Source organism: Balaenoptera ricei, chromosome 11, assembly GCF_028023285.1.
Source record: "Balaenoptera ricei isolate mBalRic1 chromosome 11, mBalRic1.hap2, whole genome shotgun sequence".
Lineage (NCBI taxonomy): Eukaryota > Metazoa > Chordata > Mammalia > Artiodactyla > Balaenopteridae > Balaenoptera > Balaenoptera ricei.
Window position 1 is genome coordinate 31,723,614 of NC_082649.1, and position 72,089 is coordinate 31,795,702.

Genomic DNA, 72,089 nt, shown 5'->3' on the forward strand with positions numbered 1-72,089 from the left:
CTCGGTATTTCCACCAGAAGCAAACGTTTCATCTTTTCTCCAAAAATCAGTCTCCCTCGCCATCCTGTCAGAGGTGCCATCACTGTCCCTCTCAGAGGCAACTAACCCACAGCCATCTTCTGCCTCCATATCCAAGTACAACACTTCTCAGTTCTGCCTTCACAAAGCCTCTTGAATCCACCCTCTTCTGTCTCCACTGCTCACACCTTGTCACCCGTTCTTGGACTCCTGCAATCAATACCTTCTCACCAGTCTTCCTGCCTTTGCCTCTCTCCTTTCCAGCCCCATTATAGGAACTGCCTCCAGGTCAATCTTTCCCAAGCACCACTGGAGGTTTCAAAACAATCCCGATACATAGTTCCAAAGACTTTTTTTTTTTTTTTGAAGCAATGGAAGCATAGTTGCAATAAGTGCCTGACTTCCTAGGGGACTACTTGGGAAAGGGCCACACACATGTATCCTGATGCTTATGAAATTGCTCCACAATCACTGTGGTACCTTATAGCCACATCGCAGGTACAGTTAGAGAGACGCAGGTCTTCACTGCCGCACCCATACTCAGGGAGCTCCCTATAGTAGCTCAGTCTATTGAGGGAGACTTAAGTCTCAGGTTGGATGAAGCTGTTTCTCAGAGAGCACTGGTTTTGTTTGGGTTTTTCCCTTTACATATCTGCTGTGGTTTTGTCATCAAGCAAAATCACTGCTATTATTTCCTCATTAACTGCTAGGGATTTTAGGACCTAGTATTATTTTGGAATTCATCTAGTTCAAAATAAGTATTTCCAAAAGAGCAAGTTCACTTGAAGATAGTGATGACATTTGAGAATGAACATGCTCTATTTTTCAAATTTGAAGGGCCAGTTGTTGGTCCCTCAGTTAAAAGCAACTCCTCCATTCAACCACTAGATGGCATTTGAGCCCTGGTGACAGAGGAGTCAGTGGGAATTTGGAAGAGGTAGGCCACGACTTCCTTAACCAACCATAACAGGCTTGTCACTTCAGAACTAATTCTTATTAAAGGCAAGAACAAAATACTTGATTACCATCAAAGCAAGAGCGGAAAATAAAACCAGACAGGTGACTGGGAAAATAATTCCACACAAGAGTCTGTAAGTCATGATGCTCCCTAGTCCCACCCTCTAGTTCCATTCCCCCTCCTTCTGAAAATGACAGATTCTGCAGGGTAAATGCCCCCAAATCCCTCTAGTTTAGTGCCTACTCCCATCTGCAGCCTCATCACTGCTAAGATCCCCACCTTCCCTCTGAGCTCAGTTCTCCAAAGTGCAATCCTGTAAGTACTCAAAGGCAGTTCATTCACATGGGTTCCTCCTAACTCACCAAGCAGAGAAGCAGCTTGCTCCTGCCACCCCAATGCCAAATTAAACATGGCTGTCATTCCCCTTCCACAAGATCTTATGAACCAAGTCTGAACTCTGGGGGCAGACACTGGACACGTCTATGGAGATTAAAAACTTCTAGATTTCTCAAGAAAGCACGCAAATCCTAAATCTGAACAGGTTTTCTTGACCTCTCCTTCCTCAGGTAAAGAGGTTTGTTTTGTTTTGTTTTGTTTTTTAATTTGGCCACGCAGCTTTCGGGATCTTAGTTCCCCAACCAGGGATCAAACCCGGGGCCCAGCAGTGAAAGCAATGAGTACTAACCACTGGACCACCAGGGAATTCCCTCAGGTAAAGAGTTTTAAACACAAAACTACAGTTGGCAAACCTGACCTTTTTTATGGGTGAGCAGGAAGTTCTCCTTGGAGTAATCAAATAACCATCACCCACATATATTGAACAGTTCTGCTCTCAGTCAGATATTAAGTTTCTTTGCAAGGGCTACTCTGGAAGCAGAGAGTAAATTATACGTTTAATCTTCCAATTAACCCATCATACACCTCCTAGAGGCAAGCCACATGCAGCGTTTTTAAAATCTGGTCCAACTTCTGTTTTTTAGCCACTTCATTACAGCAGGACAATCTTTGAGTACATTCAGCCAAATGTTCTCACTGGAAGAGAGAGGCAGGGGCAGAACATCAAGTGACGTTTGGTGGAAAGCAGGATGACAACTGCTTTTCCATGAATTCAGTTTCAAAGGTTACCAGTACAAGATATACTCCCAAGATGTAGAAAGAACCTCCATAATTATTCATGAATCAAAAAGGTGGATTCATGTGTTCCAATAAAATTTTGTTTACAAAAACAGGCATGGGCCATAGTCTGCTTTAAATCAAGCCTCAAAGGATTAAACTGATCTGCAAGTAAATTAACTACCTGCTAGAATAAAGCCCAATATGAAGAAAACAAAAGCTAGCAATGTAACATTAACAATGTATACCATCCTTTGTAGGTACTAGACCTACAAAGAACTGGAAAATGACCTTCTGAGAGAAAAATCAGTCAATAGAAACAGACCCAGAAATGACAAATGATGGAATTAGCAGATAAGGACATTTAAAAAGCTATTATAGCAAACTATTACATATAAAATGGATGGACAAGGTCCTACTGTATGGCACAGGGAACTATATTCAATGTCTTCAGATAAACCATAATGGAAAAGAATTTTTTAAAAAAAGTGTGTATATATATATATATATATATATATATATATATATATATATATATGTACATGTATAACTGAGTCACTTTGCTGTAAAGCAGAAATCAACATAACATTGTAAATCAACTATACTCCAATAAAAAAATAAAAATAATAAATTAATGATGCATTTTCCAATCCAAATAAAAAACTATTATAAACTTTAAATGGAGTATAAACTACAATAATATTGAATCACTATGCTGTACACCTGAAACTAATATTGTAAATCAACTATACTTTAATAAGAATTATATATATTAAAAAATTAATAATAAAAAGCTATTGTAAACATACTCTTTATGCTCAAGAATGTAAAGGAAAATACGAATACTGTTAGAGAAATGATGTAAAAAAGAACACACTGGAACTGCTAAAGACAAATGAAATATCTGAAATGAAAATTCACTGGAAAGGAATAATAAAAAATAGATACTGCAGAAAAAAAAGATCAGTGAACTTGAAAGACTGCAGTAGGATTTATGCAAGATGTGGAACAGAGGAGAAAAGGAATAATACGTTTTTAAAAGAACAGAGAGCCTCAGTGACATGTGGAATATCAAGCAGTCTTAAGAGACATGCCTACCACAACATGATAAAACCCACCATAACTGTAAGGATAGAGAGGTCAAAAGTAAAAGGACAGAAAAAGATGCATACTGACATAGTATCAGATAAAGCAGGCTTCAGGACAAAAAATGTTGCCAGATATAAAGGACATTTCACAATGACAAAAGGGACAATTCAACAAGACACAATAATCCTAAACGTGAGTGCAGACAATAACAAAACTCCTAAACGGAAAAAGCAAAAACTGACAGAACTAAAAGGAGACATATATGCAAATCCACAACTACAGTTGGTGATTTCACCGTATCTCTCTCGGCAACTTATTGAACAAGTGGAGAGAAAAAAGCAACTAAGTATATAGGAAACTTGAGCTCTACCAATCAATGTAACCTAACTGGCATTTATAGAACATTACAGCCTGCAGAATACACATTATTTTCAAGTGAACAAGGAGCATTCACCCAAACAGACCATATGGTAGACCATAAAACAAATTTCAATAAACCTAAAAGGACTGAAATCATCCAGAGTATATTCTCAAACCACAATGGAATTAAATTATGAATCAATAACAAAAAAATTAGAACAGTGTTTGGCAGTAGAAATATAATGCAAGCCACACACGTCATTTTAAATTTTCTACTAGCCACATTTTAAAAAGTAAAAACAGGTGAACTAATTCTAATAATGTTTTATTTAACCCACTATATCAAAAATATTCTCATTTCAACATGTAAGCAATATTTAAAAATTGAGATATTTTACATTTTTTCCATACTAAGTCTTCAAAATCCAGAAAGTTACTTAGAGCACAACTCGATTTAAACCAGGCACATCTCAAGTACTCAACAGTCACATGTGGCTAGTGGCTACTAGACAGTGCAACTCTACATAGTAGTTTAACAAATATGTTAGAGCTGGTAATTTTAACACCCATTTATAATAAGTTATTGCATTTTTCCCCCTGAAAGGAAAAAATCTTGCCTTGAGACAGACTTTTGAAATATTTAGACCTATCTTAAAAAATGTTAACACATCAATTATCGAGGTTACCAATTTGTCGTCAGACTTTTACTCCCTTTTTTCACTCACCCACTATCCCAGTGGCCAAAACACTTCCCAATTTTATCCATCGTTCTCAAATTTAGCTACCACTCATTCCATGAATACCTGTTGGCTACTTTGGGGTTCTCCTGTTCTTACACAGATGCCCCATTGCCTCCCTTTTATTTTTCCTGCACAGACACGAAAGCACACAGGTCCTGTGCCTGTTTGTGGCTTATCCCCACCCCCTCATATTTCGGAGTCCATGGGGACAGCTTGTCGTCTAGTTCTTGTAAGTGCTGTCCAGGGGTTTTTAGTTGCTACATTTTTATGTAGGGAGTAAGAAAATTCAAAAATCTAAAAGATATTCCAGCCATCACCATCATTCCAGAATTTGATTTTCTAAACATATGCATGTATGACTGATAAAACTAAAAATTTTAAAGAGAGAATATTGTCTGCACTCCCCTCCTTGGCTTTATTTCTGACTCCAAATGTGGAATAAAGGGGACACAAACGATACTGCCGTGTGATACTAGAGTTGTGACCTATAAACATTCCTCCTTTACTGGTGACACATTATTAGGCGTTCTCAGCAGAAGGGCACTGGAGGGGCACTACAAGTGGAAGGGGCTTCACTCCCGGTTCCGGTGCTTTTCCTTCTTGCTCCTAATGCATCCTTCTCAGCATGTGGCTTTCTTGCCAGCGGGAGGTTCTCTGCCAGCAGCACACTCTCTCCGGAATTTTGCTGGCACCTCATGAAGCAACTTTCCTCCAAGGGTCACAGGCACCCCAGCAAGTGACTTCCTAGCGAGTTTCCCTGACACCCTGCCTGCCACCTTAAACTGTGGCACCTCAGCAAACTTCTCCATCCAGTGGGCCACACCACACTGTCTTCAATGAGACCTGAATATCAGCCTTGGGGGAGGAGAGAAAGGGCTCTTTCAAGTTTGTTCCTTCCTTGGGGACTCTCTCAGTCTACAAGCAGTGGCTGCTCCCTACATCTGCTATGCAGGTGTTTAGAGATGTCTGCCCCTCTTAGTGGTTAATCCCCTGCTACCTAGTTAATAATTCTTCATATTGAACCCTCCCTGTTCAAATTACTGGTATTTCTTTCTCCTGAATGGATCCTGAACCTTAAATGATAACACAAATCATTTGTAAAATTTACAAGAGGATTTTTTTTTTTTGAGGATGTGTATTTTCTAAATCACTAAGAATATTAAAACCAGGAAATTACAGTCCATTTAGGAAATGAGAGAAATCGGTGAGAAAGCATAAAACAAAATCACAGAAGACCAAAGTGAGTAATTAACATAAAAGCAAATGGATTAGACTCCCTATTAAAATGCAAAGACCCTCCAAATGGGTTGAAATATAAAATCCAACATGACACACTGTTTAAGAGACAACTAGAAATTATATGAAAGTTAAAAATAAGAGGATAGATAGTTTATCAAGCAAATACAAACAAAAAAGAGGAGAAATATTCTAATATCAAAAACAGTAAAATTCTAGGCAAAAAGCATAAATAGGAGATAAAGAATAACTTTAGACTAGTAAGTCTTCCTTATGAATTGTACCTAACAGACACAAGTATTTATATACTAAGTAACAGCATCAAAATATACAAAGCAAAAGCTAGACGGACAAGATGAAATTGAGAGAAATAACTATAATAGGAGACTCTAAGACAATACTATTACTCTATGGTAGTTTATTAAAAAAAAAGAAAACAAAAATTGAATTAAAGTGGTTGAATAGATACACATTGACCTCTATCCCACACAAATTGAATAAACTTTCATTTAAAACACCCATAGAACACTCTTAAAAAATGCTAGGCCCCCAAACCGCAATAAAGTCTTAAAAACAGAAACCACATAAGCCATATTTTCTTTCAAGGTAAAAATGCTACAAGTACCAAAAAATGAAAAAAAAAAATTAAAAAAAAGTCCAACCACACAGGAATTCTTAAATACTCTTAGTTACTGAACCAAAAACTTAAGACACAAAAATAAACTACTAAAACAAGACACATTAACATAGCTGGGATGTGAACATATTTGAAATTAGAGATAACCAAAAACCTTCAATGTATTCAACTGTATACAAACAAAAAGTATCAGACTCAAAAAGGTACAGGGGAAAAAATCTAGAGCAAACAAAGGAAATAATAAACATAAAATGAGAAAGTAATACATTTTAAAACAAAATCACAATTGATAAATCCACAGTTTTCTTTTTTTTAAGGGAAAAAAAGATACCTTTAGCAAGTCTAATCAAGGGGGGAAAAAAATGGTAGAACTAAGATAAATTTCTTACAACTTAGAAGTAGCAAGCTTAATAGAAAAGAGACTTTTTTTATTCTCTATTAAAATTATACAATGTTAAATTTCAACAAAATGAGAAGTTTTCTGGAAAAGTATAAATTTAGTAAATAATAAACACAAAAGGAGATATACATTTTAAAACAAAAAATTTTAAAGTTACTTAAACTTAAAAAAACATAACATACTAATAGCACAAAAGAGACTGGTAGTTATCAAAAATTTATTTCCTAAAAGGAGTCTGAACTCAAAAGTTTTATAAGCATGGTCCTTCAATTCTTCATGGAACAAATCACTCCCATGCTATAATATAACTGCTATATTAACTGTTATATATAACTACAGAAAAATATATACAGTTATCCTATTCACTTTATAGAGCTAGCAAAACCCTTATGTCAAAACTTGGACGATAGCCCAAAAGACCAAACACACTCATGTAAAAAAGCAATTTTCCTAAATAAAATATTAGCAAATCAAATTCTATAGTAGCAATAGGGCAGTCACATTTTAGGAGAAATGGATTCCAAAGGACATCCCATATTTCAAAACTAATTTTCCCAGGAAAATAAATGTAAAGATAGAGGATGCATGGTTGGAGAGCGTTAAGTCTACAATCACTGTAGTGTATTTTTTTCTTTGAGGCTACTTTTTCTTATCTCACCATTATTTCTAATATTGATAATCTCAAAGAGAGCTCTCACTCATAGTGGTGGTTTCTTTTGGCTCTTTATCACATTTAATTTCTGCCCCAAATTTACTGAAACTTGAACGAGCTTTTGAACACTAGTTTGTATACCACCACTTAATGAACGCCTGTAAGAGAATACAATAAAGGTGAATGTTAAAACAGCCACCCAAATTGCTCTCAGAGGGTGTTGGTAAAGAACCCCGAGGCACTACAGGACACTGACAAAGGATGGCACATCTGTTTATCAGTTAAAGCTGCACTGCTAAAAGGCAAAATCATGAGCAGTTTACAATTGCAGAAAGACTGCCAGTTTCAAAACGATGAAATTCTTGGTCATTTTTTAGGATATGGGTATGTGCATTACTTCAAATTTCAAAAACAAAGTGACTCTTTATTAATATTATTTGATCGGCTATTTTTAAACTTTATAACTCAAGTCTACATACAAAGCAAGTAAACTGTACATCTTTAAAAAAAAATTTTTTTAACTAACTGACCTGATTCCAGGAGTTCAAAGATGGTTTGATGTTGGAAAATCTATTAAAGCATCATCAACAAATCAAATGAAAAAAAAAGAAAAAACCAAAAAAAAATACGATCATCTCAATGGATACCCAAAAAGTGTATTTGACAAAGTTCCAGAGCCACTTCTAATTCAAATTCTTTAAAATCTAAAAATAGAGGGTATTTCCTTTCTAGATAAAGAAAGGAATACCTGATTCAAAACAGCCAACCTACAGGTAAAACACTATTGACACACCCATTAAAATGAGAACTAAAACAAGAATGTCCACTATCACCATCGTCATTATTTAACATTTCAGCCAACAAAACATGCAATAAAAATTAAATAAAACTATTAGAAGAAACATTATCATTAACCATAGATCAAAGTATTTCCTAAAAATACATGTGAAATTACTGAAAAAAGTACTAGAATTAAGTGACTAGATACCTGGAAAACATAAATTTATTTATAAAGACTACAGATGAGACTACAGAATTATTACTGCTCAAATTCTTCCAACCTGTCTCCATCAGGACTGGCTCTATCCTAGTTTGAGTCGCTATTGTTGTTTGCCTGGATTACTGCATCAGGCTCCTACATTAACTGGCTTCCCTACCTTCAGCCTGGTGAGACATAACAGTATAGCCACAGGATAAATCTGATAGTGTCATTCCTTTGCTAAAATCTTCTCACAGCTTCCCATCATAGTTAGAATAAGACCCAAATTCCTTACGACAGCTTCCTATATGGCCCTATCCAACCAGGACTCATACAAATGCCATTGCTGACGCTCTAATCACACTGTCTTCCTTTCTGCTCCTCAAATACACCGAAGCGGCTTTGTGCTAGTTCTTCACTCTGTCGGCACTGCTCTTCCCTGAACCTCACAAGGATGGCTCCTTCTAAGATGCCAACTACATCTCCTCAGAGAGCTCTTTGATCATCCAACCTACAGCAGCCACCCAGGTACTATCTCTCATCACCCTATTTTAATTCCCTCCACTAAATCTAAAGTTCACGATCTGATACTTTTCCCTGTATGTTTGGTATTCCTCCCACTAATGTCACCTACATGGGAGCAAGAACTTTGTCTTAATAACTGTTCATCTCCAAAACTTAAATAAGCGCCTGGTGCATAAGAAGAGTCGCTCTTCTTCCCTGAATTTTCATTGTCTATCATTCTCAATAGACTGTAAACTCCACAGAACAGGAACCCTGCCTATTTTAGTCACTGTTCTATCTCCAGGACTCAGACACTGGCTATACAGTCAATAAACACCTGACGAATGAATGAGTCCCTCCATCCCCTCCCTTTAATTCCTAGCAGTCTAAGACTAAGCAAACTTTCTGGTGAGTCCAACATATTACTGGCTTACACTGAACTGTAGCCAACTAACGATTCCATATGAATTGTTATAAAGTTAGATCTTCCCACCTCTATGCATTCCCCAAATTCTACACTTGTGTGACTGACTTGTTTAGATAAACAAGGAGCTTTAATAAAGTTTGATAGTACTGTTGAAATTAATCTTTAAAATGCCTTCGTCAAAAAAATGTTTACAAGAAAATAACAGGTCAAGAAAAGTTAAATCTTTTGAGTCCTAATCCATGAACTGTGTAAGTAGCTGGGCAGAGAAGAGACCTTCCTAAAGTTAAACTGAAAAAAACACTGAGGTATTAAAAAGTTAATCTATCTTGTCAACGTATAGAGAAATGACCATCCTATGCAAAAACAGTCAAAACTAACAAAGCCACAGAAGGATTGCCTCTTAAGGATTTAAATTAAGATACTGGATCGCCATTTTGATCACCCGAGAGTTACTCATTAAATATGACACAGAGTACATATTTGCTGGTTTGTGGGCACTCTAAGTATCTAATTACTTCAAACAAAAGGCTACATTCTCAAGTTTTTATATTTTGTTTTTATTCGAGAGTTTACTCCAGGCAGTTTAAAATCAGGCTTTTAAAATTAAAGGCCAAAACTAAAAAAAATCTGCAAATATGACACTTCTAAAAGAATGATCGTCTTAATAATTTAAATCCTAAAATGTCCTGTGGAGTTACAAAGTCTTTATACATAAATGTGTAAGATCGATATCATTTAAAATAAACAACTGAAAAACCACAGATGGTGGGCAAATTTGTCAATGAAGATAAACATCAGTATCAGCCTTCCAGGGTATGAACACCAGCAATTAATTCATCTTGTGAGAGAATATGCTTCAGAATTTGGCCTTTAAAGTCTCTTTCTCCAGCAGCAAATCAGCGTATCTATGCTGAAGTTCCTTTTCTCTTTCCTGTTGTCGTTGAACATCTTCTTTTAGACACTTGAAGAAACAAAACCATTAAATAATTTTTTCATATGTAAGCACACTGAAAATTAAAAATATCTTATGGTACTTTATCATCTTACAAACGGCTGAGTTAAGTCAACACTTTCAAGAGGTAAGTATTCCCCAAAGAGAAACAAAAATAGTAACTACTTCTGCTATAAAACCAGTCCTGTGGCCATTCTTTGATATGGTCATACAACTACCATCTTGTTATAAAACCTCTGCTGCTATCTCAAATAAACAAGCCATTATTGTCCTATCGATACCCACAAATGCACTTAAATAAGCCCTGGCTGCCCTTTATCTGGGCAGGGGCTATCATGCACACTTGGCAAATAAAGTTAAACCAAATCTGGCCAAAGGAACTTGATGCTCTGGGATGACTAGCTACTGAGCTACTGATATATTCCCAGCATCCTAAATTACAAAACAAAAAGACACTGGTTTAATGTACCTCAGAGAGCTATATGAATGGGACGCAATTAAGTTTCAGGGGAAAAAATCACAAGGGTTACTTATTCCATTTCACAGTGCATCTATATACAAAACAAAAAATTAGTACAGGAAAAGCCTGTGTATCCAAAACTGGCCTGGTCTATCCACCTACACACAGGCAATTCTAGACTAGAAAGTCAAAAACTTTAGGCTCTCACTGAAAAAAAGCCAGTCAATGTCAACTGCAAAAGACAGCCTGAACAGGAAAGGAAAAGAAGAAAGCCCTGATTATTCTTTGGAGCTCTCTTTCTAAGCACTGCTGCAAGCCAATAACATTACCTCTAGCCTCCGGGGAATAGCAGAATCTTCATGTTTCTTGAGTTCTTCAAAAGTGCGTAACTCCAAGTAAGCCTGCTCAATTTGGTCCCATAAGTCATTCAACTGTTTCATGAGCCCCATTGCACGAGACTGGTAACCCCCAAGCAAAATTTTCATCTTCTTTTCCATCTTTGCAGCTCTCTTGGCTTCTGTCGTCATGTGACCCCTGTTTATCTGGGGGTCGGGGAAGATCACATCAGCACACATGAGAAAAGCAGGCTAAATAACAGGACTGAAAAGGCACAACTGGTCATCTACTACCTCAAAGCAAAAGTACATTAGATGCAATCTCTATCAAATTACCCATGACATTTTTCACAGAACTAGAACAAATAATCCTAAAATTTATATGGAACCATAAAAGACCCAAAATTGCCAAAGCAACCCTCAGGAAAAAGAACAAAGCAGGAGGCATAACCCTCTCAGACTTCGGACAATACTACAAAGCTACAGTAATCAAAACAGCATGGGGGCTTCCCTGGTGGCGTAGTGGTTAAGAATCCACCTGCCAATGCAGGGGACATGGGTTCAAGCCCTGATCTGGGAAGATTCCCACATGCCACAGAGCAACTAAGCCTGTGCGCCACAACTACTGAGCCTGCACTCTAGAGCCCACAAGCCACAGCTACTGAAGCCCACATGCCTAGAGCCCGTGCTCCGCAACAAGAGAAACCACCGCAAGGAGAAGCCCGCACACCACAACAAAGAGTAGCCTCCACTCGCAGCAACTAGAGAAAAGCCTGCGTGCAGCAACAAAGACCCAATGCAGCCAAAAATAAATAAATAAATAAATTTTAAAAAAACAGCATGGTATTGGCACAAAAAACACACATATGGATCAATGGAACAGAACAGAGAGCCCAGAAATAAACCCACACACTCACAGTCAATTACTCTTTGACAAAGGAGGCAAGAACATACAATGGGGAAAAGATAGTCTCTTCAGCAAGTGGTGTTGGGAAAGTTGGACAGCCGCATGTAAATGAATGAAGTTAGAACACACCCTCACACCATAATAAACTCAAAATGGCTTAAAGACTTAGATATAAGACATGACACCATAAAACTCATAGAAGAGAACATAGGCAAAACATTCTCTGACATAAATTATACCAATGTTTTCTTAGGTCAGTATCCCAAGGCAATAGAAACAAAAGCAAAAATAAACAAATGGGACCAAATCAAACTTATAAGCTTTTGCTCAGCAAAGGAAACCATAAACAAAACAAAAAGACAACCTACTTGCAAATGATGCGACTGACAAGGGCTTAATTTCCAAAATATACAAACAGCTCATATAACTCAAAAACAAAAAAACAAACAACCCAATCAAAACATGGGCAGAAGACCTAAATAGACATTTCTCCAAAGAAGACGAGATGGCCAATAGGCACATGAAAAGATGCTCATCATCACTAATTATCAGAGAAATGCAAATCAAAACTCTACCTCACACCGGTCAAAATGGCCATCATTAAAAAGTCTACAAATAACAAATGCTGAAGAGGGTGTAGAGAAAAGAGAACCCTCCTACACTGTTGGCGGGAATATAAACTGGTGCAGGCACTATGGAAAACAGTATGGAGATTCTTCAAAAATCTAAAAATAGTTTCCATATGATCCAGCAATCCCACTCATGGGCATATATCTGGACAAAACTATAATTCAAAAAGATGCATGCAGCCCTATGTTCACAGCAGCACAATCCACAATAGCTAAGACATGCAAACGACCTAAATGTCCACTGACAGATGAATGGATTAAAAAGATGTGGTACATATATACAATGGAATACTACTCAGCCATAAAAAAGAGTGAAATAATGCCATCTGCAGCAACACGGATGGACCTAGAGATTATCATATTAAGTGAAGTAAGTCAGAAAGAGAAAGACAGATACCATATGAGATCACGTACATATATGTGGAATCTAAAATATGACACAAGTGAACTTACCTACAAAACAGACACACAGACATAGAGAACAGACTTGTGGTTGCCAAGGGTGGGCAGCGGGGGAGGGAGGGATGGACTGCAAGTTTGGGATGAGCAGATGCAAACTATTATATATAGAATGGATAAACAACAATGTCCTACTGTATATCACAAGGAACTATATTCAGTATCCTATGATAAATCATTATGGGAAAGAAAAAAAAATACATTAGAGTTTCTTATACTTCAACTACCTTAATACAAAATTAGGCTTAAGGGCTTCCCTGGTGGTACAGTGGTTAAGAGTCTGCCTGCCAATGCAGGGGACACGGGTTCGAGCGCTGGTTGGGGAAGATCCCACATGTCACGGAGCAACTAAGCCCGTGCGCCACAACTACTGAGCCTGAGCTCTAGAGCCCGGGAGCCACAACTACTGAAGCCCATGTGCCACAACTACTGAAGTCCATGTGCCACAACTACTGAAGCCCGTGTGCCTAGAGCTCCACAACAAGAGAAGCCACCACAATGAGAAGCCCGCGCACCGCAAGGAAGAGTAGCCCCCGCACACTGCAACTACAGAAAGCCCACGCGCAGCAACAAAGACCCAACACAGCCAAAAATAAATAAATAAATAAATTTTAAAAAAACAAAACAAAACAAAATTAGGCTTAAGAAGGGCTTCTCCTGCACTTGAACAGTTTTACAGGTTAGTCCCAAATAAATTATTCATAATAACGTCACCCATGATTCAATCTCAAAGAAGGCTTGAATTTCACAGTATGGGGAAAACTAACCTTTACCTCCAAAAATAACGTTTGCCATCATTAATCTGCAACAACTTTGACTGACAGCAATGCATCTTCACCATCTATATCTCAAAAATGCACTTCTATATATTATACATCGAGCACATTTTTAATAACTGAATAATATCCAATCAATGTACCAAAGCTGTGATCAAAACATAACCCCTTCAAAGTACAAAATTAGTAGATTATTTTTATAAGGTTATAATCCTAAATTTGGCATAAAACCAAATAAATGAAAGACAATATCACATTTGGTAACAAAAAAAAAGTTGTAATTTTTGAGGAGCAAAAAGACACCATAAAATTAAGAGAAATGACAGTTTTCCTATTAAATATGTATCCTGAGCACAAGTGGGCTGCCTCCTCAGATGAGTCTAAAATTAGGTGAAAAGAATTTAAAATGTATAAACTCACAAGAGAACTGGAGAGGGACAGTTAGCAGAAGGTTTCAACAAAACTCTAGAGCTGATGCAGAAGGGCAGAGAAAGCCCCAGCTTAGAGGGTCCAAGGAGAGACGGCTGAGAAGGGAGGAGATGTGGGATGCAGAATCCCATTAGCATAACGCCTTCTCTAGGTGTACATTCTACGTCCCACAATGTTATCACTTCATCATGACCTGCAAATGCTTGTTTCCAACATACAACACTTAAAATTGTGAGGTCAAAGCCTTAGGGATAATTATTAAATCTGTGTTAATTTCCTTGTGTCTATCTGTTCCTCCCCCACCCCCCTCCAAACTGATTCCATCAAGTGACTTCTATAAGCAATCAAAACTAAGTAGTTTCAGGATAATATATACCCAAATGATACTCTGTAATTCATAATAACGTAACTGAGAGCACCCTGTAACAAGGGAGACAGTGTGACAATTTTTTTCCTGAAATACTCAATGTGGCGGTGGGGGGGGAGATAAGCACAAATGGTCCCATGGGAAAATACTGTCAAATACAAAATAATGATAAGAAAGCTGTTCACAGGATTTTTTTTAAATACTCAGGAACAACATAATCACCAAAAGACATATATAGCTTTCCAAGATAACAACTTTGAAACATGCACTTCAATGCATTACGTCTGATTTTAAAACAAACATGTCAATCTCAATGCCTTTTTTTTTAGAATATGTAAGAACACCAAGAAACACAGTGTTCCCCAAAATATAAAGTACACTTCTACTAGAAAAGTAGTACTTCATACCTATCCATCTCCAGCTTACTTTACTGAAGTCAAAGTCAAATAAGTCTAGGGCAGAGGGGATGGCAGGGAAGGGACACGTTGCATGTGCGCCTTAAGAACATGAGATGGATATAAAATTAATTTACATAAAGCTCTTTTAAAACAATTCCTATCTTCAGCATTTTATAAAAGTTAATAAGCTTTTATTCCTCTGCAAAGCACTTGAAGACTAAATCCATGAATAAATAATGTCCTTTATAAAAGAGCCATTTTCCTCTAACAGATAACAAATCAAAGTGCGTTCCACAGCAATGATCTGTCTTCTAAGAGTCAGGAAATACTGGGCCAAGTCAGCAGCACAGTGGAGTGGACAAGTGAGTCACTCCTTCTACACAGCACGGCCACCCAGCTGTTTTGAGTTGATGTAGGTTATTTAACCTCTGCATTTCCTTTTCTCCATCAGTAAAATGGCAGTCATTGCTAAAAGTTACTATGAACCCTAAGATAATGTACAGAAAAGCCCTTAGCCACCCAGTAAGTGACATAAAGTTAAGCAGTCAACAAATGTTAGCTCTGATTACAATTATTATAGGTACTACGAGTTTAATCATTTTGCTCTCCTCTCTAACGGACCAAGGGACTATGGATGACACTTTAAAACCCTCTTTTAAATTCTGACTTCAATTTTAAAAATGATGGAGATCCCCTTCCTGGGACTAAAGCAAGGAAAAACAGCTGTTCCTTCTTGTAAGTGAGCAGTTTGCCTCTTGAGGACCACCACACCAAGTAACCGGTACTGGAGCACATTTTTTTAAGCCAATGCTGTTCAACCCCAGCTAACCTTTAGAATTAACCGTACAGCTTTTAAAGTCTACCAGTGCTGTAAACCCAGAGACCCTTATTTCAATGGTCTCAGACGACTGTATTTTTAAAGCCCCCAGATGATTCTAATAGGCAATAAGGATGGAGAATCCTGTTTCAGCCACTGTCATTACAGAAGCTAGGTGTCAGTTGTTTTCTTTTAACTAGACCTACCAAAAAGTCCTCATTCCCAATAAAAAGTGAACTAAATCCATAAGTTAGTTGCATCAAGTTCCTTATACTATAATTCAGCATGTTCCAAGAATACCAACATTAGATATTCTAATCACATGTGGATTCGAATACACGTTCCAAAAACCTTAACAGCACAGAATTTCAAATTAATACATACTTTTTTAAATTAGTCATACAAATTATCATTTTTATTGGTTAAGATAATTCAGTTAGCTATACACTGCACTCCATGGAAATCCAATTTCCAATTTGGTATAACATCATAATACGCTCAGAAAGTGTTTAATTAGTCATCAAGGCACATTTAGTATGACTGGTACCTTGTATCTGGGAGTTACCTCACCTCACACAGTTGAGTCATTTATTATTCCCAAAACACCAAAGATTTAAAAACTGCAAAGTTGCTAATGCCAACAATTTTATTAATGCCAACAATTTTATTTAATTTAGCTCAAGCTTTATTAACATCTTCTGGCTCAAATATTGTGCTAAGATTCCAAGCAAATATGGTAATAAATTATACCAAAAAATTAAAGTACAGAAAAAAATCAAATAGCTATATAAGTTAGTATAAAAATACAAAGAAGAAATGGAATCCAGCTTTTAATATTCAATTTTAGCTTACTTATCTTACATCTGCCATCTGATCGTTAAAACGTAAAGGAAGATATCTGCACACAGTACTTTGTAAAATGCTCAACCTATGACTGCTCGATACATTTTAGGAGGAAAATAAACTAACCTATAACGTCTGGCCTTTTCCTAGCCAATAAATCTCAAGCATGAAACGCACATGCATGTATGGAACAGAACCACCTTAAATCAGCCCCAACTCCCCCGCCCCACATTCATACACAGAAACAACATTAAAGTCCAACAGAGTATAAAAACTTATTGTTTAAAATATGCAGAACTGAGAAGAACCAGACTCAGGTTTAATCAGATTAATATTTCTAAGCCCTTTTAAAAACTACAATTAAGCATCAGCAACTGCCCTGCAGGACAACTTATTTTGAACAAAACAGTATTGGCTTAAGGAGCTTGCACTGCCTCTTACAGCTGATTTACCAAAAGTTCTTCGAAAAAACGATTTTCAAACCACTGCATTTATAGCTGATTTACCAAAAGTTGTCAAAATCATTTTTTTCAGATCCTTAATTGCACATAGAGATATACTTTAAAGTCTTCTTAAAACATCTAACAAAGTTAGTAATGGAATTAGGATTAAATACTTTGTTCACGTGTCACCAGACAAGCCTCCCAAATATGATTATAATGGAAGTTTGTGCTTAAATATGTATCAGCACAAAATGTCTAATAATCTTAAATGAAGTTCACTATAACTATTAGGATTTTAAAGCAGGGCAACACTTGATATAATTAAAGCTGACTACATCCAAAATAAAAGCATAAAGTTCAAGAGGAGATGAATGAGAATATATCTAATACAAATGTGTAGGGGGACCAAGCTGACGAATTTCATGCATCATAATTCTGTTTTACGATATGATGTCTGGAATTTGTTCCAAACAGTGGGAGAGGGAGAATAACATGAAATAAGAGTGGCTGTCATAGCTGGGTGATAACACGTGAGGACTCATTACACTAGTCGACTTTGGCTTGTATTTGAAAATTCCCATAATAAAAGGTTTTTTAAAATTCAAATTTAGGGCTTCCCTGGTGGCGCAGCGGTTGAGAATCTGCCTGCCAATGCAGGGGACACGGGTTTGAGCCCTGGTCTGGGAAGATCCCACATGCCACGGAGCAACTGGGCCCGTGAGCCGCAATTACTGAGCCTGCGCGTCTGGAGCTTGTGCTCCGCAACAAGAGAGGCCGCGACAGTGCGAGGCCCGCGCACCGCGATGAAGAGTGGCCCCCGCTTGCCGCAACTGGAGAAAGCCCTCGCACAGAAACGAAGACCCAACACAGCCATAAATAAATAAAGTAATTAATTAATTTTTTAAAAAAAATTCAAATTCAATATCTACTCTGAAGGATAACTATTTTGTTAAGACCATACACCACAAACTATGAAACATCAGTACAATGAAACATAATGGAGACATTAAAATTTATAAGTATGTCAACTACTTCAACATACCAAAATGTACATATGAAATGTTAAAATCCACAATTATGTAAAATTCATTTATATTAAACAAAATCTGAGCCTTTAAGTATTACTCAAACCTCTCTCCTAAAATTGACCCATGTCTCATATTTCAGACATTCATCAAAATTCAGAGAACAAAAAACTTACCCAGCCTGTTATTCAAGGTGAATAACTTGATAAATATCAATTTAATCTAATAACACTAAGAATGATATGAATCTAAGAAACATGGGAGAGAACTCCTACTCACTAAAACTTGCCAACTGCCAGGCACACAGTATCTCATTTAATCTTACATTATCTCAAACTCTCACTTCCATGAGACTAAAAAACTATTACACACCCAAATTTTACAGGTAAGAAAATTTGAGACCCAGAGAGGTAAGTAACTTGCTCTAGGCCACAGAGTCACTAAGAGATGAAGCTATGCAGTTGTGTCCCACTTGAAAGTCCAACACATTAGGCTACACCACAGCTAATAAACCAGATGTCCTCCCTGCCTCAGCCCCTGAAATGCAAACATGCCTGAAGAAAGTCAAGCTGTGGGGCTAAATGGCTTAATGTCACCAGACAGTTCACTGAAAAACAAATTATTCTAGACACACATAAACAAGATCTCAATTAACGAATTTGCCCATCGTTCCTTTCCTGATTTAGACATTAACCTGTACATAGGCCACTTATAAGAATTTTGTTTGACACTGGAGAAAAGCATTTCCCCCGCTTATATTTTTTAATTCCTAATTCTTTTATTCTTAACAAGCTATAAAACTACAGGAAAACAAACATCTCAGAAATTTTTATGGGCAAAAAAGGTTATTTGACAACTTTTTAAGAAGTTGGGCAGAATGTAACTAGAATAATTATTTACAGATTTCACCAAAGCTAATCCTTTGCAACAGACTTTAAAAAGAGAGCAAGTGATGTTTTTTTTTAATGATACTTACAATATTATACTATTAAATGATCCCAATTTAGTTTTAAAGGCCTTCCTCCTTTCACCCACACATAAATATGTGTAGATGCTCATATATTCATCTTTTTCTATCATATTTAATCTTATACATACACACACCGCAAGATGTTTAAGGTGATTACATTTGAATGGTAGGCTTTTCTCTTTATTTTTTTTTTATTTAAAATTTTCTACAAAGTACAGGTATTATTTTTAGGAAAAAAAAAAAAAAAGCCTACAAATGTTATTTTTTAAATGCATAGAAGAGAAACTGTCTAAAAAAGACTGGCCAGAGACCAATGGAAAACTGATGGTCCCCAGGAGATGAATCAGTGGAACCATAAGTGTTTCCTCGGGTCATTACAAAAGGGGGCTGTATGGGACTTATAAAAGTGTAATTGTTACTTTCAAACTCACTAAGTTTGTTAAGGTTACTAAGCTTAAGTAATTCCAAAGTAAACACATAATCCTTGGGTCTCCAATACTGTCTTCAGTTAAAGTCTGTTACACTGAGGTTCAGAAACATTAAGAGCATCCCTTACTGAAATTCTTGCTTGGGGACCCAGAATATAACCTTATACCACTAGAAAAACAGGTTTCAGGATACCTAAAATAAATATAGTTAATGGCAGCTCCACTTCCTAGTCCATCATTCCACAATATGATCCTAGAGCAGTAAAGATGTGGTTCAGCCACCAAAATGTTTGCAAACAAGAGACCACGAGTGACTCTCCTTTAATCTCTATACTGTTCACTAGCATTAAGTTTTAGCAGTGAACCATCTCTATATTGATGAGATGCAGGTCCAATTTAGTGATTATTGTCAGCATCTATCAGTTAGCAACCATCAGATTGCATCCCTGCAAAGCAAGCTAAGCAATAAGGCAAAACCTTACTAAACACATCTCCAAGAACAGTAATGTACCAATAAAGCAATGCCGAGAGCATTTTACATTTGCGTAAGTTAGGAAATGAAACTCATAAACTGCACGAAACAAATTCAACTCAACGTTGAGGCATAACAAAAGCAACACAGTTTTATCATAGGAGATCTCTGGTCCAGCTCCCAGAGTTCTTGCTAGAAACAACCAAGAAATCTGTTAATGCCTTTAAGGGTCATGGCAGAGAGCAGAACTTAAGAATGAGAGCATTCCAGAGTACTGGGGACTTGTCTCCTGCCACCGCATGCCACCCCACACACACCCACAAGGGAACATAAGCGCAAACCTGCTGAGATACAACATATAATCCCTCCACCCCGAACTGCCCACCAACTTAATCCCTACCCTAAGTTTTCACTCTTTAAAGTATTAAGGGAATTTTTTTCCTGTGTAAAAATATCTAACTTTATAATGAAAGTCACTGAGAAAATGAGATCCATTTTGCTGAAATATAACCATTCAGTAAAGTCAGGGGTCCCCAAAAAGAGTTCTACAAATACACTGAGAAGGATTTTAAATGTGTTATCTGTGTTCTTTAAGTTACTTTATTTCCAAGAAGTCAATGTTACATAGTATTTCTTGACTAAATTGACTGTGCCAGTAAAATAAAGGGAGAAGTATTACCCCTGGACCTAGTTTCCACCTCTAAGGAAAGCCTTTCCATTTTTACAGCTAACATGACAAAATCTGCTTTTCAGCCAAACTTCCTCAACACAGCAGTTTAGATACTATTTCAAATACTATTAAATTTAATGGCAGGCCTAAATTCAGACTTCTCATTTCACTTTTGCACCTACTGGAAATTATTTCACTCAAAATAATTATGTCTTCAGACGATTTCCTATTTCCACTTAAAGTGGAAACAAATTAGAACACTTCAAATTCTATTTGCACTTCCCAAATACAGTAATGACTCATTTATCTGGCATCGGAAAATGAGGTTCTTCTCCATTTATCTGGAAAACCCTTAACGTGAAGTCCACAAGAGCAAAGAGCTCATCTGCCTCGTTCCCTGCTATATCCCCAGGGCCTAGTACAGGGGCTGGCACAGAGTAGATGCTCAGTAACATTCACTAAATGTGTGATTAAATAAAGTACTAAAGCTTTTTACTTTTAACCACTTGATGAAAATTTTTCTAGTTATAGCCATCCCTCTTTTTCTGTTTTTTTAAAAACATAACACTGAACAGAAGTTAAGCTTTTCTTATTAACTGCGGTATCACTATAAAGAGCAATCACTCTACCCCCCTACCATATACCCATAATACCCTAAAAGCTATTCAAATAACAGGGCTTTTTGCTGCCATATTTAAATGGCCTCAACATGCTATGTTTTTATAACTTTTCCTTTTCTGATATTAGGTGTCATTTCTGTTTGCAGCTGCTGCCTTATTTTACACACAAATGTCTGGTAAGGTCCTGAAATTAATTCTACCTCCTAAGCAGAATAAAATACATGGACTTGGTTACAATTCAGAAGTCTTTCCCACTTACTTCTGACCTGCAACTACACTGATTCTATTTATTTAACAGATTCCTTGTACCACCCACAACATTCTACATAAAATCTGAGATGGTTCTACTAGTTTTAAATGAGTATCTTAAGGATTTTCGGTTAAGTTCTAAGTTTCAAATATTAATCAGGAGTAATGGCTCAAAGACTAGCTCCAATATAAACCTCGGGGCATATTTTTTTAATCCATTTAGGAGACACCAACCACGACAAAGCTGGATTTCATCTTGCTTGATACGCTGTGATAGGGCCATAATTTAGATTCACTGTTCCAGAGTTCATGGCAGCGAAACTCAAACACACTGGCAGCCATGGTGTACTGTGCTTGCACAGCAAGGCATATCTCCCTGAACCTAAGAGTGGAAGGATAATTTAAGTACAGCCTTTAGTTTATATAATACAACTGGAGTTCCTTCCCCACAACAAACTTTGAATAATGTTTATAATTTAGCAATCAACTGAAATGATGAAAGAATTACAATTGAAATAAAATATTTATGTATTTCAAACCAGGAGAATTGTGTCTTCAAAAACTAAAATAAGCTAAGACAAACCTAGTTCTGAATTAGGGAATGAATACAAATAAAATGGGGGACTTGTTGATTTGGGTTTTTGAGTCTCTTTTCTTCTTTTTAAAGATTTAATAACTTTCGTTTGAAATAAGCATAGTTTACTAAATTAAAGGATTTGATTACGTGTTCTTTAAAAGTAACTAGTTGGGTAAACATTAAAGCAAGTTATCCAGGAGTCAAGAAAAGAAAAATTCCTTCAGACCGTTTTATGAATATTCTTCCAAAATCACCAATCCTTCAGCAAAAATAGTTCAACGGAAGATTTCAGTTCCTGGTACTGAACTGAACAAAGAGAACCACATGTTTTTAATGGTTGCTTATAAACGACCCAAATAAATCTCTAAAAGAACAGCAGTGGTTCTCTCTGTATTTTTCCCTTCAAAACTCACAAGACCAATTCAACACAGAAATAAAAATTACTGTACTTTATGGCACCACTCACTTTGTGACACATTTATTTGCTGTCATGAAAGTTAGTGCCTCAACAAAGTAAATGAGATTTAGGGAAAAACTTTTTTTTATATTTTAAGCAGCACAAAATGTCCTTACCACTTGAGGAAGAAAGAGTTTACCCACCTCAAATGAGATTTTCAAACTAAGTGAGAGACCTAAGTATTTATGTATAAGTGTTACAGGAAGCTTTCCAAATAGCTTTCCAATCAATTATGATGCTGACCTTAGATCAGAATTACACTGCTAACTACCACTTTTAAGAAATGAAGCCTACATAACAGAAAATATAACTTAAATTTAACCACTGATGTTCTTTTTACTTTCCCTGACTTTGTGAATTAAAACACAGAGCAACAGCACACCCTGCTGGAAGTTAGTAACACAGCTAGAGTAACCAGCAGCACTGGATTGCTAAAATTTCACCCCAGATGAGAATTACTTCAGAAAGTCTGATTTCCCACTAAATGATAAAAGATGTGCACAGGCATTACCATTAGGGTCTATACATGTGACCTTAAAGGTAAAATCAAAAATGTTAATTTTAATAGGATATCGCTTTTTCCAGTTCATTTCCCTAGCCCCACGCAGCCCCAAACACCCCTAAGTGATTTTACTATTTTTTGATTTTAACCCCAAATAAAAATATTTCCAAATCTACTTTCTGCAGAGAAACTGGTAATCACATAAGCGGAATTTGAGGCCACTATGATTGCCTGAAGCACCCCTTTCTCCTTCCCATCCCAAGATATCCTGGCCTCAGAAACATCCCTGAAGACCACCATTAAGAATTCACAAGGCAGCCTAGCGGTCTGTGAACCACAATTTACATACCATTGGCAAAATGCATACACAGATTCTGGAATTCAAAACATGCAGACTATATTAAGAGACCACATGCCATGAAACTCCCATCTAGTACGTTTCAACATTTTCATAGACATGAAAAATCACGGAAGCCATTGTCTGGATAATCCAGCTCAGTGCTCTCTCTGTAACAAACTGACAGGAATCCGAGGATGAGCAGAAAGGTACCAAAGTTCTGTAAGTGTGCCCTTCTGGCTACAGAAAGAAAGCTCCCTGGTACACTGAGATCCCCCCTAGAGAAAACTGCATTGCTCTTCTAGCACTGCTCTACACTCTTCTGAGTGACCAGTGTTCACTTCTTGGCTCTTTGCGCCCACATCTAAAAGGTTCTGATTGACCTGTGGTCAACTTGGAGGGCACTCTTCATCACGAAGGCCAGCAGTTCTGAAAAACCAATGAAGAAGGCCAAGGAAAATCAAACACTTCAGTGTAGTTTTTCCTCAAGAAATTCGAAAACAATTACCTTAGATCTATTTTTCTGAAGTTGTCTCCAGTGGTATTATCTGGTTCATTATTTCAATCAAAGTACATTTAAATTAGAATTTTAAAAGGATACCAACCTCAAGCCTCTTTTCCAGTGACTCAATTCTGTCCTTTTTGCTAGCTAGGTTGGCCCGTGTGTAGCGACTCTGCCCAGGAAGATATAAAACTTGACTGTAGCATTCTTCCCACACCTGGTTATAAGCTTCACTTGAGAGTTCTCCGTGGCTCATACCTTGTTTTACCACTTCCATCTCCTGTACCAGAACATCCTGGGCCTGTTCACAATAATAGTAACAATAAGCTTGAGTACTAGAGATACTTGCCATCAACAAAAAGCTTTAAAAGACTAGTTTTTACTCCTCTGGGCAAAGACAATGAGCTCTGGTTAACTGTTTTTTTTGGAAGGGGGTTATAATACCTAAGCAAAATGAATTAAGAAGCCTAGAAGTCAATGCAGGTTGATCTGAAAAGCCAAGCATCCATTATCATCCCTGATAATGTAAACGTCCTTTGCCTTCACTCATTATAATAGCAGCTACCATTTCTCAGATACCTACTATGTGCCAGGAACTGAATTGAGAAGTTTTACCTACTTTATCTCCCAACAGCACACCACCCTTACAAAGCAGTCAACGTTAACCTCACTTTAAAGTTGATGAAACTAAGGCTTAGCGAGGTTAAACCACTTGTTCAAAAATACAACACTAGTAAGCGGACAAGGCAAGGTCACACCCAAGCCAATGCTTGGGCACCAACGCGTGCGGGTGCTCCTCCCACTCTACCATCCCCCGCTACACTCTGGACTTCCCAGTATGGTGAAGGGGAAGTAGGCGTTTTTTTGACACCTGCCTTTTTTCTCATCTGAAAGAATGTCCCTGCCATTGCCAGAGAATAAGACTGGAGGCACAAATCAAATAATGATGGGTCATAGACCAGCTTCTGTTCACTAGAAAAGATACGGTTTAAGATGACAGAATGAGGATGGAGTTGGACAAGCGTGGGCTCCAATCACAGATTTAGCATTTAAGTAGCTATCTGAACTTGCTGAACTTCTGTGAGCCCATTTCTCATCTGTAGAGTGGAGATAATACCTAACATGTTTGTTATGAGAATTAAGTGATACAGTATACACAAAGAGCCAGCCCAACACCAGACACACAGACTCCATGAACATACCACATGAACTTTTTCCAGCCCTTTGCTTCATGGCTCATGAAAAACTGACAATTACTTTTTGTGCTTTATAGAAAGCTTTCAATCACTCCAGGAACATCAGAAAATAGACACAGGCCAAAATACATAAAGTCAAGATAAATAACCAGCATATGAAAAAATTTAAACAAAAAAATGGAAAATCAAGTCTCTAGAAGATAAGGAATAGATACTTTTAAACAATACCTCTTAGGGGAAATAATGGAAACAAACCAATTTTAACACACTTAATGAAAATCAGGCACTGTATCATCAGAGAAATGGTATTTCACTCTGAAACTGTACACAGTAAAAATTTACAAATTCAGCTCTTATAATAATTAGGAGAGAGTACAGCTAAGTTCTATTTAAACCGTCCCTAAAGAATCTGCTAAGTAAATAGCTGCTTCAAATTCTTTGGAACAAAGGGGACTATAGATAGATAAATAAAATATGGGAGGATATTTAAACTACTGTGTAATCGTTTCAAATAATTCCAAAGCACTACTTACATTATTATCAAAAAATTTATTAGAATTTGTCCCTTATAGAATCTCTATTAGCAACAACGTGATCTTTATTTCAGGTTTCCATATATACAATAAATTTAGGAAAATTTATTTCCTAAATTCCATCTTCCCCTCATATTTTCACTCTAAAAAGAGGAAACTGTTCAAGCATCAAGTTCATTGTCTAATTCTCACCCGGTTCGGTGACTGAATGTGCCTGCCAAAGCGCAGGCACTCAACAGAGGACAGCTTCCATGGCACTTACTAAAAGGCAGCAAGTCAAAATTACTCATGAATCAGGTGCAAACAAACACAAATCTAAACCCTCCTTCCTTTCTCTATTTTCTTTTTAAAAGTCCTATAATACACATGTATCACGTATGCAATAAGAAAAAGAGAAAGTAAGAAAAAGAGACGAGAGAGGGAAAGTGCAGGAGAGAAGGCAGACAAAGGAACCTTACCGGTTTTCTCCCAAGTTAGCCCATTCTAATGGATGGGTCCATCACTGCCCCTCAGGGCGAAAGACTAAAGAAAAAAGACTTTTAAGCTAATGACCACTCTGCTTCCAACCATGAAACTAACTCTATTATCTTATGCCACTGTACAGATTTCTAGTCAAAAATCACAGCTGTTTGCTCTGTCAAAGCAGAAAGAATAAAATGCATATGGAGGAAGAGGCAGGACAGACTTTAGACAAAACATTTCTTTATTTCCTTATCCAAAAGGGTAGGGGGAAATCATGTCAAGGGAATGAATTCAGTGAATATTTCCTTTCTGTGAATAGGTGAAAGATTTAATCTGTAAATATTTTTAATATATTCTTGTTTTTTCATAGTATTCTAAATAAGTGAGGTTTAAGTATTAAAGGCATTCCACCCTATTCAGAGACAGCAGAGTTAAACACAGAAAATAGCAACTGTAGCAACTATCAATCAGGCATACACCCATGAGACAACAACACTCTGCCATCAAAGCCAGTGTTTATCTGATAAAGGCCTGCCACTGAACATGGGAAGGGGTGGGGGGGGGTGGTATGTCCTTTGCATAACACTTAATATGAATATTTATCTCTTAACCATATATTTCAGTTGCTTATGAACATCAATAAGGGAAAATATGTTAATGTTTGTCCATGATACATGGTATCTAACAAATACTTAAATCTTGAGACAGAAATATTCAATGATACCTTTTTCAGCTCTTCTTTGGAAAACTTTTCGTAAGTGTTATGTTCCAGATAGGAAATGTGCTCTGCATTATTGGTACCAAATCCTACAGTTTTTCCTTTTTTATTTCCAGATGGTTCATAAGGGTGATGTAGAAGGTCATAATGAAGCATTGTGATCATTTCTTTTTTGATTAGTTCTTCACTTTTCTGTAAATCTGTCAGAGGTGGTTCTACATTTAAGGGTCTTAGAATAGTTTCATTTACCTAAAATTTTAAAACAAGTACAATTATTAAACATGTCACTGCAACATACTAACGTTATTAGTTCTACTAGCATGAATTAAATACAGGCACACCTTATTTTACTGGGCTTCACTTTACTGTGATTTGCAGGTAGTGTGTTTTTTTACAAACTCAAAGTCTGTGGCAACCCTGCGTTGAGCAAGTCTACTGGCACCATTCTTCCAACAGCATTTGCTCATTTTGTGTCTGTGTCACATTTTGGTAATTCTTGCAATATTTCAAACTTTTTCATTACTATTCTATTTGTTATGGTGAGCTGTGATCTTTAATGTTACTACTGGAAAAAGATTACGACTCAGGCTCAGAAACTTAGATGATAATTAGCGTTTTTTAGCTATCAAGTAGTTTTTAATTAAGTTACGTACTTTTTTTTTTTAGACATACTACTACTACACACTTAAAAGACTACAGTTTAGTGTAAACATAACTTTTACATGCACAAGGAAACCAAACAATTCGTGTGGCTCACTTTATTGCGTGACATTCTCTTTACTACAGTGGCCTGGAACCAAACCTGCAATATCTCCGATGTATGCCTAAAGCAGTTTTACATTTTCAAAAGAAATTATTTTCTTTTTTTCTTCAAAATTCTTATTTGGGGACTTCCCTGGTGGCTCAGTGGTTAAGAATCCGCCTGCCAATGCAGGGGACACGGGTTTGAGCCCTGGTCCAGGAAGATCCCACAGGCCACAGAGCAACTAAGCCCATGCACCACAACTCCTGAGCCTGTGCTCTAGAGCCTGCAAGCCACAACTACTGAAGCCCGTGCACCTAGAGCCCGTGCTCCGCAACAAGAGAAGCCACCACAATGAGAAGCCGGCGCAGCACAACGAAGAGTAACCCCCGCTAGCTGCAGCTAGAAAAAGCCCGCATGCAGCAGCGAAGACCCAATGCAGCCAATCAATCAATCAATCATCAATCAATTTATTTTTAAAATTCGTATTTGTACCAGTGAAGCATTTCAAAGACTGGATCTGCGAACTGCTTTACTATATTCCAGAAAGTAGATGAAATGTCGTTTTATAGACTTTATAATATAAAAAACATCAATCACATAAAAAGAAACTTAAAACTTCCTAAGCCAGAAATTCTAATACTTACTTCTGATGGTCTTGGCAGATCTTTCTGGACAGCTTTGTGCATTCGTTTCATTTCCTTTACACGCTCTGCATCTCGTATGGCCTAAAAAATTATTTTAAAAACCATTTTTGCAGCTAAACAGTATTTGACACATTTCAGTAAAGCTGAAAACACTTTAGTCTATAAGAATGTGTATGTTCAAGAGCTAAAGCTGTAGGAATCTGTGTTAAGTGTGTAGAAAGGCAATATAAGGCCACTAAAATTAATCAGCCTATTCTTTCTCCTGTTACAGTAGAAACTAAGAACTTCCAACGTCTACCAAGAGCATTCTCCAGATTTACATGGCTCCCTCCATCAGATAATCATTCTTTTCTTGTCTAAATCAAATCCTAAATGTAGAGGGGATGCTTCCAATTATCCCTCGTGCAACACAACCTTTCCCTTCCACCTCAAAAGCTACTGATTTTTAATTTAAAAAGCCAGCCAATGAATGTGTTGTTTCCTGATTCTTAAATTATGAATAATGTGGGTTAACACATTAGAACTGCAAACCAGTTCTGAGAGTAAATGTAACTCAAAATAGCTAAGAGAACTAAACACATAAAGTATTATCATCTATTCCCCACCAAAAAGCACATTCATGTGGTTTCCCTCTAAAACGATTTCCATTGATGCCATTCTCAATCCAACCCCGGGAAATTATTCAATTTCTAAAACCATCCTGAAATGGACTGCAGCAAGAATGCCTGAAGTGGGTCACATGATCTCAGTTTTAGTTCAAGTTTCACCAGTTTCCAGCCACAAGACCTGAGGAAGTTATTAACTTAATTCACCTGAGCCTGTTTCCTCATTTCTAAAACGAAGCTGACACTTATCCTACTTACATCACCTGGTTGTTATGCGCAAATGAGAAAGTAATTAACTAGAAGATGTATTAGTAGAAGGTGTTACTAATTTTATTCTGACGCTCGCTACATATCCAAAGCCACATTTTTTATTAGTTTACACTGACGAAAAACCATTTACTCAACCAATCCAAGATGTACTTGTTTTTAAGACTGATAATAACATCTTTTCTTGGCTAGAGTGAAAGCAATGTCTATAAGACTACTTATATGTATTTTAAAGAAGCATGATGAATTTGACAGGATATTTAAATGGCTATCCATAATAATTATACATTTTAAGAATACCTATCAAGATATTCTAAGTATACTATGAACTATGTGAGTGAATACTATTAATGATGGAAGTAATTCTCTTCAGTGTAATTTTTTTAACACTGCAAGAACTTTTCAGTAGAGACCTTGAGACACGTAACAGGCATCACCCACCTGCTTCCGTGCATCCACATCAGCAGCGTCTTCAACGTAAGTGTCATCTATTTCACGGTCTTCCAGTTCCTTCTCGGCATTTTCTGGTAGAACAATTTCAAAGTCATTCTTAGGGGCAGGAAGGCCCAACAACCCTAAACGGAGGTGTTCACGAGATTCTCTTTCCTGTAGAAAAAAATTGGTCCTTCTCAATTCATACACGTTAAAATATGCAACTAATATTGTGGAAGAGTTTCTAAAAAGTAATTAGCCTAATTTTAACTCTAGAAAAAGGACCCCTAACTTCAGATTTGAAACAAGATTTTGTTTAATTTCTATCTCCATTTCTTCCCTACCTTAAGACCAACCATAGGGCTTCCCTGGCGGCGCAGTGGTTGAGAATCTGCCTGCCAATGCAGGGGACACGGGTTCGAGCCCTGGTCTGGGAAGATCCCACATGCCACGGAGCAACTAGGCACGTGAGCCGCAACTACTAAGCCTGCGCGTCTGGAGCCTGTGCTCCGCAACGGGAGAGGCCGCGATGGTGAGAGGCCCACGCACCACGATGAAGAGTGGCCCCCACTTGCCACAACTAGAGAAAGCCCTCGCACAGAAACGAAGACCCAACACAGCCAAAACTAAATAATAAATAAATAATTAAAAAAAAAAAAAAAAAAAGAATACTAAAAGGGAATTGACATGTACCATCTGCTTCACATAAGAGGGATCACTGTAATCTGCCATTCCATCCTCGGGATTAATGTTTAACTTGTCTCGAAGAGGCGTTCTACCCGGGGTGGAGTTAATAACTGGTTTGGGAGTTGTCCCACTCCGGGGAGTCAGCCCTTCAGATCCATGAGAAGGAGTTCTAGAAAGACAGAAATTCCAATTAATGAAAGTGCCAATTTTATTTGGATCGTGCTTTCAAATGTTTTTCACATAAATTATTTTACAAGGAAAACAGAAAAGAAATAAAGATTCCAGAAATTCCATCTCCCTACCTGGTTTTTAGTTAGACCTCTAGGTTAAAATGAAGGTTTGGTTCAGCTACTCAGTATTTACACACAGTATATTTATTCTAATAACTTCAAATAAAGTCATTACATCTGATATTTTCTTACCTTATTAATAACTAGGTCCACCAAACATTTTTCAACCTTTTTTTTTTTATAAATGTATTTATTTTTATTTATTTATTTTTGGTTGCATTGGGTCTTCGTTGCTGTGTGCAAGCTTTCTCTAGTTGCGGTGGCTTCTCTTGTAGAGCACGGGCTCTAGGCACGCAGGCTTCAGTAGTTCTGGCACGTGGGCTCAGTAGTTGTGGCTCGCGGGCTCTAGAGCGCAGGCTCAGTAGTTGTGGCGCACGGGCTTAGTTGCTCCACGGCTTGTGGGATCTTCCTGGACCAGGGATCGAATCCGTGTCCCCTGCACTGGCAGGCGGATCCTTAACCACTGTGCCACCAGGGAAGTCCCACAACCTTTTCTTGACACATCAGGGTGGCTGAGAACACACAGTGGGCAGAGAGGTTGGCCACCACAATCAAGATCCCAAATGACTCCTTTTGAGTTCAGTATCTTCAACTTATCATTTGTCTCCTCCCTGCCTGTAGCTGTTGGCTATCACATCATCATCATCATAGATGTGCATACTTGAAATACTTCCTCCCTCTACATTTTGTTTGGAAACCAAACACCAGGCTTTTAGAATCACATCTAAATATGAATAGCTCTGAGTTACGGCTAAGAAACTCTCTTAGGAATAAAAGCCATAGACTTTGCACCTTACAGTTTAATTGTTCAAAGCTTTTTTTTTTTTTTTTTTGGTTGATTACTTCCTGTATCTTGGCTGTGTTCCAGACAGGTGGTGCTGCCAGAGAGCTGTTCCCAGAGGTGAGGTGAGGTGTTACCATATAAGACATGGTCCCTGCCCACAATGAGCTTACAATCTAGTTGAGAAATGAGACACCCACGGGGAAAGAGGGATTAGGCTCTCCTGCAAGCTTTGCAATTAAATATTATATAAGGTTTTGGGTGCCAATGTTTCTTGATCCTGCTGTCATGTGCAATTGTTAACAGTCTTCATATACTTAACAACCAGTAGGAGGACATATTTTAAAATTAAAAGTAAACCCTAAATATTTCTAACCTTAAAAGCTCAAATTCCATTTTAATACAAATTGCTTCTATAATGTTTGTATCTTAAAAATTCTTCTTTAAAAACAGTAGCTTAAAACAAAAGAAGTATAAACAAATACTGAACTCTGAACTCTAGCTAATGATATACACAACGAGGAAGTGTTCAGGGTGAAAGGGACTAATACCTGCAACTTACTTGGAAATGTATTAAAAATAAGATAGATTGATGGACGGATATGTGATTAAAGCAAACACTGTAAAATATTAACTGGAGAATTGGGTGGTGAGTATATGGATGCTTGCTTCACCATTCTTTCAACCTCTCTGAATGTTAGAAATTTTCACAATAAAATGTTGGGGGAAAAGCAACAGTAATACATACATAAAAAGGCTTAGAATTTTTATAAAATTCGCCAAATCATCATTAACAATGGATTGATCTGCTCTTTTAAATCAGATTAAAAGTATTCAGAAACGAGGTGATAGCACCAGAAACCCTGAAAAAGAAAGGAAGCTCCATTTGGTATTTGACTATTTCCTGGATACTATAATGTTATTTGCTACTATGAGTGAGGAGAAATCAAAAAGCAAGTTAAACACTTATTTCCATTCTCTGCCAGCATTTCTAAAGCAAACATGTTGTCCAAGTCCTCGGATTCAAGTTTTTCTAAAACAGAAAACAGTTATTTATTTACAGTACCTGAATGGGGTAGAAAGAACTGTGTTTGGAGTCTGTACAACCTGCCGCTGTGGAGTCACACCTGAGAAGTCGCTCTCGTGCAAAGGGGTGTTAAGTCCACCTTTTAATGGGGTGTCCACGTTGGTCAGAGCCATGAGGTTTTGGGCTTCCTGATTAACAAGAAGATAAAGAAGCATGTTTTAACAGTTTAGACAGAAGAGCAAATTCCTCTCTTCTGGTCCTACTACACAAATCTTGAAACAGGCCGAATTCTTATACATTTTTCTCAATGAAAACCAAGAGAGAAAATGAATACTGAGCTGTGGCAGAATTCAATACTTCCATTCCTTCTGTCAACCTAACATTAGCATGTCAGAAGTTCTGGAATAGGGTTTCCCTGGTAGTGCAGCGGTTAAGAATCTGCCTGCCAATGCAGGGGACATGGGTTCGAGCCCTGGCCCGGGAAGATCCCACATGCCACGGAGCAACTAAGCCCATGCGCTACAACTACTGAGCCCACGTGCCACAACTACTGGAGTCCGCATGCCTAGAACCCATGCTCCACAACAAGAGAAGCCACCGCAATGAGAAGCCCCGCGCACCGCAGTGAAGAGCAGCCCTCCACTCGCTGCAACTAGAGAAAGCCTGCAAGCAGCAACGAAAACCCAACGCAGCCAATAAATAAATAAATAAATAAATAAATAAGAATTCCCTAATAAATAAGTTATAGGGATGTAATGTATAGCACCGGGAATATAGCCAACATTTTACAGCAACTTTATATGGAATATAATCTATAAAAAGATCAAATCACTATGTTGTACACCTGTAACTTATTCAGTATTGTAAGTCAGCTATACTTCAATAAATAAATAAATATATTTTAAAAGTAAAACAATTTTAAAAGAAATCTCCCTAATAAAACATCCCAGCCAGTTCAGCCCACAGGAAAGTCTGGAGTCAAGGGGTCCTACCCACACCCAAGGAGTGTCTAGTCAGCTTTTAATTGCCCTACCTTTATTCCCTAGATATAGGCAAAGAACAAGATCAAAAGATATTTGAGGAAATATCTAATATGAAAGACAGAGAACAAAACAAATAAATGAAACTTAAAACACTGAGCAGGAAAAAGAAAACTTATAAAAACAAAGCAAAACCATCATTAACAGCCTCAGAGGAATAAAAAGATATTAATTAAATGAGACGTTTAAAAACGGAACACATTTAAAAAAGAGCTCTTAGAAATTAAAAATATGACAGTAGAAATTTTAAAAAAAGATAAAATTCGGAAAATCTCCTAGCAATGAAATTAAAGTCAATTAAGACAGAAAACCAGAGAGTAATAAGTAGCAAAATAAATTAATGAAAGGGAGGAAATGTTTTAATTTTCAAAATAACTTCCCAGAATTGAAGGCCATGAGTCTACAGAATTAAAAGAACCACCAAGTACCTAGCACAGTGGTTAAAAATAGACCCACATCAAGAAACACGCATGTGAAAAAGAGAAGATCATATAAGCTTCCAGAGAAAGAAAAAACCAGCTTTCTTATTAACAACCTGAATGGCACAGGACGTATCAACAGCAACAATGAAAGCCAGAAGACACTGGAGCACTGCCTTCAAAACTGTGAACAAAAACCCTTTCAATCTGGAATTCTATACCCTGTTGTACTATCAATCAGATAAGAGGATAGGACAGTAATTTACAGATATTCAAGGTCTTAAAAATTCCACCTCCCATGAAACCTTCCTCAGAAAGCTACTGACAGATACACTTCACCAACAAGGGAGTCAACCAAAAAAGCCAGAGACATGGGAGCCAAGAAAGAGGAGACCCAAGGGACTTTCTAGGGCGACAGTGAAGGGAAAGCAAGAGAACAAGCTGTAACAAGATCTAAAGAGTAATCAGTCTAGACTAGAACATTCAGAAGTTCTGGGAACGACTTCAAGTCATTGAAAAAGGTAAGAATACCTAAAATGTGACCAGATTACAGGAGATTTACAGTTGGTATAAAGTCCAGAACTGAATGTGTGCTAAGTAATCAGAAAATTTAGCACCTAAATAAAACAAGTATTAATTCAAAGAAAAACAAAATACTGCACAGTAATTATAAGGCATTTTGTGGGTCAAGTGCAGTTTGACCCACAGTTTACGTAGTGAATGAATGCAGTTTACGTAATCATAACATAAACCATAAATATGGAGCTAACCAAAATTATGATTAACTATAATGGAAGATGGGAAAATGGAAAGAGTGTGTATGCACAGTAGAGGCAGAAGGTGTGAGAGAGCCAAATGTTCAAATCCTTGGTGGAAAGGTGCCTAAAACTGAAAATAAAACCAAAATGTAACACGTGTCTTAGCAGTAAGGTGGTAAAAACAAAGAGCTATCACTGGTGCCTGTAGAGAGCAAGCAATGAGGGGCACTGTTTTTCTTACGAAGTCTTGCAGGACTATTTGACTCCTGAATCAGTACCTTAAAATTATATTTGACTATTAGAAAATTGAGATGTAAGAGTGTTAAAAGACTCAGTAGTATTCTGTTAGGTTTGTCTATTCTCTGGCATGCAGACACCCTAAAGAACACACAGAGCTGTACACCCTGTACACCCTGTGCTAAGGAGAGAGAGGGAAATAGTACTGAAGGCAGTCTATGCCAAGCTAAGTACAGAATCACAAGAAAGTTTTAAAAGTTACTGACTACACGTGTTTGATTTTTTTTCCAGGACTGCTAGGCAATGTGAAATTTTTAAATGCTATGCTTTACTGACAGGATTTAGCTTCCCTACTACAGAAATCTCTAGCAGCTATGCACTCAGGACTGTTTCAAACTGCTTACCCTAAAACACACAAAACCAAACCATTTAGTGTTCTCCTTTAAAATACTTCTAAAACAATAAACAAAGTGAAAGGTTCACTCTACCATATGGCAGCCTACCTGCAGAATTCTGTCCTGGGAAGCTGGTGTTCGTGGTGTTCTCAGAGCGATGCTGTTGTTGGTGACATTGTACTCAGACAAGAGAGTACTGGAAGCCGAGTTTGTTATGCCAGATTCCTCAGCAGTTTGACGTGCAATTTCACTTGCTTGGCCTACTTTTACAACTTCCTGGAGTTCTGCATCTGAAATCTAAAGACACAGTTATCACAGTAGCAATATTTTAACCGAGAATAACACAGCTGAAAACTTCCACATTCCAGAAAATGAATTGCTGAAGCTGTGTGATGAGTACACAGGGGCTCGTTGTAGCACTCTCTTTACTTTTTGTGGGTTTGAAAATTTCCATAATAAAGTTTTTAAAAGTCTTCCCTATTTAATGTGGGGGGGGGGGGGGGGATCCCATATGTGACATGGAATCAAGCTGCAAATACTTAAATTCCTTTTCAGTATTTCCATACTGAAATTCTTTCAAACCAAAATATTTATAAATCAAGAACATAAAATAAAAGTGTTTATACAAAACCATTTATCAATTGGGGGGAGGGTGGGTACTAAAAACCTATTAAAATATCACACAGAGTCCACAGAGCCACAATATCCCTAAGAAAATCAAAAGGTGTTATCCTTGTAATTTTACCAAACTAAATATCCTAAGAACTAAAAAAAAATTACAGGCAAAATCTCAGTTTAAGAAATATCACTACTACGAATAACAGCATCTAACAAAATTATTTTATGTTTATGCCCAAGAATTTTGTATTGATGCAGCCAGGGCACTCATTTGCAGAAAGAAGCTGTTCAAGCCTCCTAAATCCATCCCTCTGCTCCATTTAACTGTCCAATTATACAGAGCTGTACTCGTCAAAACAAAACAAGAGCTTATTCAAAATCCCCATGTTTCTGACCAACTATAATTCAAAGGAACAGAGCCTATGATGAGCTAAATGAATTTTCTCTTCTCCACAACTCCCATGTTGATTTTCACAGCTATTGTCTCAAAAAGAGAAGGAGGTGTGACACAACAAAACCTTCCCTAAAAGAAAGTGGCCTAAAGTCCACAAGGCCAAATACCACCTTTATCAGCTACAAAAAAGAGGTCTGGAGCCCTAGCCTACTGAAAAATTGCTAAGAGCTGACAATTACTTACTAAACCATCATATGAGCAGTTCAAGGCCTGATATTTCTTAAAGGTACCAAGCACCCAGCAAAAGCCTGGCACGTAGGCCCGCAAACATTTGCTGGATAAATGGTAAGCATATGAGTTCATACAATGAAAAACCTGCTTTTATCAGATTACCTGAGGGGCAGGTAGTACTAGTTTGCTTCTCTTTTTAGTAAATTCAGAAACACCACTAGTTTGAAGAATTGCTGACGGTAAATCAGATTCTTTTTTCCTTTTCAAATGCTGCTTGTCTTTTTTTCTATCTCGTCCTTCTTTTTCACTGTCATGGATCAAGGTGGAGAACAGATTTTTTAAAGTTACATATAGGCAACAACATTAAACGCCTTATAAATAGTCATATGCTCTGAACGAAATAATCCCATTCCTAATAAAATTATGATGAAAAGACAAAACAATATACATTAAGTTGTTCCCTACACCATTACCTACCCACTATACTCAAGAGGAATGCAGACTTAGAATATCAATAGAATTATTAAGAAAATAAGATATACTAAGTAATTTAAGTAATAAATATTAAAACTATGTAACTATAAAGACTATGATAAGCAAAATGTTACATATAACATGGAAAGAAAAACATAAAACTACTCCTACACTGTGACTATGTTCATGTAAAAATATGTGTGTGCACATAGGAAAATGATGAAGTATACAAAAACGGAAACAATTAAATGACGGGAACAGAATTAAAATGTGAGATGTGAGTTTTAAAGTTTTCCTTTAAAACTATTCTTCAATTGTTTGCTATGATTTTTTTTAATTCATAAATTTTTTTAAAGGATATTTAAGTCCTGACAAATGACACCAGAAAGTTGTTAGGGTCTAAAGCCAGGCTCAAGGCCATCTTTTAAAGGACCAGGAATGCCTTCTCCCCCTCTGCATGTCATCCTCTACTTCCATCTAGTCTACTCCTTCCAAATGACTGTTTTTTCTTCAATCTCTTTATTTGTAGGGACTACCTAAAGCAAGGTCCTAATTTGAAAAATAAATACAACAGAGTACATCCAAGAAAATCCTGTTTCACAGTGACTGACATCTGTTGTTTACTAACAATTCATGTCAACAGAAATGGAAGGCCACTGGGGGAGTAGAAAACTAAAAATCTTTGATAATCCTAAAAGGTTCTCCCCACAACATTCAGATATAACAATTTAAAAACTCTAAAAATCCCTAGAAATAAAATCCTCTGTATTCTAAGACATTTTATAAATATACCTACTAATCGCCATTAAGTGAAAAGATTTTAAAATGCATTGGTAATGTTTTTCCTTTTAATTTCATTTTAAGAAAAACAAGAGGGAATTCCCTGGTGGTCCAGTGGTTAGAACTCGGCACTTTCACTGCCGGGGCCCAGGTGTGATCCCTGGTCAGGGAACTAAGATCCCGCAAAGCCTCATGGCGCAGCCAAAAAACCCCAGAAAAACAAGATAAAATTTTCACTAGAAAAAAAACTAAGAAGCAGCAGAACAGATTTTGACAGATTCCTTCAGGCCATTAGTAAAATAACTAACCTCTTCCCAAAGGTACGTAAATGTTAAGACTGTGATTCTGAGTAGACAGTTAACTAAGAGCCAAGCGCTGACATTTCGAGAGCTTCGAACAGTGTTCTGTGCTAAAAACGTTACAGCCAGGGTCACTGGTTTGCTCAGAAAGGTGAATCCATTAAATAAGTACAAGCATTATGTAAACCACGTTGTGCTAAGAAATATCTGGCTCTGACAAGGATAATACTTGGCCCTCCATAAAATTACTACTATACTTTTCCACTTATAAAAACAGAAAGGCAACTTACGATCTCAGCTCCCCATCAAGATCCTGTTGTCTTAACTTTCTGAAATCAGCATCAAGAGCCTGGTAGTTTTCCTCAGAAGTATCATAGAAACCAAGAGCAGGCTTTTTTTCAAATGGGATTTCAGCGTTATAATCAACTCCTCTCTTCTTTTTTCTTTTCTTCTGAATTTCTATGCCAGCTGCTCGAAGTTCTCTTCTCTTTTGGAGGGCAGCAAGACGCCTGAAGAAAGAGAACGCAAATCACCTTCAAAATCATACACCATTGGGAAAGGATGGATCAGCCATCAGAGTTAAGAAAACTACCCGGTCACTTGGGGAAGAAATATTTATTTAAATCCTCACCTCACACCGTTCACCAAAATCAATTCCAGTTTTGATTTAAAGGTACACACATACACTAGAGCAAAGAGAAAAAAAGCCAGAAGGAACTATAAGTAAATAGGTATCTAATCTCTGGATGGGAATATACTCACTTAATATAAATTAAATAAAGGGTGAAAAAAACGATCAACAGCTTTGACTTTTAAAATTTATATCCCTGTAGCACCATTTTTTAAAAATCATAAAACAATATTAAAAGGCAAATAATAGGAAAAAATTTTGCACTTAGTATTAAGAATGGTTAGATATAAAGAATCTAAGCAAGTTTTTAAAAAATGTACCCAAGGGAAAGGAAGAACAAAAGGAAATAAACAGTTCACTAAGGAAAAAAATGCAAATAGCTAAAATGACAGAGTGTACTTTAATAATTAAAGAATCACAAATTAAATCAAGTACCATTTTTACATATCTAATCAACAGCATTCAATTTTTGCTTTGTTTTAATGGCAAGGGTGCAAAAAGTGGACAGTCTCTCACAATGGTAATGAGAAAGTACAGTGGTATAGCTTTCCCCAAAGAGAATTTGGAAATACACATTAATATCCCTAACTTTTTTACATTTTTAACCCAGCAATTTCACTCTTCAGCCTTTAGCCTAAGGAAATAAATAGGGACATGTACAAGGCCTTAGCTACAAGACTGGTTACCAAGCACTGTTCAGAAAAGCAGATAAATAGACACAACCTAAACGTCCAACAATAAGAAATTAGTTAAAATAATTTATAACATAGCTATAAGACAGGGTATTATACGGCCATCTAAATAACCTTTAAGAAATCTGTAGGGCCTTACCTGGTGGCACAGTGGTTAAGAATCCGCCTGCCAATGCAGGGGACACGGGTTCGAGCCATGAGCCAGGAAGATCCCACATGCCGTGGAGCAACTAAGCCCGTGTACCACAACTACTGAGCCTGCGCTCTAGAGTCCGCGAGCCACAACTACTGAGCCCACGTGCCACAACTACTGAAGCCCGCATGCCTAGAGCCCGTGCTCTGCAGCAAGAGAAGCCACTGCAACGAGAAGCCCGTGCACTGCAACGAAGAGTAGCCCCCCGCTCACCGCAACTAGAGAAAGCCCACGTGCAGCAACGAAGACCCAACGCAGCCAAAAATAATAAATAAATAAATAGATAGAGAGATAGATAAATAGAAAGAAATCTATAGATAGATAGATAGATAAATAGATAGAAAGAAATCTGTAAATCTACTCTGACATGGAAAGATGCTCAAGACACACTGCTGTTTAAAACAATGTTACAAAGTTTACATGTTATGGAGCAACATGTAAAATTATATGCATATCTATCAGTGAATACATGCATGGGGAGATGTGAAGGATGTTCACCCGAACAGTAACAGTGATAATCATAGAAGGCTGGAATTTCATTTTTTACTTTTTCCTTTGTACTTTCCCAAGATGCTATAATGTTAATGATTCAATGATTAGAAAAGCTATTCAGAATATTAAAAAGGAGAAAAATCAAATTATAAAACAGTATACAGGAGCAATTCCACAAACCCACTCCCCAACAAAACTGACAAAAATTATTAAAAAAAAAAAAAAGTTAAGTCTCTGGAAGGATCCTAAAGGAGATACAGCAAATAAAGAAACGTTTATTCAAGAAAATCTACAAAAATTCGATAAGAAAAGTGAGAGCCTGTAGTATTCAAATCAAGACCCACTCCCTCTTCTCTTCCCCCGTCCCAGCTCAGGGAGACAGAAACTCCACTCCACACTTGGTGCAGCAAAGAACACAGAGTTCTCTCTCCCCTCCAGCTCCCTGGCTTTCATTCCAGGAGGCGCAGGACAGCAGCATTTCTCATCCTGCCTCCTGGAAGCCACTGCAGAGGCTAAGTTCAGACAAGAGTGACTGAGAAGGAGGGGCTTTCTTCTTCTGCCCAGGGGCTCTACCTTGGGCACAGTGCTACTGAGAATACTGGAGCCCAACGATCCTTGCCTGGGCCTGTGGGATGAGGGTCAGGGTCAGGGTTAGGGGACCTGGGGCTGCTGCCTACTCCCACCCCCGACACTGAACACACAGCTCCTAAAGTGGGGGTGCCACTCAAAGACAAGTACATCAGCACCCCTGGATAGAACAGAGAATTCCAAACTCTCCCCAAAGAAACTGACTTCATTTGCAACAGGAAATGGAGACGTTCAGGCCTCAGGGCACTCTCAAAAACAGTGGTAGTCCTGGTGAAAGGCAACTGCGAAGAAACTGACAGATTCTTTGGAGGTGCAGCTAAACTGCAGGCCCACTAGCTTGCCAGAGAGAATCAATCTCTTTCAAAAAGTGGGAGAAGCCCTCCTGGGATGAGAACAACTACCAAACACTGACCTCAGACACTATCCCTTCAAAGGAGCCGAAGTTTGATTGGAACACTTTGTGGAGCAATTAATGCCTCAAGCCATCCTTGAAAACAATACAGCAATAAGCTGGCAATTAGTAGAGTTTAACAGCTGGGTGTAGCCAGGGAACAAGATGTCAAAGGAAGTCCCCTCAAAACCACCTCATCCCAAGGCGACTGTGGGCACACCCAAGACTGTGTCCCCATGAGGAGCAACATCAGAAGCGTCACATTTCTAGGTGGGGGATGGGGAGAACAGACTTCACTAAAACAATCCAGCTAGTCACTGAAGGAGTAAGCAAGCAAGTAACAGGAACAAGGAGTGGATGGGGGCAACACAGTACACAGAACTGCTACAGTATATCATCCAAAGTGTCCAGTTCTTAACAAAAAAAGGTGAGACATGCAAAGAAACAGGAAAGCATGACCCACACCAGAAAATAAGCAGGCAACAGAAACTGCCTGTGAGAGCAACCAGATGTCAGCTTTGACAGACTTAAAAGGAGACATTACAAATATGTTCAAAGAACAAAAGGTAAGCACGATTAAAGAAGGAAGGTAGGATGAAAATGTTCATCAAATAGAGAAAATTAACAAAAAGAAATGATTAAAAAGAACCAAATGGAAATTCTGGAATTGAAAAGTGTAAAGCTGAAATGAAAACTTCACTAGAACAGATTCGAAGTAAAGAATTAGCCAAGATGAAGACAGATGGATAAAGATTATGCAATCCAAAGAAAAGGGGGGAAAAAAAAGAATGAAGAAATACGAACAGAGCCTCACAGAAAGGTGGAACACCGTTAAGTGCACCAACATATGCACAGTAGGAATATCAAAAGGAAAGAGAAAAAGGAGAATAAAACATTAGAAAAAGGAGAATAAAACATTGGCTGAAAATTTCCCAAATTAATTGAAAACCATTAACCTACACATCCAGGAAGCTCAACGAACTGCAAGATAAACATTAAGAAATGCACAAACAGAAACATTACATTAAAAATGCTGAAAGCCAAAGACAAGGAGAAAATCTTGAAAACAGAGAGAGAAAAACGATTCATCACTTACAAGGGAACCCCAGTAAGATTAAGAGCTAACTTCTCATCGAAACAGTCTATACAGTATGATCTAATTTTACACAAATGTTACTGTATGCGTAGTACACATAAATGTATGTCTATATTGAGAAGAGAAAGGTTTGAAGGGACACATTTCATAAGTAATTTTATTCTTTAAATAAAGACTTCAAACGACATTAGAAAACCTTTACAATATAATGCCAAGTCAATATAACCAAGCTATATAGCATTGTATCGACCATGCCCCAAAAAGAAAATAGTACAATACTAGTATTTTGTAGGAAAAGTGTTATTACTTTTATAATCAATAAAAAGCTTTAAGTTATAAAACAGATCTGTAATTTAACATTTAAAGTACATAGTCCTGGGGCTTCCCTGGTGGCGCAGTAGTTAAGAATCCGCCTGCCAATGCAGGGGACACAGGTTCGTGCCCTGGTCCGGGAAGATCCCACATGCCGCAGAGCAACTAAGCCTATGCGCCACAACTACTGAGGTGCTCTAGAGCCCGTGAGCCACAACTACTGAGCCCACGTGCCGCAACTACTGAAGCCCACGTGCCTAAAGCCCATGCTCCGCAACAAGAGAAGCCACCGCAATGAGAAGCCCGTGCACTGCAACAAAGAGTAGCCCCTGCTCACCGCAACTAGAGAAAGTCCGCATGCAGCAACAAAGACCCAACGCAGCCAAAAATAAATAAATAAAAATAAATAAAATAAAAAAAAATAATAAATAAAATAAAGTACATAGTCCTGCAGTACATTCTGCATACACACCAATCTAGTTAATTATAAGATATATGCACAAGGGCTTCCCTGGTGGCGCAGTGGTTGAGAATCTGCCTGCCAATGCAGGGGACACGGGTTCAAGCCCTGGTCTGGGAGGATCCCACATACCACGGAGCAACTAGGCCCGTGAGCCACAGTTGCTGAGCCTGCGCGTCTGGAGCCTGCGCTCCGCAACAGGAGAGGCCGCGATTTCGAGTGGCCCCCACTTGCCACAACCAGAGAAAGTCCTCACACAGAAACGAAGACCCAGCGCAGCCATAAATTAATTAATTAATTAATTTTTTAAAAAAATAGTTGTTAAAAAAAAAAAAGATACATGCACAAGTTATGAAGATGTTCTACAAGAACATCTACAAGAAAGTGTAGGGTAAATTTAAATCTGGAAAAATGTATTTGCTAAAGCAAGCAATACCAACCATACTTGGAGATTTTCATATATATATACACCTGTCATATCCCTGGGCCAATCCACATGGTTAAAAGGCTCAAACAATTTGGTCCCCAAACAACCATGGACAAAAATGGAAAAGTGAATTTTTTTACCTTACTCACATTACTTAACCCTAAATAGTATACGGAACAGAAAGATGACTAAAACTCAGCAGAAAATTTAGAACCTCCTCTTAGCTTCTGTTTACTGTCCCAGGCCTGTCATACTCCCATCATAAGTAACTATTCTGGGCTAGTGGTTGGCCAGCTATGCCAAAAAGCATCCTCTGGCATAGAAGAATCCTCCATCCCAGGATCTGGCACTTCACAGCCATTATTGGGGAAACCATCAACACAATGCTAGTTATTAGGTCAGGAAGTATCAATACTTCCCAGCTTAGGGACCATAAGAGGTAGTTGTGGAGGCTGGGGAGGCTATTCCAATGCCTGAATTCCAAAAGCTAATAAGCTCTTATAAAGTTCAAGTTTTCCCTTTATCCACTTCATCTGGGTTTCTAGGCCATTAGAAATGATGTCAACCATGGATCTAACCAAAAGGGAGGGGAAAGTGGAGAAAACCTTGAGTAGAGGGCAATACTTAATTCCACTCACTTTTTAAATACAAATTTCTATGACAGCCTAAAATGTGGTTCAAGGCTCATTAACTCCCTCCATGTTCAGCTGAGTCTCCTATTTCACAGCCGGTGCCTGCCCAACACTAATCAAGGAGAGTAACTATTGGCAGTCACACCACAGTCCCAGAGCCCCGTGTGTCCTCCAGCCATCTGACGCCAAGATGGCTACAACAAATGAAGCTCCCCCATGCTAACAGAACAAATCCAACACACCAAGACATACATGTATGTCTATACCCGGGCATTACTTCTGCCATGTCTTACAAAACTTTTTTTAAATATGTGTTTTTCCTATAACCACTCTTGAAATGGTTAGGAAAATATATATAAGATTTTTCCAAAGTAATAAACTAAGGACTATTAGCAAAATTGGAATTAGACAACTCTAGTTATCATTCACCCAACAGGGTTGATAAATCACACAGTTTTATTGGGCCTAAGGATGCACACACTAATTTGTTCAACTACAGATGGAAAACAACCATACCTTGCTTCTTCCAACTGTTTCTCCCTCGCTTTCCTCTTGGCTTTCTTTCCCTGAGTATTAGCCAGGCGGGCTCTAGCTTCAGAAAGCATCTCCAATTCATCTGCAAAAATAAAGAGAACAAAAACTAACTTCTCCAACAGAAGCAAGGTGAGAGACATACCCTAGTGCTTAAGATGAGAAAACCCATCAATATAATCATTATATGGTGCAGCATAAAGGAAATAGCTTGGGTTTTGAAGTCAGAGAAACCTAAGTTAAAAATCATGCCCACCACTGGATAGTTATGTGACTCTGGATAGTAACGTTTCACCATTTATAAAATGGGAATAACAGTTCCTACTTCACAGGGATGTTGAGAAGAACTAAGGAAAAAGAAATAGGTAAAGCATCTAGCAAATACTCATTAAACAGTGGCTATAATTATCATATCCTTCATTATCATCAACTATCTGGCACAGCACAAATTGTGAAATATTGTAAAAACTACTGTTTAATTATAAGGGGACTGACCATCTTCATTATCATTTTTCCTTCATTTTTTTCCTCAGAACTATTTCTCTCCTCCAGTACATTTTCCATAGCTCCCCAGAGTAAAACAAATTTCATTACTGATAACTTAGAGCAATTCCTACACAAGGGTGTCCAATGAAATCACAAGGGAACTTTAAAAAACAAAAAACAAAAAAACCCTCAGATTCCAGGATTACCCTCCATTCCCCCTGCCAATTTACTGACGCAGACCTCCTGGAGAAGCCCTGGTACCTTTATTTTTTAAAGTTTGCCATGTGACAGTGATGCAGCCAGCCTAGCCAAAGTCTGCCTTTGGGAACAACTACCTTCAAACTTTTAAATTAAAAACTCAACAAATATTCACTGAATGCTTCACCACAACCCTGTGAAGTAAGATAGATATTATTACTCTCCATCTGACAGGAAAGAGAACCAAAGTTCAGAGAGATTATATGACTCATGTAAAGTCAAATAGCTAATAAGTGGCAGACATGGCACTAAACTAGATTAAAATCTAGTTCCTCTGATTCCTGATTCAATGTCTCAAAAAGGCATCGTAAGTCTCCCTCATGGTATTGTAGTGTTGCCCTTTCAAGAAGATCAAACTTCCTGTCTGAAGTCAAAAAAGTAGTTAATAGGAGCACTGGATCCCCAAATCCTGACTTGTTGCCTCTCTCCTCGGAATAGGAATGAGAACACAGAATCCTAAAGAGCTTACCTCTAGCCACCAGGAAATATCCAGTAATATCACACTGCTTAACTTACTAAATGAATTGAAACATCAAAAGATAAAGGGACATTATCCAAAAAGAGCAATTACTCTACGATAGAAGGTTGGACACACTTGGAAAGATACTTAGAGTAACAACTACAGACAGAACCACAATTCGAAAAAGTCAGAGGAGTTTAGATAAGAACTAAGAGAGTTAAAAGAAGGCCTGAGAAGTCTATGGTTACCAAAGAAATAAATTCCTCACAAAAATACACTTACCCTCATCCATATCAATCGGATCAGGCCGTGCTGGTTTTGTTTCTGGATTTGGATCTATTTCTCCAGGTTTAAGTTTTCGTGGATCATCTGTTGTTTCCTCTTCATTGTCTCTCTGGGCAGCTTTATCCCTAGGAATGAACCCAGAGTAATCAGTCACACTACCACCCATTTAGTCTTAGAAATACCAGGTTCCCTAGTGCTGGCACCCTTTTCTTTGAAAAACCCAACAGACGAGCATTAACAAAAATAAAGCATTTCTACTATTGCTTCACCTGAAAGAGATGGTTTTAAATTTCTCTCTAATTTCAGTGTTTCCATTCACCATGAAACAGGATCCAAGCAGCTCCCTAAATCACAAATGCAGCAGAGCCACACAAAAAAGCTTTTAGTGAGGAACCAAGATGTTCCAAATGGTTAACTCTCAGCAGTATGACTATGGGTGATTTTTATTTGCTTTTTCACTATTTTTTTCCCAGATTTTCTATGATGAACATGTATGGTTTGTATAATTTTTTTTTAATATTTACTTATTTATTTGACTGCGCTGGGTCTTAGTTGGGGCACGCAGGATCTTCGTTGCAGCATGCGGGATCTTTCAGTTGCAGTATGTGGCCTCTCAATTGCAACATGCAGGATCTAGTTCCCTGACCAGGGATCAAACCCAGGCCCCCTACACTGGGAGCGTGGAGTTTTAACCACTGGACCACCAGGGAAGTCCCTGTATAATATTTTTTAATTATTCCTTTAAAAAGTATATAACAGGAGACATAATCTTGATCAACCACATGAGACTTGGAATGTACAATCCAATAGCTTTAGCTCCTCTAGCTTTATTCAGATCTGTAACTAATGTTTAAGGACAGAAAATGCTAAAAGTGTATTCAGCCTCATTCAGAAGATATACACACATTTTAACACTGCTTTTGGAGATTCACTTACAGAAGAAATTCATAGTGTTCCAAACACTGGGCAGCTGTTCTTCCAATGATTGGAGCAATGGTCCTCCACTGAGTTGGCATCAACTTGGCCAAGTGCAAGAGTTTTTCTTCTTCTTCTCTGGACCATTCTGTTTTCTTAATGCTGGGATCCAGCCACTCATACCTATTAAAAAGACATCATTTTATACCTTAATCAGTCACCCAGCATGAATATCCTCCTTACGTAATAGACATACTGGCTTCTAGTATCTGAAAAATGCAAGCTAACTCTCATCCTTCAATCACAAAAGCTGTTTTTTTTTTTACAACAGAATATTCCCTATTTGGTTAAACTTACCCCATTCCAAATACCTTATCTCACTAAATTCTACTGTATTTTAATTATGCAAGGTTAGTAATGTTTAAGAAAGGTAACATGACTGAAATATGATCATATGCCTTCCTTCTCAACTACCAATTGTTTTCATTCATCTTACACTTTATTAGACATTTTGCATTTATAAATAAGACAAAAACCACCTCATATTTTCATAGTGTTTCTAGTTTTCATAGTACTTTCTGGTGCTTTGATTTGATTCTTACAACACCTTGGCTTACTTCTTTAAGCATTTGACTTACACTCACTAAATGCTTTTCAAAATTGTATTTGTTTGGTGAGTTTTTTAATTTAAGTAAAACTACTATGTCAGCTCTGTCTTTCCTCATGCTCCACCTGACCCACCTTTTCCATCCAGTCTACTTAGCTGGATGAGAGGCCTGCAAACAATATATAAGCCTTACCAAACACAGCGGTAGGAGCTTAGCTCCACTAACAGAAGCAGAAATCAGAACCACTTATGTGGGCTGAGGACCGTCTTCCTCTTTGTGGGCCAATCTCTACATTCTGATCCTTTCCCCTACCCAGGTGCCCAGGAAATTAGGTCACTCTTATACAATCCAAAATATGATCCTAGTACCACATGGGTCAGGGCTGGGGCCACATCACTCATGCCAAAAATACATGTAAAAAACTTAATATGTCCACTACCCTGTGACTTCAAAGGGGACACCACAGATGTAATGTTGGGTTATGTTATATTCTGGGGAAGCAAATATACAATGTTTCAACCATTCATGAGGCAACTCAACTACTGTAAGCTAGCCTAGAAAATTAACCATTATTTATCATTTGTTTCTTTGGGAAAGTAAGTTCTAAAACAATCCACTTATAAACTTTTGGAATACAATCCATTTATAAGCTAGGATCCATCTGTACCTAAAAGTAGTTTTATTTCATGCTTCACAAAGCACTCTCAATCAACATTAACTCATTTGAGCCTCACATCTCCAATCAGTTAGGGCCAAGTATTATCCCCAGTTGGGAGAAAATAGTGGCAGGAAAGAGGGACTAGAAAATGGCTTGCCTAAGATCACATAGGAAGCAAAGGACGGCTAATTCTTAAATCTAAGTTCCCATCTCCCACTCCATACCTTCTGTTATATCACAATGCCTGCTTTCTTTGGTAAGGTTCAAAGAAATGACATTTGCCTCATCATAATTAAGGTCGTTTTGTGTTTTCCACTCATTAACTGGTACATACCATCTGGCTTTGCACTGTTTTGCTGATTTTCTATGCAGCAGTGAGGCAATCCTAGACCACTGGTTTTTCCCATATTTCATTACCGCTGCCTTCAGAATTTCATCCTAAAAATTGTTGAAGAAAAACAGTGTATTCAATCACAAAACTCCAAGTGAGAAAAGACAAAATTAAAATTAACTCTAACAGAGTTGTGCTATGGAGAAAGAGAGATATCAACACACACATATATCCTAGATTTAAAAAGAAAGTACAAAACTTCATTACAATAATAAAAAAACAGCAAGCCAGAATCAGTGAAATGCAAGAAGTTAAGAACTGCCTTAGAGGGACTTCCCCAGTGGTGCAGTGGTTAGGAATCCACCTGCCAATGCAGGGGACACGGGTTCGAGCCCTTGTCTGGGAAGATCCCACATGCCATGGAGCAACTAAGCCCGTGCACCACAAGTACTGAGCCTGCAAGCCACAACTACTGAGCCCGTGTGCCGCAACTACTGAAGCCCGTGCGCCTAGAGCCCGTGCTCTGCAACAAGAGAAGCCACCGCAATGAGAAGCCCGCGCAATGCAGTGAAGAGTAGCCCCCGCTCACCGCAGCTAGAGAAAGCCTGCGCGCAGCAACGAAGACCCAATGCAGCCAAAATAAATAAATAAAATTAATTAATTAAAAAAAAAAGAACTCCCTTAGAAGGACATCCTACCCTCCCTTACACACAACCCCTTCGCTATCCCATCCAATAATTGGGAGTGGGTACAGGGTGTGGCTGTTACTCTCTTCAAAAAAATATGGCTCATTCATTCATTCATTCAAAAAACATTCCCTGAATACCAACCTTGTACCAGGTCTTGTGTACTTAGGGAAAGAGAATCAAAGAGCATATATCCAGCCCTCAAGAAGCAAGTCAAGACTCAGGTGAGGGCTTCCCCGGTGGCGCAGTGGTTGAGAATCCGCCTGCCAATGCAGGGGACACGGGTTCGATCCCTGGTCCGGGAAGATCCCACATGCCGTGGAGCAACTAAGCTCGTGTGCCACAACTACTGAGCCTGTGCTCTAGAGCCCGTGAGCCACAACTACTGAAGCCCACGTGCCGCAACTACTGAAGCCCGCGCGCCTAGAGCCCGTGCTCCACAATGAGAGAAGCCACTGCAATGAGAAAGCCCGCACACCTCAATGAAGAGTAGCCCCCGCTTGCCGCAACTAGAGAAAGCCCGCGCGCAGCAACGAAGACCCAACACAGCCAAAAATAAATAAATAAAATAAAATTAAAAAAAAAAAACTCAGGTGAATCCAATCTCTAACCCAGGCTTCCTGCCTCCAGCTTACGAACAACATTTTCTCTTCAGTCCCATAACCCCAACTCTGACCCAAGAATCCACATCTCAGGTCTAACCTAAGAATTAAGTATTTCCCCCTAACTCACCAGTCAACTCTGTCTCCAGACTCCCCCAGTCTCTAGATACTATTTCACCAGGGCACCCATTCCAATATGGAATTCACCAATCCCAGGAGAGCCCGGCAAGCTAAATCACAGACACCAGGGATATTAGAAGAATGCACTTGGGGCATTTTACTTTTAGGCTTTTTTCCACATTGAACTTGAGCTACATGCCTCATACATAAGCCACTCCACACCACTCCACACCCCTATCATCAGAGACTCAAAGACTGCAGGGCTTGGGCCACATCATAGGAATCCTGCTGTTACTTGATTTTTGTACACCTGTCTCTCCCACAGAAGTCGTCTCTTCTCCAACTTAAACAGGCTGGTTCCCTCTGTGCAAGCTGAGGCAAGGTTCTCACTGACTTTATGTGTAACTTTGTTGCAGCACTGCTATACTTAATCACATCTTCAAGGAAGTATATACAACAGTTATCTACCCTACTAGATCCATTCAGCAAAATTTCCCAAGCAAATTTTGTTTGGTACTGTCCTAGGTTCTAAAGATACCAAGATCTGGTCCTGCCCTCTTGCAGTGCTGTCTACTGGGGAAAAGAAACAGCAACTAGCACTTACTAAAAGATTACTATGTGACAGACCCTGTTCTAAATGTTCCAAATGTAGTGACTCATTTAGTCCCCAAGACAGGTAGGTATTATTATCATCCCCATTAGAAAACTGAGGCTCTGAGAGGTTAAGAAACCCTCCCAGCATCACACAGAAGGATGTGATGCTTGCAAGAAGACAAAGCAAACTATAACAAGTGGATGAAAGAGTTGTCATAGGACCACTGGGAGCGCAACTACTTTTTACAGGATGAATAGGCAAAAATTCCAGAGGAGTTTCTGGACTTGTTTTTTTTGTTTGTTTGTTTTTTTTAATTTATTTATTTTTGGCTGTGTTGGGTCTTCGTTTCTGTGCGAGGGCTTTCTCTAGTTGCGGCAAGCGGGGGCCACTCTTCATCGCGGTGCGCGGGCCTCTCACTATCGCGGCCTCTCTTGCTGCGGAGCACAGGCTCCAGACACGCAGGCTCAGTAGTCGTGGCTCACGGGCGTAGTTGCTCCGCGGGATGTGGGATCTTCCCAGACCAGGGCTCGAACCCGTGTCCCCTGCATTGGCAGGCAGATTCTCAACCACTGCGCCACCAGGGAAGCCCTCTGGACTGGTTTTTGAAGGAAGGTCAGAAAGATGCCAAGCAGTAGGAGGATATTTCAAGAAGGCATAAGATGTAAAAACACACAGAGCATGAAAAAATATGGTGTTCTCGGGAAACTGACAAATTCAGTGCACTATTAACACCAACTCCACTAAAACCTCGTTTCTTTTTACTCATTCTCTACTGTTCTCTGGCTCACCAATGGCATGATCCACTACATTTCTGGAAGCAAAGAGACTACTGTAGGCCTATCTGGCTTCTATCCAAGCTGAAGCGGAATGACAGGAAGACACAGGCCTTGGGATCTGACGGGAGGGCGGACAAGTTATGCCTTGATAACAGATGACCGCAGGGATGCGGGCATAAACGGGCACTTTGAACCTGGCACTCAAACTGCTTCCCGTCTGCAAGGAAGTCAAGAAAATAACAAAGTTGTCGCCACAGCACTTCTTCATTTTTGAATATCAGAGAGAGGCACGATGCCTGGGCTGAGGAACAGGGGTGCCCCAAAGACCGACTCTAGTGGTTATCGTAGCTCTCCCTCCACACTGAGTTCCACCAGGGCAGAGGACGCGTCCTCAATTCAACAAATGTTCACTGAGGGCCTAACGAGTGCCCGGCAGGTAATCAAGTGGTTAAATCACAGTCCCCGTCCTTGAGGTGCTCAGATAACATGGGACCGGGCACAAGGTAAAGGCCCCGAGGGTCGGCCCCGCACCGCCCCCCACGCAGACCCCGCAGGCAACCTCCCCGCCTCCCCGACCTCCGGGCGCCTGCGCACCAGCAGCTGGAGGGGCGGAGGGCAGCGGACGGCGGGAAAAGGGGACTTACCTCAGTATTCCTCCACACGCCCCCCTTTATCATAATTCGAGGCATCTTGGCGGCGGGGTGTCTCGGCAAGCGGCCGAGTGAAGCTTCTGAGAAGTAGTAACGACGCTACGGCCACGGCACCCAAAGCCGTCACTTCCTCCAAGCGCAACCTTCTGCTTTGAACAGCTCTGCGCAGGCGCAAGGCGGGGTTGGGGGGGTGGGGAGAAGCTTAAGTAGCAAGTCTCGCGAGAACTCGAGTGACTGAAAGGAAATAAGTGCTTTGTTGTTAAAGCTCTACTCTAGGAAGACTGACAGAAAATCATCAAACGACTCTAAGCCAAAGCGCCCTACGCCGCACGCATGCCCAAAATAGATTGGAAGAAGCCATGGCTCTCGCGAGATATCGGCGGTGGCTCTTGGCAGAGAATGTAGTGCTGCGGTTGGTTGTGACGTCACCTAGTGGCAGAGAATAGGAACGTGACGCGTGTAGAGTTTAAGCCCAGCTGGTCTAAAAAGAACTTTGTTAATTTATTAATTTAGCACTTTATTAGGCATTTAACTGATAGGAATTTATTCACAGAATACTCAGGAAAAGGCAACAGCTTATTTAAGCCTAAATTATCTAACTTGGAGGTAATAATAGTACCAACTTCGTAGGGTCGTCCTAAGGATTAAATGAGATCGTAAACCTAGCATAGTATCTGATACATAATTAGTGATCACAAAAGTGGCAACTGTTATTACAAGAAGCGCAACCCCAAGTGATCAGTGGTTGTCCCAGAAATCCACAGAAATGTCATGTCCGAGTTTTTCATTCATTGCTATTCAGTCTGTGTGGATTAATAGTAGAGAGTTACCATCTATAGGTACTGGTATTAGACACACTCGGTCTGGGTTGAAATCTTGGCTCTCTCATCCGCTTGGGTAGTAACCTTGCTGAATCTCAGTATCCTCATCTGAAAAGTGGAGTTAACAATTCATACCTCATAAATTTGAGGGACAAATTAGTTGAAAGATACCTAAAACCCAGTGAGGTAGGGATTGCCAAACTGCCATTCCACCTCCCCATTACTCACTTGGTCTCCTTCACCATTCAAAAACATCTCTTTGGAGCCAGCCCTGGAAGGCATGAAAATGTTTAGTGGACTGGGAAACACCCTAAGAATTTAAATAATGCCTTTCTCTTTATACTTCATTTCTCCATTTGCCTCTTCTGAGAGAACTACAGAACTTTCTGGTAATATATATATATACATATATACTGTTTTTCCTTGAAATGGGAAATTGTAGCAATAAAATCACTAGTTTGTTGAGAGGACAGTGCTAGATTATGAAGAACACACAGAGGTGTGTGTTCTGGTGACAAGCCATTTTCTGTCTCTGGACGGAGATCCAGAGATAATGCTTCTCTGTAGGATGTGTGACCATTACTTCCTGCCAACCCCACCAACATGCACTCAGCTGCAGTGGTTACAAGTGTCTCTCTCTCTCTCACACACACACACACACACACTGGCCATGTGATTGATCTGATCAAAGTTGAACCAGTTAAGTCTCCTCCCCAGGAATTTTGACACTGAAACCTAGAAGCCAGTCTCTCTGCTGGCCAATGAATCTCTAACATGTGACACCCAGGAGTTGCCTGCCACCATGTTTTGTACAACGTAGACTAAGAAGGGAAGAAAGCAAGTCCCAGGTGCATTGAGAGGAGCAGAGAGGAGAGTACAGAAAGACAGACGTAGGTCTTGGCTGCACCACTGTCCCTGGATCCAATATGTTCCTCTGTCCTTGGTGCATCCCTGTCCTTGAGTTGTTTTTTTTTTTAATATTATTTTACAATCTACTGTTTTTTTAATTTTTTAAATTTATTTATTTATTTTTGGTGCATTGGGTCTTCGTTGCTGCGCGCAGACTTTCTCTAGTTATGACGAGTGGGGGCTACTTTTTTTTTTTTGGCTGCGTTGGGTCTTCATTGCTGCACGTGGGCTTTCTCTAGTTGCGGGGAGCAGGGGCTACTCTTCGTCGCGGTGCGCTGGCTTCTCATTGCGGTGGCTTCTCTCGTTGTGGAGCATGGGCTCTAGAGCGCAGGCTCAGTAGTTGTGGCGCACGGGCTTAGTTGCTCCGTGGCATGTGGGATCTTCCTGCACCAGGGCTCGAACCTGTGTCCCATGCATTGGCAGGAGGATTCTTAACCACTGTGCCACCAGGGAAGCCCCCTGTCCTTGAGTTCCAATGATTAGTTCCCCTTTTGGCTTTAGTCAGTTGGAATTGGGTATCTGTTATTTGTAAGCCAGATTCCTAACACATCCAGAGTTGAACCGGTCCTCTCTCAAGAGCCATTTCAGATCTAATATTCCAAGAGTTCATGATGATGGCTTCTCCTTCCCACTCAGCACCACCTTTACACCCCCTCCATGTCACCTTTTCACTAAATAGAAAAAGTGCCCCTTCCTCAAGACACTTTATTGACACCTGCTGGAAAATTGTCACAAAATACTGATGTTTTGAGAACAAGACACTTACTACAAGAAAATTAGATCTCCCATGCCTATGATACAAATTGCACCCCCTTAGGGGCATGCGTTTTACAACCTGCCCATTGGGACAGAGCAGCCCTGTCAAAAGTCCCCCAAGGCACCCTTGAACATGCAGACTGCATGTCTAATCGAAATTCTAGTTTTCATCTTGTCCAGTTTTTTACCATCAAGAAACTGTGCAGGGGACTTCCCTGGTAGTCCAGTGGTTAAGAATCCGCCTTCCAATGCAGGGAATGCGGGTTTGATCCCTAGTCGGGGAACTAAGATCCCACGTGCCATGGGGCAACTAAGCCCATGCACTGCAACTGAGCCCGCGCACTCTAAAGCCCGTGTGCCACAACTAGAGAGAAGCCCTTGTGCTGCAACTAAGACCTGACACGGCCAAATAAATAAATAAAAAGAAACTGTGCAAGGGCTAAAATTAGGGTCAAAAGCCTGTGACAACACCAAGGGATGGCGAGGAGCTGGGGCTAGCCACCCTCATCATCTTCATCATGTCCCCAAAAAGGATATGGAATTTAAGTAGAAATATTGCGCTGCTTTGCAAATACAATTTCAAGACAGGTCCTCCAGCCCTGCCCGCATCCACCAGGTTGCCACCTGTAAGGCCCTCTCCCATTTAGAAACTCCTCAGCTAGTGTTGGGAAAAACAAATATCTGGGTGTCCAGTTACTACAAAATGGAATTCCATGCACCCTAAATGCTGGTAATTCATACCGTAATGCTAACCATGGTTAATCATCTAAATTGGCTTGAGTTTCACCTAATGATACTCCCTTGTAGTGAGTCCAGTTGTAGCTTGTAATTTTTTTCTCAGGTTTTTCTTGTTATTTCTGGGGATTCCCTTCTGCCCTGGGGTGGGGAAGTGTTCCCAAAGAGACTATGCTTATTCTCAGGCTCCAGAGATTCAAGAGTCTTTGTGAGCTCATTTCTCAGTTTAGGATCAATAGTCCAATCAGGTAATTTACAACTAACCCTGCATCCACAGGGCACAGGCTTGGGTTTTACATTTCTCACAGGAGACTTTTTTTTTTCCACACTCATATACCAGACCCCTGACTCACAAGCCCAGTTGCATCCTGGACAGTTCCACCTGGGTGTGTCACAGGTTTCTCAAATTCATCTTCCAAAAATTGAGCCCCCAGGAATTCCCTGGCGGTCCAGTGGTTAGGACTCCACGCTTTCACTGCCCAGGGCCCGGGTTCAATCCCTGGCTGGGGAACTAAGATTCCACAAGCCTCGCAGTGCTGCCCCCCCCCCCAAAAAAAGAAGAGCTCCCCCTAGAAAACCTACACTTCTCCAGCATTCCTTATTTCAAGGGATAGCACAGGACTGGCGTGTATGGTTGTGTAAAGGGTTCATTGCATAAGGGAAAAGTGGGGGCACTTTTCACAAGCTAGTGAAATCTAGCTTGCACACTGCTCACCAGGTGATGCGTCCACGGGACTGTGTCCACCAAGAAAGCATCTTTCTCTAGGTGTATGAAGCCACCACATGGGCTAGACACTACATGTTGCCCTGGCAACAGCACCACCATCCACCTATTGCCACTTTTCCTTCCCCCATACCTTCCTCCCACCCACATCCAAGTCATTCCAGAGTCTTGCCAATTTTATCTCCTAGGTAGCCCTCCAATCCATCTCCTTTGTCCACCTCTGCTGTAAGTTTCCAGACCTAGCAAATTAAAATACCAGTTAAATCCCAGTTAAATTTGAATTTCAAATAAACAGCAAGTGAATTTTAGCATAATTGTGACTTAGGCATTCCTTCTGTCCTCCCTTTCCTAGAGAACCCTGGTTTTTCCTCCAGCCCACACTGCGCTCAGCCAATAGAACACATTTCTAGCCAGATGATCGCTCCCATGCTCACACCATCACCACTGGAAGGTGCCCTCACACCCTCTCCGTACTTGGTAGAAACATACATTTCCTCAGAAAATAAGCCATTGGGATTTTTGACTTCTTTTTTGATATGAGGCAGGGTTCCTCCATGTGCACCAAGAAATGTTTAATTTGTATGTATTTCTTACAAAGTCCAGGTTTGGGAGCCTCAGTGTTGACTCTTCAAGTCAGTAGTGGCCGCCCCACCCCCCAGGGAGGCTCAGGCCACAACCCCTCCTGGAGTTCCCCAGCGTTGGAAGGACAGAAGGCATCTCAAATGGGCTCCCAGTCCTTCCCCAGAGTCCACTGGGAATTTGGCCAGTAGATGTGCTAAATCAGGGTCAGAGCTCCTTACTGCAAGGGATGGGGGTCTTCAGTGCGTTTCAGGCCCAGACGGGAAGAAAAGTCGCAGGGCATAAAGATGTGAGAGGGGCCAAGGCAGGGGGCAATGTGTGGCCAAACCAGCCAAAGGCTGGTCAAGGGAGAGGAAATGAGTCCAAAGACCCCGTGGAGGCGGCAGCCCTGGTCTCATCAGGGGCTGGGCAGGACCAAGTGGTGCCCTGCACTCAGATGGGCACTCTTAGATGTCCCAGCTGTCAGCCCCACACAGCTATCAGGTTCTCAGTGAACCACAAGATTAACCTTGACCTTAGGAGATACCTACTGAAGTGTATAGGTATGTAGGAGTAAAGGGTTATGATGTCTGCCACTCACTCTCCAATAATTGAGAAGGGACTTCCCTGGTGGCGCAGTGGTTAAGAATCCACCTGCCAATGCAGGGGACACGGGTTTGAGCCCTGGTCTGGGAAGACCCCACATGCCGCAGAGCAACTAAGCCCGTGCGCCACAACTACTGAGCCTGCACTCTAGAGCCCATGAGCCACAACTACTGAGCCCGCGTGCCACAACTACTGAAGCCCATGAGCCTAGAGCCCGTGCTCCGCAACAAGAGAAGCCACCGCAATGAGAAGCCCAGGCACCACAACGAAGAGTAGCCCCCGCTCCACACAACTAGAGAAAGCCCGTGTGCAGCAACGAAGACCCAACGCAGCCAAAAATAAATAAATAAATAAATTTATCAAAAATGATAGTAGTAATTGAGCAAAATAATAATAGCAATAATATGAGAAAAAGAGAATGTGGACAAATGTTAGTTGTAGACCCTAGGTGAAGAATATGTAGGTATCTGTTTGTTGTACGATTCTCGCAACTTTTCTATCAGTTTGAAAGTTTTCAAAATATAAACTTAAGGGAATTCCCTGGCGGTCCAGTGGTAAGGACTCAGCACTTTCACTGCGGAGGGCCCGGGTTCAATCCCTGGTCGGGGAACTAAGATCCCACAAGCCGTGCAGCGCAGCCAAAAAAAAAAAGTTAAAAGAGGCAAAACACAGTGATTCTGCATCCAAGTCAAACATTTGATTTAGAACAGTCGCACTAACAGAATCAATTAACAGGAAAAGGCTCTCCAGAGGACAGTCAGTGCCTGCTTCCTGGACCTGTTCCTGTTCAAGATTGTCTTGGAAAGTCCAAAGAACCTGTGGATAGAGGCATGGAGTTAAAGGCTGTGCTCCATTATAAGACTAACAGTTCTCAACCACACACGGTGACACACGACCATGACATCTGCCCAAGGGCCATCTCGGGGCAAAGGGCACCATCCACTCTGGGAGAGGCTCTCTGCCTCTCTCGTCTCCATTGAGAAGCCTCTCAAAAGCCTGCTCTTCTGGGTTTGCCTCCAGTTTTTATGCTACTTTTTGAAGGTTCTTTGACCCACCAGCAGGTAGCAAACTCTGTAGCAAGGGGACCGCTGGCTGCCAACTGTCAAGCTCTTCAACTTCTCTTATCTCATTCTTCAGCTCGTTGGCCTTCTCCTTCACCCAGAAAGGCAAGCTGTGGGAAGAAAACAATACCCTGAGTTGAGTCCGTCTGATGCAAAATTTACAAACATCTTCGGCACTACATCCTCCAAAAGTAAGAAGGCCTCCCATGTTGGAGACAAAGTATCAAAATCAAACACCGTGTTAGTCTTCACCGTTTGCCCCTGCCCCAAGCCCAGATCTCTTTTGTGTCCCTCTCTACCCAAGAAGTTGACCCCAGTAGCCTGCATCACCTTGACTCCTCCCTGCCCCCACCTTTGAGCTGGGCTTGGCTAATGGGAGGCACCAACAGGAAATCAGAAGGTGGAAAGACAGAGGTTGGGGTATGTCTTATTGAGCTCCTCGGCTCCCGCCCTATCTCCTGAGGTACCCCGGTTCTGGAGCCGCTGTATTCTCCTCTGCCGCAGGTCCTTTCAGACAGCCCTTCTCCATCTCCTGCTGCTCTGTGAACCATGGGCCCTCCTCCTGCTGTTCAGACCAGGAGTAGTAAGAGCTTCCCACTGGTGGGAGCCCCTGGGTGCTTCACCCTCCCATGTGAGTTTCCTCAACCTGCCCACACACTGGTAAACAGTCCTTTCATTAAACTGTCTTCAGAATCCCACCCGAGTGTACTTTCTGCTTTCTGCTGGGACCTCAGCTAATACAGACACCCAGCGTCCTCCCAGGTCTGTTGAGATTTGAAAGGGCATATGCTGGGCTGCAGTGTGTGGGTTCCGAGAGGTACCAGGAAATGAGGTTCCTGGGATGAGTCAGAGCAGGAAGACGAAGAATGTTTTCATCTTTTGGCAGCTAAAATTTTCATATTTTTAGGGAGAAATGCATCATGATTGAGAAAATACCCTGATAAACCTGCTGAAGTTTCCTGTAAGAAGGAAGAGGAGGATTACCACACATAGTAATAGGTGGGAGTAATGGTTATCATTTAAAGCTGACAACCCAATAGTAGAAGCCCAAGTAAGAAAAGCAGGACGACAGACTTCCCTGGCAGTCTAGTGATTAAGACTCTGTGCTTTTACTGCAGGGGGCACAGGTTCAATCCCTGGTCAGGGAACTAAGGATCCCGCATGCCGTGAGGCAGTGGCCAAAAAGAAAAAACAGAAAAGCAGGATGAAGAGCAATATAGAAAGATATTAGCGTAAAGAACCAGCAGGATAAGAACACAAGCATTCCTAAACATCAGAAGAAATAATTTTTTAACTTTTGTTGAAATAATCAAAGAAAACAGTGAAAGACTCCAGGTAAATATAATACACATAATACATGTAACATAAACTATTATGATAGAATTGAAGTCAAATCTGTCAAATCAACAAATGCAAATGGCCCTAATTCACCCCTTAAAGAAAAAGATTTTCAAGTTGGCTCACAAAGCAAAATCCAATTCTTTGTCTGAGAGAAAGACCTAAAACAAAGTGATTCGAAAGTCTAAGAATGGGCAAAGGCATATTAGTCAAATGCAAACAAAACAAAGTAAGAGTTGTAATCTTAATATCTGGCTAGGTATAACATAGGACAAATGCATTAAATGAGAAAAAGAAAGATATTTTTATAATGCTAATGGCTACAATTAACAATAAAGATAGGGCTTCCCTGGTGGCGCAGCGTTTGGGAGTCCGCCTGCCAATGCAGGGGACACGGGTTCGAGCCCTGTTCTGAGAAGATCCCACATGCCGCGGAGAAGCTAAGCCGGTGCACCACAACTAGTGAGTCTGCACTCTTGAGCCCGCAAGCCACAACTACTGAAGCCCGCGTGCCTAGGCCCGTGCTCCGCAACAAGAGAAGCCACCGCAACAAGAAGCCTGCGCACTGCAACAAAGAGTAGCCCCCGCTCTCTGCAACTAGAGAAAGCCCGCATGCAGCAACGAAGACCCAGCGCAGCCAAAAATAAATAAATAAATAAATAAATTTTTTTAAAAAAAGAAATCTATAAAAAAAATAAAGATAGAAACACACTAATATTTGGACATTATAACACACCAACTCTTGGTCCGAGTGGACAAAATGAGTGGACAAAAATGAGTAAGAAAATATAAGGACTAAACAGAATAATCAATAAGATAAATCTTCTGGGTATGTATCTAACTTCGCATCCTGATGAAATAGAATGTACTTTCAAATGCATGTGGAGAGAGTCCCAAAATCGAACGTATATTAGATCACAGGGAAAATGTTGATAAGTTCCATAAAATAAAAATAATAAAAACAATATTTTCTGATCACGAGGTGATAAAAGTAAAAATGAATTACAAAATAAAAACCAAAAAGCTGGGGCTTCCTTGGTGGCACAGTGGTTGAGAATCTGCCTGCCAACGCAGGGGACACGGGTTCGAGCCCTGGTCTGGGAAGATCCCACATGCCGCGGAGCAACTGGGCCCGTGAGCCACAACTACTGAGCCTGTGCGTCTGGAGCCTGTGCTCCGCAGCAACAGAGGCTTCGATAGTGAGAGGCCCGCGCACCGCGATGAAGGGTGGCCCCCACTCGCCGCAACTAGAGAAAGCCCTCGCACAGAAACGAAGACCCAACACAGCCAAAAATAAATTAATTAATTAATTAATTAAAAAAAAAAAAAAAAAAAACCAAAAAGCTCTCCTACCTGGAAATTCAAAATCTCTCTATTAAGGAATTCTTTAGTCAAAAGGAAACTACCAATGCAAACTGCAGAATTCTTCAAAAAATAAGGATAACCTACATATCAAAATGTATAAGGTTCAGAATGGAGCTGAGCCAACATATAAGATCAGAGGAATGATACTTCCCTCAAATACAGAAATACTCCAATAGCTTGCTCTCTGCCTCTTCAAACTCTAACCGTCCTCCCTGGCTGCACTCATTTAAGCATATGTCTTTCTTTTCTTTTCTTTTCTTTTTTAATAAATTTATTTATTTATTTACTTATTTTTGGCTGCATTAGGTCTTCATTGCTGTGCACGGGCTTTCTCTCATTGCAGTGAGAAGGGGCTACTCTTCGTTGCGGTGTGCAGGCTTCTCATTGCGGTGGCTTCTCTTGTTGCAGAGCACAGGCTCTAGGTGCACGGGCTTCAGTAGTTGTGGCTCTCGGGCTCTAGAGCGCAGGCTCAGTAGCTGTGGCACACGGGCTTAGTTGCTCCGTGGCATGTGGGATCTTCCCGGACCAGAGCTCGAACCCGTGTCCCCTGCATTGGCAGGCGGACTCTCAACCCCTGCCCCACCAGGGAAAGCCCTGTCTTTTCTAACAAACTCTTATGTTTTGGAAAGCAGGGACCCTGACTTTTTGCTACACATAAAACCCCTCACAGTGCACACCTAGGACTACACATGGCATCTGGTATTTGTCAATCATATCTGTTGAAGATGTGAGCAGCCCAGGTGCCAGACTCCACAGACACTTGACCTTCAAAACCAAAAACCCTCCATTCAAACTGCCTCACCCACCTGCTGGGATTCAAAAGGTCCCTATGTGTTAGGTGTCTATGAGCTCCTCCATAGGAGAAAATAAACAATTGATATTTTCATAAAGATAGGATAATATGAAACATGCTGAGAGAACTCACTTGGGAATTTGTGGAAGAGGCTCAAGTGGAATAAATGTATCAAATTTCTTTTCGTAAGGCATTCTGAAAAACAGAAAAGGCAACCATAAGATTGGCATGGTTTCTATGGCAAAGAGATCAATACATCATTGTGTTCAATAAAATGTCTTATTTTCTGGTTTTAATTGTTACGTATGGGCTTCAAAACTGTTAAGGGCCATAATTATTTTTACTTTTTTACCCTTTTTAGTAAACATCATTAAAACAAACATGATTAATTTTTACTGAGGTATAGTTGATTTATAATATGTTTAAGGTGTATACATAGTGATTCACAATTTTTAACGGTTATACTCCATTTGTAGTTCTTATTAAATGTCAGTTATATTCCCTGTACTGTACAATATGTCCTTGTAGCTTATTTATTTTATACATAGTAGTTTGTACCTCTTAACCCCCACCTCTGTGTTGCCCCTCCCCCTCCCACTAGTAACTACTAGTTTTTTCTCTATATCTGTGAGTCTGTTTCTGTTTTGTTATATTTACTAGTTTGTTTTACTTTTTAGATTCCACATATAAGTGATATCATACAGTATTTGTCTTTCTCTGTCTGACTTATTTCACTAAGCATAATACCCTCCAAGTTCATCCATGTTGTTGCAAATGGCAATAATTTCGTTCTTTTTTATGGCCGAGTAATATTCCATTGTATACATACACCACATCTTCTTTATCCATTCATCTGCTGATGGACACTTAGGTTGCTTCCATATCTTGGCTATTGTAAATAATGCTGCTATGAACATTGGGGTGCACGTATCTTTTCAAATTAGTGGTTTTGTTTTCTTTGGAACATGATTGATTTTTAAAAATATTTTTAATATACTATACCAACTGTTTTTTCTTTTAATTTAATGACCCTCCCTTTCTCCTCAATGCTTAGTTGCAAGTACAAGTCAATCCAAATAGTAGTCACTAACCAACAATCTGATTCAGTATGAAAATTGAAGTCTTCATATTTGTTGATAATAACAGGAACAAAATTAACAACCACCTTTTTGTAGTCAAGAACCTGTGTATGATTTCAATTACACACATGTACATGTGCATACACTAAGGAACTAGGTACAGATTTTTTTGGAAATTCTCACCAAATATGTCTTGTTGAGATTCACCCCTTGTAAAATATAATTTATATGTAGTAGAAAGAAATACAATTCCTTTAAAGTTAACTAAATAACCCTAGTATTAACATACACTTACAGTGAAAAATTCCCTGGTGGGAGAGTTGATCCTGCTTTGTGGAAGCCTTTACTCTGTTCTGGATACATATATGGATTATCTCCTGGAGTTACCTTTGGGATTCCATTCCTGGGGTCAATAACTGTGAATGGTGTTTGAAAACAAAATCATAAAAAGGGCTGAAGATGATCCACAGATTTGCTGTAAGAATTGACATGACGGGCTTCCCTGGTGGCGCAGTGGTTGGGAAACTGCCTGCCAATGCAGGGGACGCGGGTTCAAGCCCTGGTCTGGGAGGATCCCACATGCCGCAGAGCAACTAGGCCCATGAGCCACAACTACTGAGCCTGCGCATCTGGAGCCTGTGCTCCGCAACAAGAGAGGCCGCAACAGTGAGAGGCCCGCACACCGCGATGAAGAGTGGTCCCTGCTCGCCACAACTAGAGAAAGCCCTCGCACAGAAACGAAGACCCAACACAGCCAAAAATAAATTTAAAAAATAAATAAATTTATTAAAAAAAAAAAGAATTGACATGACAATGGAAACAGGATAATTTAGTGTTTTATTATGAGGTGCATATAGGTATCTTAATGTTCTGTTTGTGATTGTCTCGCCTTGAGGAGATGAAAAGTGTGAGCCTAAAATAAAATAAAATAAAAATTAAAAATAAATTTTAATAAAACAGATTAAGAAAAACAAATAAAGTGCGAGCCTATGTTTGAAACGTTTTTTAAAAGGTGTTGTTATGATTACCTCACCCTGGGAGAGAAGAATAGCTTAGGTTTGGATGGGATGTATTGGTTTAAAATGAATGGTGAATCAAAAGTATCTGAAATGATCAGCATGAACTCTGACTTGAAATCTTTTCATTCCTGAACATTAGTGCACTTTGAATCCCTGAATCCCTCCGGGATTAGAGGCAGCTCTAATTGGGGCTCTGCCTCTCTGACTGGGTCTCAGGAGGAAATCAACTAATAAGGGTTCTGCTACTCCTTCTGACTCAAAGACTAGGGTAGTGTAGCAGTAGGAGGTGGCCTTCCTGGTGAAGAGGAGTCACGAAAAAGTCTACTGATGCTGAGCAAACACCGCTTCCTCAGCCCATGCTCTGACACCCAACCCAGCCGCTTCCAATGCCCCAGGAACAAGTAACTAACCACATGGAGTCAGCCTGGTACAGGATGGTCGTTTAAACCTGCACCTCTTACACCAGATGCATCTCCTAAGGGAATAATCCTGGACTGCAAGACTAACCACCTTGGGATCAGAAGCAAGGACGCATGGCTGGAAGCACAACCTCCTTCTTTGCTCACACACCCAATGAACAGGACCCTCTTTCTAATTTTTAAATGCTTGTTTTGATATTGCTCCATTCACCTGTACCCACAAGATGCAAGCCAAAGGGAGAGCTGGGGAAGATTTTTAATAAGCTGTTTCCTACCTGCCCAAATTTCTCTAGCTAACTCAGAAAAGCCATCTGCACAATTGGTGGAAGTACTTGAGTTACTGGAGTACTTGATTTTTTAATTTTCTATTTTTTACTCTTTCAAAACCCTTTTCAATAGCTAAGACTCTTCGGCTAAACTTTTTATTAGCTCTTAAGTGCAGGGAAATAACATCAACTACATCTGTGCATTGAGCGCTTCCTGAGGATGAAATGCTGAGGATTCAAAGCAAGGAGGGTGGAGTGACCCTATCTTTGGAAACCCAAACCAAGGTACTGACAAGTAAAGGTCAGGTGACAGCAAGAAGGGGTGAGAAGGGCTTGAACTGTGAAATCAGTCACGCCTGAGTCCAAATTCAGCTCTGCAATTTCTAGTTCTGTGCCCTTAAGCAGTTTAACTTCCCTAAGCCTTAGAATCCTCATTTATAAACTGTTTATTTCAAATGTCTACTTTGCATAGCTATCATGAGTACTGAATGAGAATAATCTGGACACATAATCAGCACTCAAGAAATGGTAGCACCCTGTTTGGGGAAAGTATCCTAGGAACTTGTTTGGAAAACCGGGGCTTTTTGAAGAATGCACTAACCACTCTGTCTCTAGACTGCTCTTCTAATCTACAGATCCTGGACTTGAGCTGCAGCATTTCCAGCATCCAGCCAACCTTTCAGACTGGTCCCCACAATCCGAATTAGCAAGAGCCAATTCCTTAATATCTACCCAGTTGCTACTGTTTGTCCTGAATTCAGTGGTTTTTGTTTATTGACAGACTCCTTGGTTTGTCTCAAGTCTGAAGTCAAGGGGAGATTCTGTCAGCAACCAAGGACCTCTCTGCTCAGTCCTGAACAAATTTTTCCTTCAATTGCATGGCTTATCCCTATACTTGTGCTACTAAACATATAAAGATATAATCTAAGTTGTTTAATATATATTGTGCAATGTTTAGTATGTTGCACCCTTAAAGCTATCCGTCCATTTATCTTTATTTCAAAAATCTGAACATAGGGCCAGCATATACTTCTGTTCCATGTTTAATGGTGAAATTTAAACGTCAATAAATAAAAATAGTATACCCACGTAATGCTTAAAAAAAAGAAATGGGGACTTCCCTGGCGGTCCAGTGGTTAAGACTCTGCGTTTCCACTGCAGGGGGCTCGGGTTCGATCCCTGGTCAGGTAACTAAGATCCCACATGCCACACGGCGTGGCCAAAAAAAAAAAAAAAAGAAATGGTAGCAGTTGTTATTATTATTTGAAATCAGGACTAGGCTAATACCACCCGCATCCCAATTTTTTTTTTTTTAATCTGGAAAATTCAAGGTTAGAGAATAGGGAATCTTATCTAGTTGGGGAGACAAGACAATAAAAACAGTAAAGGGAAGGAAGGAAGGAGGGAAGGAAGGAAGGAAAGAAGGGAGGGAGGGAGAGAGGGAGGAAGGAAAAGGAATAATAAACACAAAATTCAGGACAATGTTTACTTTCAAGTTAGGAGGGAAGTGATGGGTTAGGGTTAGGATTTGGATCATCATGATAATCTCATTTACTTTTGATATGTACTTGCAGTTGGCCCAATTCTGGCCAGTGAGACACAAGTGGAAGGAAATCTCCCAAGGACCATATGGGAAAACTTTTCCTTCCTTCTAAAAGGGGAAGGCAACAAGAGATTTTCCTCTTTTTCATGTCTTGAATATAAAAATGATTCTTGGAACTGCAACAGTTATTTTGTGACCATAAGGTGACAAGCATCAAGACAAGAAAATCCAACACTACAAAGAATGGTAACACACACACACACAAAAACGAAACGAGCCTACATCTTTGATGACATCACTGGGCAACCAGACTATATAGGTCACCTAGATGTCAAAGCTTCTTGTTAATTACATAATAAATATCTTATGATTTAAGTCTCTGATAATTTGATTTTTCTCTTACTTGTAGCCAAGAGCATGCCTAAGCAATAGAAAGCTAAACTTAATCCCTTCTTGATTTTTCTCAGTTGTTTTCAGACATAAACCAGTTAAATAAATCCTTCCTGGGAATTCCCTGGCGGTCCGGTGGTTAGGACTCTGCACTTTCACTGCTGTGGCCCGGGTTCAATCCCTAGCTGGGGAACTAAGATCCCACAAGCCGCACAGTGTGGCCAAAATAAATAAATAAATTAAAATTAAAATTAAAAAATAAATCCTTCCTGTTCTACCCTATGGCTGCATCTCAATTAGGAGTGGGAAGTCGGGGTATGCACAACAGGCTTACATGACATCAAGGCTTTAGTGGAAGGCTTTGGGTCCTGGGTCACTGTCTGCAAACCACATGGGTATCTGCTACTCTCTGAGAGTTGGCATCTATTTCTGTTGTTTGCTAAAATGGGTCGTCTAGTCTGACCCTTCAGAAGCCACCCCCCTCCACAATGCATCAGGTGAGGCACACATTTATTCTCAGATGACCCCTGGCTTGATGGTCGAAAATGCACCGTACAGTGGCCTCCCGGCATTCCAGCTGTAAGACCAGCTCTCCTAGCTTGCTCTCTCTCTCTCTCTCTGTCCTAACCTCCACAGTCTTTACAAGGCACAGAAATGCTGCTATTCTTCCATATCTCCTGGCTGGATGAGACCCTGAGGCTGGCTTTCCACCCAAACATTGCCCATAGCTATCACCACTCTCCTGCTCAGAGTCAGGCCAGATGCCACTTCACCTTGAAGCTCGAGGTCTTCCCATAGCCACCCTGTGAGGCAGAAGCCCCAGCTAGATTCACATCCGATCACCCACTGGCTTTTGATCTCAGGAGTTGGGCAGGACACAGGACTCCTAGAAGTCCCCATATCAGTGACTACTTTAGTCTGGCTTTTGGTGTATTCTCTATCCAAACAGAAGCCTTGGTCTTTTGTCTCTGCTACGAGTTTAAAAGTCTACTTTAAAACTCAAAAATGAGAGCTTTCCATTTCTTTCTCTTTGTATTCCTACTACAGCAATCTTATTCTTCCCTGAAGCAATGGCTGAATCCTGTAGGGGTATTTCTATAGAAGCATGTGCCATAAATGGTCCCTTAGTATTCAGAAACTCTTTAGGGTCTTTCAGTAAATCCACGATGGCTAGGTTGGGACAGGGGACTCACCAAGTTAAAGCTGAGGAGAGATGTATATAACTCCTCATCTCAACTACCTTTTATTAAATCAGCTGCTAAATAACAACACGTGCTTCAGGCTAAGGTTTACAGGATGTTTTCCTTGTAAAGAATTTAAAGTATGGGGACTTCCCAGGTGGCGCAGTGGTGAAGAATCTGCCTGCCAATGCAGGGGACATGGGTTCAAGCCCTGGTACGGGAAGATCCCGCATGCCGCGGAGCAACTAAGCCCGTGTGCCACAACTACTGAGCCTGCGCTCTAAAGCCTGCGAGCCACAACTACTGAGTCCACGTGCCACAACTACTGAGCCCACGTGCTGCAACTACTGAAGCCCGGGCACCCGGCGCCCATGCTCCGCAACAAGAGAAGCCACCGCAATGAGAAGCCTGCACACCGCAACGAAGAGTAGCCCCCGCTCGCCGCAACTAGAGAAAGCGCACGCACAGCAACGAAGACCCAACGCAGCCGAAATATAAATTAACTAATTAATTTTTTTAAAAAAGAATACACTTTAAAAAAAAAGAGAATCTAAAGTACGATTTAAATGCATATGACAGGCAGCATTTAATTAAAACATGAATTATTTTCCTCGGACTTCAGTGGAGGTTTCTATTAATAAGTATCTGAGAGAACTTATCTGATGACTTAAATGTCACATTAGCATTTTATGAAATCCAGAGAAAAACAAAAATGTAGATCAGCATATGTTGTGAGTTCTATGCCAAAAAGTGCAGTCTGCCAACCATCCCTTCGCTTTCCTATCTTCCTGGCTGCACTTGGGTGACCTGGTGACCCCGCAGGGCTGCCCCCAGCCACGTGATGCTGGGCCTGCAGAGTCATGACTCAGGAGTATTTCTGAACATTGCACAGTTAAGGTCCAGGAGGAAAACGTTACCATATTTCTTCCTCCCAAAGCACTTGTCCATCGTCCTCTCTGATAGGGACCTCCTGTTGCCGAGGAAGACCCCGTTAAAGAAACACTGCTTTCCAACATGGTAGGTGTGGATGTTGCTGCTAAGCCTTGGGTAAAATGTCCACTCAGGACGCTGCCCATCTTCTGCAAGACATCAGAATTCCTTCCATCAGCACTGCTCCCAGCGTCACAATGTAGCTGGAGGACAAAACACTGTGAAAACCCCCCCAGGCACTATCTGGCTATACAGCCTTTATTAACGTGTATAATTCCTTGGTTCCACATCACGGGCAGTGTCAGACTCTGTGGAACTAGGCACAAAAGGCAGGGAAGTAGGAAGAAAGCTATCTAAGAGGGCTTTCTTTTTTTCCCTTTTTACCCTCCCCTTCAAAAATAAAGCCAGTTTTATGGTTGGAAGTGATGTATGGGTTAGGAAGCTCAGAGACAGTTTTACAAGCACCTACAATCCAACTTTTCTCTAATAAGTGTGCAGGAAGAACAGAATGCCCATCAACCAGGGAAGGGCTGGAACACCCGTGGCATCTTAACCAGATGATACCTGGTGTTGGCAGCGACAGTGGCACATGCATGCACTACAGTGACACGGGGAAATGTGTACATACGATTATGACCAAGGAGAAAGGCTGCTCTGAGACCTTAGGCTAGTTACTGGACCTCTCAGTGTCTCTGTTTCCTCATTTGACCCTTTTCCTGTAAAATGGCTAAAGTGATTTTAAACAATAAAAGATCTCCTGACAGCTCTAGGGTTGCTTAAGAAACTCTTGTGCTCTTTGGTGGCCGAGAAGGAACACAGGCTTTGGAGGCAAGCAAGTTTGGGTTCTAATCCCATCCCTCCATTTCCTAGGTTCGCGTACTTGTATGGGTGACTGAATCTCTCCAAGCCTCAGTTTCCTTCTGTGTAAAATGGGTAGGTCTGTATTAGCCACATAGGTCTATATGTATTGACAAAGAAAGAGGTCCATGATCTATTTACTTTGAGTGAAAATAATTTGTGTACTATCTTCTACTAGTGAGAATATGGTGGTATATTACAAGCAATAAATATATATATACAAACATATATATAAACGTATACATACATACACATTTCAAAATTCTCAAAGAATATATATGACACTCTTCACAGCTATGGGGCAGAATGGGAAGATTATTGGAGAATATTGGGGTATGGGTTTTTATACTCTACAGACTTATTTATTGTTTTAGTATTTTGCTACAGTACATTTATGGTTTTTACATAAAAGCATTCTATTTTTGCAAAATACATGAAAATAGTTGCCCAGCAGAGTTGTTGTGAGAATTAGAGATGAAGTGTGTTGAACGCCTGGCACCTAATGGGCCTTCAGTGAATGGCACCCAACAGTATGGCAGCCTTCTGCAAAGACCCTGGGAGTGGAGGAGGACCTACGACTTACTCACTTGTCTGCAACTTAAGCAGGCTGAATTCCTGGGGATATTTATCTTTTCGGGCTTCAGGCAGTGAGGTTTCAGAGGACTGATCAGAATGTGAGGAGGAGGATTTCAGATCCAAATCTGCAGCAGGGCTGGAAAGGAAGCAGAAGGATTAGATTCTTCAATGTGCTTAAACTGGAAGTTAGAAGCTGATCTTACACTAGAATTCCCCTCATGTATGAGAACTAAGACTACTCCTCGATAAAAGTCCATGAGCATATAATTTATATATTCACAATTTGAGGGGACTGAAATATATTCAAAAGGTGCATGCTTAAAAATTTTAGTGTCCAAAAGTTAAATATAGAATTATCGGGGACTTCCCTGGTGGTCCAGTGGTTAAAAATCCACCTTGCAATGCAGAGGAGGCGGGTTTGATCCCTGATGAGGGAGCTAAGATCCCACATGCTGTGGGGCAACTAAGCCCGCGCGACGCAACTAGAGAAGCCCGTGAGCCGCAACAAAGAGCCCATGCACTGCCATGAAAAAAAAGATCCTGCATGCTGCAACAAAGATCCCACGTGCTGCAACTAAGACCCAACGCAGCCAAATAAATAAATATTTTTTAAAAATTATCATATAACCCAGCAATTCCACTCCTGGCATATACCCAAAAGAACTGAAAACAGACCCTCAAACAGATACTTATATAAGAATGTCCATTGCGCCATTACTCATAATAGCCAAAAGGTGGAAACAACCCAAATGTCCGCTGATAGATGAATGGATAAATAAAATGTAGCATATACATGCAATGGAATATTATTCAGACATAAAAAGGAATGAAGTTCTGATATATTCTATGACATGGAAGAATCTTGAAAACATTATGCTAAGTGAAATAAGCCAAACACAAAAGGACAAATATTGTATTATTCCACTTATATGAAATATCTAGAATAGGTAATTCATAGGGACAGAAAGTAGATTAGATTAGAGTAGAGTACCAGGAAATGGGGAGAGGGGAGAATGGAGAATCATTGCTTAATGGGCACAGAATTTCTGTTTGGGGTGATGAAAATGTTCTGAAAATAGATAGTAGTGACAGTTGCACAACAGTATAACTGTGAGTATAACTTAATGCCACTGAATTGTACACTTAAAGTGGATAAAATGGCAAACGTTCTGTTACATATTTTTTACCACAATTTTTTAAAAAATGAATGATGCGAATTCCCTGGCAGTCCAGTGGTTCGGACTCTGTGCTCTCACTGCCGAGGGCCCGGGTTCGATCTCTGGTCAGGGAACTAAGATCCCACAAGCCATGCGGTGTGGCCAAATAAATAAATATAAAAATTAAAATTAAAAATGCATGATATACTGATACATGTTACAACATGAATGAACCTTGAAAACATTAGGCTGAATAAAAGAAGCCAGACACCAAAGACCAGATACTGGTGATTCCATTTACGTGAAACATCCAGAACAGGTAAATCCATAGAGATAAAATATAGATTAGTGGTTTCCAGGGCTGGGGGGATAGGGGACATGGGGGTGACTGCTAAAGGGTACAAGATTCTTTTGGGGGTGACAAAAATGTTCTAAAATTGACTGTGGTAATGATTGCACAACCCTGTGAATACACTAAAAACCACTGACTTGTACACTTTAAACCGGTAAATTATATGGTATGTGAATTATGCTTCAAATAAAGCTGTTGCCAAAAAAGATACGTGTTCAATTAAACCATTGACTGGAAAGAAAAAATCAGTCAGTATAAAGAGAAGAGGCAGAAATAATCAAAAACAAACCTAGACTGAAATGGCTGTAATAACAGAGCATTACATTATGTTTAATAACGAACTTCTTGGCAGTCAGAAAGGCCTACAGCAAACTGTTGTGAGTGTCAACAGAAAAAGCAATCACTTCTGGTCTAAGTGGCCTTGCATTTGATAGATGGCCTTGGACAATGCTTTCAGATGTAGTTATCTGTTATCAAGTCACAGGATCTTTTTTCATAATATTACATCATCCTGATATTTGAATTGTTTCAAACCAACTTCATACTGATAGTCTTGTTTGCCCCCTACAAACATCCTGTGATATAGGTGGGGTCAATAGAATCATTTCCATTTGCAAAGGAAATGCGCCCTCAAGGCAGCTAACGATAAAACACACCCTAGACAGAGGCAGAGCTGGATCTCCAGGTTAACTCCAGACTATGTTGCCTGCAAGTCATAAAGAACCTCACAAGTCTTGTATAGCTCGATCTCTAGTTTGTTTTTTTTTTTAATTTATTTATTTTATTATTATCATTACTATTTTTAATTTATTTTTGGCTGCGTTGGGTCTTCGTTGCTGCACATGGGCTTTCTCTAGTTGCGGCAAGTGGGCGCTACTCTTCGTTGTGGTGCGCAGGCTTCTCATTGCGGTGGCTTCTCTTGTTGCGAAGCACCGGCTCTAGGCACGCCGGCTTCAGTAGTTGTGGCACGCGGGCTCAGTAGTTGCAGCTCGCCGGCTCTGGAGCACAG

At 39.8% G+C, this 72,089-nt stretch overlaps 2 protein-coding genes across 6 annotated transcripts in view; both read right to left on the bottom strand.

The window, feature by feature from the left end:
- Positions 1–6,696: 6,696 nt before the first annotated feature.
- CDC5L (cell division cycle 5 like) lies at positions 6,697–51,813 on the bottom strand. The gene is made up of 16 exons (XM_059938584.1): positions 51,639–51,813; positions 48,219–48,322; positions 46,640–46,801; positions 45,701–45,828; positions 44,200–44,299; positions 38,060–38,278; positions 36,379–36,523; positions 35,082–35,270; positions 32,164–32,312; positions 30,033–30,195; positions 29,349–29,513; positions 28,036–28,116; positions 26,653–26,895; positions 23,841–24,038; positions 10,855–11,067; positions 6,697–10,074 (listed from the first exon to the last, which is right to left on the bottom strand). The coding sequence occupies exons 1-16, from the start codon at positions 51,681–51,683 to the stop codon at positions 9,970–9,972; spliced, it is 2,409 nt and encodes an 802-aa protein (XP_059794567.1). The 5' UTR covers positions 51,684–51,813; the 3' UTR covers positions 6,697–9,969.
- Positions 51,814–57,141: 5,328 nt separating this feature from the next.
- SPATS1 (spermatogenesis associated serine rich 1) overlaps positions 57,142–72,089 on the bottom strand; it is a 53,883-nt gene continuing 38,935 nt past the window's right edge. For 3 of the 5 annotated variants that reach the window (XM_059938591.1, XM_059938590.1, XM_059938587.1), the window contains 5 exons: positions 69,583–69,707; positions 68,125–68,286; positions 62,685–62,805; positions 61,443–61,505; positions 57,142–57,924 (listed from right to left, as the gene is read on the bottom strand). In XM_059938591.1, the coding sequence (XP_059794574.1) occupies positions 57,777–57,924; positions 61,443–61,505; positions 62,685–62,805; positions 68,125–68,286; positions 69,583–69,707 (619 nt within the window). In that variant the 3' untranslated portion in view covers positions 57,142–57,776. The remainder of the gene's footprint in view (positions 57,925–61,442; positions 61,506–62,684; positions 62,806–68,124; positions 68,287–69,582; positions 69,708–72,089) is intronic. The other 2 variants (XM_059938589.1, XM_059938592.1) reach the window with 2 other exon arrangements.

What these genes read in the sequence shown, in the direction of transcription:
- CDC5L (XM_059938584.1), bottom strand. Translation starts at nt 51,683, where the DNA reads ATGCCTCGAATTATGATAAAGGGGGGCGTGTGGAGGAATACTGAG. An exon ending in GAACACTATGAATTTCTTCT is followed by an intron (nt 45,829 to 46,639) that starts GTAAGTGAATCT and finishes GTTCATTCCTAG; the next exon opens with GGATAAAGCTGCCCAGAGAG. An exon ending in GTTCTTTCTACCCCATTCAG is followed by an intron (nt 30,196 to 32,163) that starts GTACTGTAAATA and finishes CTGTCTTTCTAG; the next exon opens with AACTCCTTCTCATGGATCTG.